Source organism: Mustelus asterias, chromosome 12 (genome assembly GCF_964213995.1).
Source record: "Mustelus asterias chromosome 12, sMusAst1.hap1.1, whole genome shotgun sequence".
NCBI lineage: Eukaryota > Metazoa > Chordata > Chondrichthyes > Carcharhiniformes > Triakidae > Mustelus > Mustelus asterias.
In genome coordinates, this window is record NC_135812.1 from 89,505,594 (window position 1) to 89,577,682 (window position 72,089).

The window sequence follows — 72,089 nt, forward strand, 5'->3', positions numbered from 1 at the left end:
ATCTTTAGTCGGTGTCTTTTCTTGTCTCTACAAAAATTCCTTTTTAAACTGTTCAGTATATGTTTGGTCAGCCAATGAAATTACAGATTAATATCAATCATGATGGCACAAGTCACTTCATCCTGACAGTGCCATTCCAGAGAGCTTTGGAGAGAGAAGTGAAGCAGTTAGCAATAAGTCGAGTTCTAAAACTATCGGTTGTGTTGTGTTTGGCATTAGGGTAAGATTGTGCAACTGCACGTGTCATGACTGCCACAGGATATTTCCTTGAAATAGGCCTTTTGATATTAGTTTTGAAATGGATATTTTTGTATTCCTGGGATGGCAGGTCTTCCACACTTGGAGAGACTAAATTGGTTAGGATTATATTCACTGGAGTTTAGAAGAGTGAAAGGAGATCTTATAGAAATTTATAAAATTCTAACAGGGATAGACAGGGTAGATTCAGAAAGAATGTTCCCAATGGTGGTGGTGGTGGGGGGGGGGGGGGGGGGGGGGGGAGAGAACTAGGGGTCACAGTTTGAGGATAAGGGGTAAACCTTTTAAGACTAAGGTGAGGAAAAATTTATTCTCCCAGAGGGTGGTGAATGTGTGGAATTCACTACTACAGAACGTAGTTGAGGCCAAAAGCTTGTGTAATTTCAAGAAGAAATTAGATATAGCTCTTGGGGCTAAAGGGATCAAGAGACGGGTTGCCTCACATCCTTTAAAAAGTATCTGGATGAGCACTTGGCACATCATAACATTCAAGGCTATGGGCCAAGTGTTGGCAGATGGGATTAGCTGGGAGTTCAGATGTTTCTAATGTGTTGGTGTGGACTCACTGGGCCAAAGGGCCTCTTCTGTGCTGTATGATTCTATGGAATGGGGGGAAGGGGGGATCAGGATATTGAATTTAATGATCAGCCATGATCAAAATGAATGGTGGAGCAGGCTCGAAGGGCCGAATGGCCTACTCCTGCTTCTAGTTTCTATGTTTATATGAGCAGATATAATCATAGATATTAAGCATGCTTTTGCCATCTCTAGACTCAAGCTAACTCAATTCAGGCCAGCCACTGAACCTGGAGTCTTCCAGGATTTTATCATTCTCAGATGAAGTCTTCACTGAAACATTGCAATGACACTTATGAAAAATATTTAGCTTGTGGTTTGTTTTTGATAAATCAATATTCAAATTCAATCTTTATTCCATTTTTAAACATTTGCATCTCTAAAATTAAATTAAACCAAACGAGTTAATGTATAGCATTTACCAGACATTTTTGTGGTATGGAGTCAGGCAATTCTGAGCCCTTTCCTCCAGTCGTCATTCAGAACACCCTCGAAAATGCTTTCCAGTGGATGCCTGTTGACTACTTCTGCCGATGCCTTCTCTTCTTGCACCATATTATTCAGTAAACTCACCAAACAAGCCATTGAATCATAGAATCATTGATTCCCTACAGTGCAGAAGGAAGCCATTCGGCCCATCGACCCACCACAATCCCACCCAGGCCCTATCCCCATAACCCCATGTATTTACCCTACTAGTCCCCCTGACATAAGTGGCAATTTAGCATGGCCAATCAACCTAATCCGCTCATCTTTGGACTGTGGGTGGAAACCGGAGCACCCGGAGGAAACCCACGCAGACACGGGAGAATGTGCAAAGTCCACACAGACAGTGACCCAAGCCGGGAATCGAACCCGGGTCCTTGGCTCTGTGAGGCAGCAGTGCTAACTATGCCATCCCCATGCCACTTCATTGCCATGAAGCATTTCTTGTCATTGTGCAAGGAAGCCTGCACAGGAGTGGGTGAGGCTGATACCCGTTGTTAGTAATGTTGAGCCGAGTGATGATTAGATCACTAAACATCACGGACTTATCTGCCTTCAGTAATTCTTGATATAAAACAATAGATCAGGAGGATGATAGCATTGCTTCTGTCAGGCCATCCAATAGACAATGGAAAATTGGGCTTGAATTGTTTGGATGATGGGGACTTGACTTCTTCCATCCAGAGAGTCAGCTGGGAACGCATCCCCACCAAATCCGACAGGCCCGCTATCATTTCATGCTATAATGAGCATTAATTGGTGGTAGGCGAACTTCCATCCCCACATGTCCTGCCTTGAAGAGCTCTCGGCCAATCAGCTTGGCTAAAAGAGGCACTACAGTCACATACCTAGGACTAGTGTTGGGCACGGTGTTCAGGTAAGTGGTAGGGTCCTGGGGAGGGAGGGGATTCCTGGAGGGGTGATGAAGGGGCAATTGCGTTATCTAATCCTTGAGGGAAGGGTGCCCCCAGTCAAAAAGAGGCTATTGGTGGAGGTGTCTCTCCCCCCGCCGCCCCCACACCACCTTCCGGCCTGAGATCAGGGATTGAAAACGTTTCTGTCACACACCCTGAGCTTTCCAACGACCACCAACCTAAAAATTGAGACTTGGTGGGAAAAGGCCCTTATGTGGCCAGTTAAGGGCCTTAACAGGAGCAAGGCTTCCCATTTGAGGCCCTGTCTGCCCCACTGTAAATTTGGGTTCCATTAAGAGCAGGCGAGATCCTGGAGGGAATCCCATCCATGTAATTTTTGCTCACATTCTCCCCCCCCCCCCCCCCCCCCCCCCCCGCCTACTCCCGGCCTCAAAATTGGGGAGCGCAAAATCCAGGCCCTGGTTCTTGTGATGCTTACTCATTGTCACATTTAAGTTTTTTTACATCTTTTCATGGGATTTGGGCATCACTGGCTAGGCTGGGCATTTATTGCCAATCCCTAATTGCACTTGGGAAGGTAGTTCTGAGCCACCTTCTTGAACTGCTCAATCCATGTGGTGTAGGTAGACCCACAGTGGGAGTTCCTGGATTTTGACCCAGCGACAATGAGGAAGCTATAGCAAATGAAGTGACTGTATTAAGTTCAAATGGCATAAATCTTCTATTGTTCACAATGTGGAAGATTTCAACTTGAACCAAGTACCAAGTTTTTGAAACTCCTATAACAGTTGGGATGAGACTTAAGAAGTTAATTGCAACTGATAAGATTGAATCACTGCACACAAACACTCCACCTTTCCACTTTGTTGGTTATCAGAGTGTGAGTGACACTGAGGCTACATTTATTAAGACTGCCTGGATGCCTTGAGAAACTGTGTTGTGTTGGCTAGACTCACCATGAAATTTAGACACTGAGGCATGCAAGCTTCATTTAAAGGCTTCCCTGATTTGGTAAAAAAAAAGTCTTGTTTCCTCCTGAGAATGGGAAATTTAAGCAACTTCAAAAAAATTGTCCATTTTGGTGGCCTTTAATCAACCAACTCCGAGTATTCAAAATCTGGGCCCAGATCTAGGTGTTCGGATTGCTGTGAAGTCTTTTTGAACATCGCTTGCTGCCTGATCCTTACCGTTGCTTAGACTTGAGGCAGTTTCCGGTTTCACTCTTTCCCCGACTCCCTGGAAGACAACAAGGGGGGTTGAAAGTCAGTTTTGGCAGGGGCACAAAATGGGTAGAAGTGAAAGGGATGCCCATGTTTCCCTTCCTTTCAAGTCAATCCAATGTATGTAATACAGACAGCCAATTTATTACCATTGTCTCGAACGGTGGCACAGTGGCTAGCATTGCAGCCTCACAGCACCAAGGACCTGGGTTCGATTCCCGACTTGGGTCACTGTCTATGCGGAGTTTGCACATTCTCCCCATGTCTGCGTGGGTTTCCTCTGGGGGTTCTGGTTTCCTCCCACAGTCCGAAAGACGTGCCGGTTAGGTGCATTGGCCATGCTAAATTCTCCCTCAGTGTACCCGAACAGGCGCCAGAGTGTGGCGACCGGAGGATTTTCATAGTAACTTCATTGCAGTGTTAATGTTAGCCTACTTGCGACACTAATAAATAAATAAATAGCCCCCTAACTCATTTTCCTGTGGTGTGATTGCATGGTTATTGTGTTCTCTGGTGACAGCCTCCTGCACTGAAACTCATGTTGTTCATTCTGTGTAATTTCACCCCAGATTCTACTCCATCGTAGCCACATTGGTCGTGGCTCAGTTAAATTCAGATTCAAGGTGCTTGTGAGCTGGGTCACAGCAGTTATGCTGCTAAATCCACCTTCCTTACTCTGGCTGGAGACTCTTAGACATGATGTGGAGATGCCGGCGTTGGACTGGGGTAAACACAGTAAGAAATCTCACAACACCAGGTTAAAGTCCAACAGGTTTATTTGGTAGCAAAAGCCACTAGCTTTTGGAGCGCTGCTCCTTCATCAGGTAAGTGGGAGTTCTGTTCACAAACAGGGCATATAAACAGGGCAACAGGACTCTGAGGCCCATGAACAAGCCAGTCTTTGGCCTAGGGAGCCGGGTTCAGCACTGAGACTAATTGCCAGGATCCAGATTATAGGCACCTGTCTTTCAGAATCCCGAATAAAACAAGAGTAGCTTCATCATATGCCATTTTGTTGAGACTCGTTTCGGTATTAGATAGTTAGAGGAAGGCTACGCAGTCTTGGTCTATGAAGTAATTTGAGCCACTGAAATACATTTCAGCCTTATTTCTGCCTCCAGCTCTGCCTGACTGTGAGTATGTGTAACCCTACATCACAACAGTGACTGCAAAATATCTATTTGGCTGCAAAGCATTTCGCAATGTCCTGAGCCATGAAGGCGCTATATAAATGCAATCTTTGTTTTTTAATTCAGCAACACCATACAACAATGTACATTTTTATAGTGGCTTTGAGGTAGGAAAACATCCCAAGATGCCTCAAAGGAGCGTTCTCAAACACAATTGGAGACCTGCAGAGACTTCAGGACGGGTGTTTGGTCAAAGAGGTGGGTTCTAAGGAGTGTTCTGAAGGAGGCGAAGGGCCGAAGGGAGATTTAGGGAGAGAATTCCGGAACTAAGGCCCATGCAGGAGCAGCCACCAATGGTGGGCGGCACAATGGGCGGTAAGTGGTTAGCATTGCTGCCTTACAGTGCCAAGGACCCAGGTTCGATTCCCGGCTTGGGTCACTGTCTGTGTGGAATTTGCACATTCTTCCTGTGTCTGCGTGGGTTTCCTCCCACAATTCAAAGCAGGTTAGGTTGATTGGCCATGCTAAATTGCCACTTAGTGTCAGGGGGACTAGTAGGGTAAATACTTGGGGTTATAGAGATAGGGCCTGGGTGGAGTTGTGGTAGGTGCAGACTCGATGGGCCAAATGGCCTCTTTCTGCACTATAGGGATTCTATTCTATGATTCTAAAGTCAGGGATGACGCCAGAATTTGAGAATCACAGATATCATAGAGGATTGCAGAGTTGGAGGAAGTCGCAGGAGGAACTAGGCTGTGGCGCGACTCGAAGAATGAGAATTTTACAATTGAGGCATTGCTTAACTGGGAGCCAATATCGGTAGTGAGCTCATGGGTAAATAGGGAAATGGTGAGGGCTTCAGCAGCAGATTAGCTGAGGCAGGGGAGGAGTTGGGCAATGTTACTGAGGTGGAAAAAAATTATTTAAACTTGTGTTGAACTCTATCCATTTTGTTTGCAAATTATTCACAGAAATGGTGCTCTTTTATCGGTAGAAGAAAATAAGTGCTTATTTTGAAGAGAAATAGTTTATTGCAGGGGGCTGTTTTGTTTAACCTGGAAATAAAGGCACAAGAAGCTATGGTTAGGTGGATTGGCCAGGCTAACTTGCCCCTTAGTGTCAGGGGGACTAGCTAGGATAAATGCATGGGGTTATAGGGATAGGGCCTGGGTGGGATTGTGGTCAGTGCAAACTCGATGGGCCAAATGGCTTCCTTTTGCTCTATAGGATTCTATGATTCTATGAAGCTTTGGAAATCAGCCTCGGAAAGAGGAACAGCAGCTGAAATTCTCAGTGTGTCTCCGTTGCCAGAATTGACGAGGGGAAGTGCCCTAAATCTAGCAGCAGGCTTGGGGAAAGATTAAAGTGAAAAAGAGCGTGAGGCAAAACAACTTAGTGCAGCTTCCAGTGTGCAATAGGAAGCCCTCAAATCCTGAACAGATGCAGAAAATAATCAAAAAGGCAATTAGAATGCTGACCTTTATATCTATAGAGGACTGAAATACAAAGGGATCGTAATTGTGTATCAGTTGTATGAAGGCCTAGTTAGACCACAGTGTTAGACTGAAGCTCAGTTGCTCGCACCCTCAGCAGGTTGTGAGTTCAACTCCCCCTTCAGAGACTTGAGCACAAAAATCAAAGCTGACAGTGCAGAACCTGAGGGAGTGCTCCACCGTGCAAGGTGCTCCCTTAAGGATAAGACATTCAACTGAGGCTCTGCCTATCTTCTCAGGTCAGTATAAAAGATCCTTGAAAGTGGCGTCACCGGTAGACAAGGTGGTGAAGAAGGCATATGATGTGGAGATACTGGAGTGAGCACAGTAAGAATTCTCACAACACCAGGTTAAAGTCCAACAGGTTTATTTGGAATCACAAGCTTTTGGAGCACTGCTCCTTCATCAGGCGAGTGATGAAGGAGCAGCCTACCTGATGAAGGAGCAGCGCTCCGAAAGCTCGTGATTCCAAATAAACTTGTTGGACTTTAACCTGGTGTTGTGAGACTTCTTACTAAGAAGGCATTTGGCACACTTGCCTTCATCAGTCAGAGCACTGAGTACAGGAGCTGGACATTATGTTACAATTGAACAAGATATTGGTAAGGCCACATTTGGAGTACTGTGAACAATTCTGGTCGCTCTGCTATCGGAAAGCATGCAAAACGGATTTACAAGGATGTTACCAGGACTGGTTTGAAATATAAGGACAAGCTGGATAGGCTGGGACTTTTTTTCCCTGGAGTGTAGGAGGATGAGGAGTGACCTTATAGAGGTTTATAAGATCATGAGGACCACAGATAAGGTGAATAGCCAAGGTCTTTTCCCCTGGTAGGGGAGTCCAAAACTAGAGGGCATAGGTTTATGGTGAGAGGGGGAAGATGTAAAAGGGTCCTGAAGGGGCAGCTTTTTCACACAGAGGGTGGTGCGTGTATGGAATCAGCTGCCAGAGGAGGTGGTAGAGGCGGGCACAATGATAACATTTAAAATATATTTGGACAGGTACATGGATGGGAAAGATTTAGAGGGAAATGGGCCAAACACAGGCAAATGAGATTAGTTCAGTTTAGGAAACCTGGTGGGCATGAACAATTTGTGCCGAAGGGCCTGTTTCCGTGGTGTATATCTCTATGACTCTATCCCATAGCACTATATTGCAGAAGTGCCAGAGAATTATCCCCATAGTGTCCGGACCAATATTCATCCCTCAATCGACAGCACAAGAACACATGGGCCAAGATTTTTCAGATGGTGGGCTTCCCTGTCCCTCCATCCGAAGAGTGGGCAGGGATCATATCCCCATCAATGCTGTCTGTCCCCAGGCATTTCACACTCCGACTGATGTTAATTGGCTGGAATTCTCTGGTCCCTGCAGTGCCACAAGCTGCAGTGACCAGGACGGAGGATGCATGTCCCTGGAGCCTAAGATCCAGGATTCCAGGAAGAAATAAGTTTTGGGTGTCTCAGGGTGGGGAGAGTAGGAGAGGCCTGGCGGTGGGGGTCGTTAACAGTGGGTTTTGGATACCAGAGGCTGAGGCTGGGGGGGTTGAAGGAGGCCTGAGGCTATCGAACCTTAAAGGGGACGCTAAGTTAAAAGGGGCTTCGGATGGAGGCACCCCCCCCCCCCCCCCCCCCCCCCCCCGCCACCCCTCCTGCCTGGGGCCTGAACCTGATTATTTTCAGGTATCTCCCATACCCGGGAACTTCCCTCACAGCCTAGAAATTGAGACTGGGTGGGAATTGGCCCTCAAAGTAGTCTTAATTGGCCACTTGAGGGCCTCAACTGGGGCAAGGGTAGACACTCCAGCCGAGGCTTCACCTGCCCGAGCATAAAATTGCGGCGAGGTCAGGGTGGGCGGGAACCCAACATGAAACCCATTTTAAACTCAGACCACTGCCTACAAACCCACAATGTGAACCCACTGTCAGGGGAGTGTAAAAGTTAGCCCATTATCAAGTCACTGGAACATTGCTGTTTGCAGGGAACCTTCTATGTACAAATTAGCTGTTGAATTTCCTATACCTCAACAGGGACTACACTTCAAAAATACTGCATTGACTGTAACATGTTTCGGGATGCCTTGTGCCTGTCAAAGACACTTTATAAAATGTAGGTTTTTCCTTTGTACTGAATTGCTGTGAGCAGTTCTGGGCACCACATCTTCAGAGGAATATGTTGGCTTTGGACAGAGAGTACAGGGTAAATTTACCAGAACTATATCTGGACACGAAGGGTTAATTTGCAAGAAAAAAAATGATACAAACTGAAGTTGTACTCCCTGGAATTAGAAGGTTAAGGGGTGACTTGATCCAAGTTTTCCGATGTTAAGAGGAATTGGAACGGTAGAAACCATTTCAGTTGGCTGGTGAGTCTCGGGACTATGGGACATGGTCTAAAAATTAGATCCAGAACATTCAGGAGTGAAATTAGGAAACTATTTTACTCATAAAAGGTGGGAGAAGTTTGTAACTAATGGTGATTGATACTAGGTCAATTGTTAATTTTAAGACTGAGATTTATAGGTTTTTGTTAACTAATGGTATTAAAGGACATGGGGCAACTAGGAATCTATTAGGTTGCAGATCAGCAATGATCTCAGTGATTGGTGGATCTGCTCGAGGGGCTAAAAAACACCCCCCCCCCCCCGCCTCCAATTCTTATGTAACTCCTCACACAAGTACGGTGGCACAGTGGTTAGCACTGCTGTATCACAGTGCAAGGGATCCGGGTTCGATTCTCAGCTTGGGCCACTGTGCGGAGTCTACATGTTCTCCCCATGTCTGGCTGGGTTTCCTCTGGGTGCTCCAGTTTCCTCCCACAGTCTGAAAGACATACTGGTTCGGTGCATTGGCCATGCTAAATTCTCCCTCAGTGTACCCGAACAGGTGACGGAGTGTGGCAACTCTGGAATTTTCACAGTAACTTAATTGCAGTGTTAATGTAAGCCTACTTGTGACACTAATAAATAAACTTTAAGGCAAAATCAATGATCCTGTGCTTCCAGTGTTGAGCAATGTGCATGGATCAGAGCAAGAATTAAAGTCCTGTTGCCTTAAATTTCCAAATCCATCTTCTCTTTGAACAGAGTGTGAAGCTGGGTGTGTGGGATCATTGAATTTACCCTGTGGAGTCAAATCTACAAATGTCACACTGTAATGAAGCATCCTAATATTGCAGTGGACTGGATCATTCTTCATACTGCAGTCAAGCCAGGCATCTTTTACTTCTTTGTTTAACTGACAACAAATTACTAAAAGAGATGCCTGCGTTTCACATGATATAATGTGCAGGTTCCGGCCTCTCAACTTTGACATGTAAAATACATAAACATAAGCTTTTAAATGGGTTTCAAAGCATCTTGTGGTTTCTGTGTTACGGCCAGGCACCTCAATACTGCGCTGAGGTATTCCTAATGTAAATATTGTTATTGTTGATGGAGAAACTCCGTCCTGTGCCCTTCAAAACCTCTTTTTGGATTCTCGCATGGCAGGTTCGTACAAAAGTTGTGGCATTGTACTGCTAGCATCAGCAATCAATGAGAATTATGTCCAGCGCCATGGCAACCGAGTAACATAACAAAGTTTGTTTTGGTAAAAGCAAATCCAGTTTTCAACGCAATAGTTTGAAGCATAATACCCTTGGATTGGTGGGATTAACAACTACCACACTGCAAAGACAAGTGAGTATGCAGAGGGTTAATGAATTAAGAGGAAACGGAATGGTGGAACAGGTTGTAAAGGTACGATAGTCTGTAATAAGTATTCTGTTGTGATGAACTAAGTACATGTTTGAGCCTGAGTGACAGGATGATTTACGTCAGGCTGGGTATTGTACAGCAGGCTCCCACAGTGAGTCTGTACACAGCCAATCCTTACAACCTTCCGCAAAGGAACACCAACCTGCCACCGTCTTAAATTATTCAAATGTCTTCACACAGTTTACAGCACACTAAAGAGCCCGCAACACGCAAATTGCTCAATTTTCCTTCATTTAGGAGACCGCAGAAGACAAATAGCTAAAAGGGGAGCAGGCTTACAATATTTTATCCCATGTGCCAAAACAAGCCAATATTCGCCTTCCCAACCTGGCCTGTTTGGAGAGCTCTGAAGGGAAGTCTCATGCTGAGTCTGCATCCATCATGCCTTGCTTCCAGGCCTGTTACAGAAGACAGGAGCGGTGTGGAAGCCGCAGGTCAAACAGATTGTGAGATTTATAACGGCCTCTCGACAGCCTAATAAAGCAGCTGAGATGTGTTTGCCGGTGCGGTGGGGGGGGGGGGGGGGGGTAAGGTGGGGTGGGGGGGGGGTGGTTTGGGGGTGTTCAGAACGCAGGGGGCCGCACACAAAACCTGTCTAGAAAATAAATTCATTGAGCTAATTCATCGGAGCTAAAGCAGCGAGTCACTCACCTCCAACCTCCATTGTACTATTTACACAGAGCTTTATAATCCAGAGGGAACCAGGACTTGATTCAATTCCATCGTAAAAAGCCAGATGAAGGCCCTGTTTAGACTCGAGTATTCGGGTGAATTTACATCAGCATATTATTACTTCACCTCAATCCCCCGTCTATTCATACACGTCAAATTGATTTGGGGAAAGAAATATCCGTGTTTGTGTAACCTGAGGCTGAAGTATTTATCACTTTTTGTTCATTTTCTTTCCAGATTTTTCTCTGCTGGTTATGCTGGAAGTTCTACCGTTGTGTCTGAGCACGAAGGTTAAGGGCATCATTCACTTGAAATGCAGATGTAGGATCGGAATTCCCTCCAACTGGACTTGTATTAAATATAAAACCGCCAAAAGCCCCTCAGTGCAAATAAACAGACCAAACTTCAACACCTAAAGGAAGGCTGCACACTAAGGGGTTAATCTTCAAAGCAAGATTATGAGGGTATGGATGGGGTGGATAGGGAGCAGCTGTTCGCCTTAGTTGAAGGGTCAGTTACGAGGGTACATAAGTTAAAAGTGAGGGGTGGGAGGTTTAGCGGGGATTTGAGGAAAAACTTTTCTACTTAGAGGATGGTGATGGCCTGGAATGCGCTGCCTGGGAGGATGGTGGAGGTGGGATGCCTCACATCCTTTAAAAAGTACCTGGATGAGTACTTGATTTGATTTGATTTGATTTGATTTATTATTGTCACATGTATTAGTATACAGTGAAAAGTATTGTTTCTTGCACGCTATACACACAGAGCATACCATTCATACTGAAGGAAAGGAGAGAGTGCAGAATGTAGTGTTACAGTCATGGCTAGGGTGTAGAGAAAGATCAACTTAATGCAAGTTAAGTCCATTCAAAAGTCTGACGGCAGCGGAGAAGAAGCTGTTCTGGAGTCAGTTGGTACGTGACCTCAGACTTTTATATCTTTTTCCCGACGGAAGAAGGTGGAAGAGAGAATGTCCGGGGTGTGTGGAGTCCTTAATTATGCTGGCTGCTTTGCCGAGGCAGCGGGAAGTGTAGACAGAGTCAATGGATGGGAGGCTGGTTTGCGTGATGGATTGGGCTACATTCATGACCTTTTGTAGTTCCTTGTGGTCTTGGGCAGAGCAGGAGCCATACCAAGCTGTGATACAACCAGAAAGAATGCTTTCTACGGTGCATGTGTGTAAGTTGGTGAGATTCTTGGCACGCCATAAAATTCAAGGTTATGGGCCAAGTGCTGGCAAGTGGGATTAGGTGGGCAGGTCAGGGCATTTCATGCATCGGTGCAGACTCGATGAGCTGAGGGGCCTCTTCTGCACTGTAATAATCTGTGATTCTGTGAAAGCATGTCAATAGCAAAACCAAGTTGACTCTAGGTAAAGGCTCTGGGACATTATCATCCTAAAGACACAAGGCAGATAGCCTCGGACAACAGTTATGCAAAGAAATCTGGGCAACAGCTGGGGAGAAATGGAGTTTATCACATGCTTGGGAGCCAGAGACATCACACCTGAATGAGATCCATTGCTTCGGTCCTGGAAACAACATCGTGATGAATGGGTTTGTGGGACCAAGGCGGGAACCAGGCTAGAAGAGATTCAAAAGGTCAGCACCCATCCTCCAAACAGAATGGACCTACAGCTCTTGCACCAGAGCTGTAGACCAACCATGTGGGAGTTGTAACAATCAGATCCCAGGGATATTGGGGCTGAGGTTTAAAGATAGTTTGAAGGTAACAATTAAACCCTGAGGGAGTTTGAGTTGAGGATTGGACAGGGCGGCACGGTAGCACAGTAGTTAGCACTGCTGCTTCACAGCTCCAGGGACCTGGGTTCGATTCCCGGCTTGGGTCACTGTCTGTGTGGAGTTTGCACATTCTCCTCGTGTCTGCGTGGGTTTCCTCCGGGTGCTCCGGTTTCCTCCTACAGTCCAAAGATGTGCGGGTTAGGTTGATTGGCCATGCTAAAATTGCCCTTAGTGTCCTGAGATGCGTAGGTTGGAGGGATTAGTGGGTAAATATGTAGGGATATGGGGGTAGGGCCTGGGTGGGATTGTGTTCGGTGCAGACTCGATGGGCCGAATGGCCTCTTTCTGTGCTGTAGGGATTCTAAGAACTGTGGGCTTTTTCCTGCAGTTTTTCAGTGAAGGTTTTGATTAAAGAGTGGTGGTTTTGTGCGTTGTGCAGCATCACTACACTAGTTTAGACCTCTTGTATTACAGCATTCGGGGTAATTTTTGTTGTTAATAATTAAGTTTGTGATTGAGTCTAAAACCTCATGTTAGTGTAAGTTTCTCCTTTATAAAAATGCCAGAATGGCAGGAAGGGTAAACGGGAGTGTGCATGTAAGTTTGAAGTTTATTTATTAGTGTCACAGGTAGGCTTACATTAACACTGCAAAAACGTTACTGTGAACATCCCCTAGTTGCCACACTCCGGCGCCTGTTCGGGTTCACTGAAGGAGAATTTAGCATGGCCAATTCACCTAACCAGCATGCCTTTCAGAATGTGGGAGGAACCCGGAGCACCCGGAGGAAACCCGGATGAGAACGTGCAGACTCTGTGCAGATAGCGACCCAAGCCGGGAATCGAACCCGCGTCCCTGATGCTGTGAGGCAGCAGTGCTGACCACTGTGCCACGTGCCACCCTTCTTACATATCTGGCAACTGCAGCAGGACTTTAGGGTTAAGGACAAATTATGAATGGGACCAAGGGTTAGATATCCTCAATGGAGGATAGGATATCCTAGTTTGTAAGATGTGAATGGAATCTTTTTGCATCATGGTCACAGGAGCTGATGCCGCTCACTGTCCAGACGAACAGGTAGCAGAATGTGCGGGTAGCAGCACACACAAGAAATCAAAGGCAGTTTGGTTACTGTGTTGGCGGAGACAAAACCAAGTTCAATCAGAGCAACACTAGCAGGTACAGGAGGAAAAGGAGGAGTGGGAGAACAGCACAATGGAGAAGTGGGAGAACTGGACAATGAAGGAGTGGGAGAACCAGACAATGGAGGAGTGGGAGAACAGGATAATGGAGGAGTGGGAGAACAGGACAACGGAGGAGTGGGCGAACAGGACAATTGAGCAATGGGAGAACAGGACAACGGAGGAGTGGGCGAACAGGACAATTGAGCAATGGGAGAACAGGACAATGGAGGAGTGGGAGAACTGGACAATTGAGCCAGGGGAGAACAGGACAACGGAGGAGTGGGAGACCAGGACAACGGCGGAGTGGGAGAACAGGATAATGGAGGAGTGGGAGAACAGGACAACGGAGGAGTGGGGGAACCAGACAATGGAGGAGTGGGAGAACTGGACAATTGAGGAGTGGGAGAACAGGACAATTGAGGAGTGGGAGAACTGGACAATTGAGGAGTGGGAGACCAGGACAATTGAGGAGTGGGAGAACAGGACAACGGAGGAGTGGGAGAACAGGATAATGGAGCAGTGGGAGAACTGGACAATTGAGGAGTGGGAGAACAGGACAACGGATGAGTGGGAGAACTGGACAATGGAGGAGTGGGGAAACCAGACAATGGAGGAGTGGGAGAACAGGACAACGGAGGAGTGGGAGAACTGGACAATGGAGGAGTGGGAGAACAGGACAACGGAGGAGTGGGAGAACTGGACAATGGAGGAGTAGGAGAGCAGGATAAACGATAGAGAAGCCGTGGTGGATCAACTGGTGGCAGAATTAAGCAGCGAAGGGCAAGAGAGGAGAGTGCAGGAGGTGACATCAAGGAGTGCAATAGAGTATTTACAATGCCAGGGCAGGAGTGCCAGACTCACAGGAGCAATGTGCCAGCAATTTGGAGAGGGCCAGCGAGGCCTGAGGGGCAGCTGAAAGATGTTAAGGCAGCTTACAGGATAGCACAGAGTTGGGTACATGAAGAGGCTGGCCATACGCCCTAGCATTATCAGAGGCCTGAATATGGCCAGGAGAAGGGAGTATAGATTGGGATGAAGTGGGGAAAGAGTCTGATGATCAGGGTTGGTTATGCTATGAGAAGCCCCAAGTGGGGTTTCCCAAAAGCTATTGATCTGGGCAAGACCCCTCAATTTGTCATCAACCAACTGGGATATTCCCTAATTGCCACAAACCCGGGTGAGGAGAGGTGACTGGCTCTGTGTCTTTATTCAAATGACAGGTAACAAGAAAGTTTTAATCTAACAAGGTCCTGTTCCTCTTGGGTATCTTTTCCAGACCCCGATAGTTATGTTTGAAAAGGAGCCAATTCAACCAGGATTTCTTGAGTTAAGATAGAATAAGTTTATTAACTACCAAAAAAACATGTAATTCCAGAAGAATACCTCCTGGCTGGCAGGCAGCCTAGCTTTTAACCCTCAGATGGGTATTTCAAAGGAGGTTGGGAGGAGGTACTCATCTGTCTAGGCCATTATAACCAAGGGTCTTGAGATGAGATAGAAGTATGTCCCTTTATCTTTCAGAGATGGTAATCAGATGGGGGATGGGGGGGTGGGGGACCTTACCCTCTCGTCCCGCCAGTTGATGGGGTGGGTAAGCCGGTAAGATCACACAAGAGGCAAAAAATCAAGTTCGCGCCCAGTTTCTCGCCTCTCACGATCTTACCGACCCAAATTTCCAGCGAGATCAGGCTGATCACAACATTTAAATCCATGTTAATGTGGATTTAAATATTATTAGTGAGCCTGGGACATAATCGTCCGGGCTCACTTGCCTTCGCAGCCTCGTTGGTGAAGGTCCTCACCAGCAAGGTTCACGTATGATCCCCATCAACAGGGACCAGATGTGATGGCTTCGCCGGTGGCACCAAAAGCCATTGAGGCTCCCTGGGTGGTAGCGGGGCAGGGTAGCAATCTGGATCCCTAGCTGTGCCAGCATGGCACTGTCAGGAGTACAGTAAGGGGCTGAGGACACAGCCTTGTGGGGCACCAGTGTTGAGGATGATCGTGGAGGAGGTGTTGTTGCCTATCCTTACTGATTGCGGTCTGTGAGTTAGGTAGTCTAGGATCCAGTCACAGAGGGAGGAGCCGAGCCCTAGGCCACAGAGTTTGGAGATGAGTTTTGTAGGAATAATGGTGTTGAAGGCTGAGCTGTCATCAATAAATTGGAGTCTGACATAAGTGTTAGGTTTTCCAGGGTTGATGTAGGGCCAGGGATATGGCGTCTGCAGTGGGCCTGTTGCAGTGACAAGCGCACTGTAGTGGATCCGGGCAAGCTGGGAGACTGCAGTTGATGCACGCTATGATTAACCTTTTGAAGCATTTCATAATGATGGGTGTCAGAGCCACCGGGCAGTAGTCATTAAGGCACGTTGCCTGGCCTTTCTTTGTTACAGGGATGATGGTTGTCTTCTCAAAGCAGGTAGGGACCTCAGGTCGATGTTAAAGAGAGGTTAAAGATGTCTGCGAATACCCCCACTAGCTGGTCCACACAGGATCTGAGTGCTTGTCTGGGTACCCCATCCGGGCCAGTCACTTTCCGTGGGTTAACTTTCAAGAAGGCTGATCTGACATCTGTGATGGTGACCTCGGATACCGGTTCAGCCAAGGCTTCCAGGGTGAATGAGGTCTTCTTGCTGACCTCTTGTTCAAAATGGGCATAGAATGCATTAAGCTCATCAAGGAGGGGTGCACAGTTGCCGGCGATTGTACGCGCCTTCATTTTGTAGCCTGTTATGTCGTGTGGACCTTGCCATAACTGGTGGGTGTTGGTGTGGCTAGCCTGGGACTCTAGTTCGGGACTGTCACTTGGCATCTTTGATAATGAGGACACAAACAGCAGGGCAGTAAGGAGGAGCAGCCAGACATCCTAACCCAGCGTATCCTAGACGTCTCCTCACCTACCAACCCTGAGCAGCTAGAGATCCCACCCTGGGAGACGGGATGGGAGATAGAACATAGAACATAGAACATTACAGCGCAGAACAGGCCCTTCGGCCCACGATGTTGCACCGACCAGTTAAAAAAAACAAACTGTGACCCTCCAACCTAAACCAATTTCTTTTCGTCCATGAACCTATCTACGGATCTCTTAAACGCCCCCAAACTAGGCGCATTTACTACTGATGCTGGCAGGGCATTCCAATCCCTCACCACCCTCTGGGTAAAGAACCTACCCCTGACATCGGTTCTATAACTACCCCCCCTCAATTTAAAGCCATGCCCCCTCGTGCTGGATTTCTCCATCAGAGGAAAAAGGCTATCACTATCCACCCTATCTAAACCTCTAATCATCTTATATGTTTCAATAAGATCCCCTCTTAGCCGCCGCCTTTCCAGCGAAAACAATCCCAAATCCCTCAGCCTCTCCTCATAGGATCTCCCCTCCATACCAGGCAACATCCTGGTAAACCTCCTCTGCACCCTCTCCAAAGCCTCCACATCCTTCCTGTAATGTGGGGACCAGAACTGCACACAGTACTCCAAGTGCGGCCGCACCAGAGTTGTGTACAGTTGCAACATAACGCTACGACTCCTAAATTCAATCCCCCTACCAATAAACGCCAAGATACGAGAGACCCCAGTTTGGGGCCATTGAAAATAGTTACTGGAAAGTAAGAAATGAAGTTAAAATGCCCACAGTGTAGTTAAAATGCTGAGTGAGCAGTAAAAGAAACGTGGTGTGTATGTGAGTGGATTCAGTTTCTGTCTGTGTGTTTTATAATGTCCTGTTTGATTTTGTGTGTCTGTGCTCCAGTGTTCAGTGTCTGTCAGTGAGTGGATGTTGGAAGTGTTAAATCCAATTATGCTGCAAGCTTGGACTGAATGCTGAGAGTGTGTGTGTGAGTCTTTTGTCTCTTTAATTTCTCTGTGTCACTTAAAAGTTGCTTAACCCCTTGTGGTCCGTTTTCATATTTGGTTTTCCAACAGTTGGTGGTTTAATGCATTTCAGAATCATATCATATCATAGAATCATAGAAACCCTACAGCGCGGAAGGAGGCCATTCGGCCCATCGAGTCTGCACCGACCACAATCCCACCCAGGCCCTACCCCCATATCCCTACATATTTACCCGCTAATCCCTCTAACCTACACATCTCAGGACAACCTAACCCGCACATCTTTGGACTGTGGGAGGAAACCGGAGCACCCGGAGGAAACCCACGCAGAGTTGTAATGTTGGGAGAGAATGTGTCTGTGATAAAGATTTCGTGTGGATGAGTATGTTTTAAAATTTCTCCCGAAACTGTGATAACTATTTTAAGGGGGAGGACCCCCTCACAGAGATGTACTATCTTGCTTTTGTTTAAAATCTGTACATAACCAGAAGCTGACCTGTGGGGGGAGGACTCCAAAGATGTGCAGGTGGATTGGCCATAGTTAATTGCCCCTTAGTGTCTCAAGTTGTGTAGGTTGGGTGGATTAACAGAGTAAATACGTGGGGTTACGGGGATAGGGCCTGGGTGGGATGCTCTGTTGGAGAATCGGTGTGGATGCGATGGGCTGAATGGCCTCCTTCTGCATTGTAGTGATTCTATGGTTTTATGACTCCTCACAGAGAAGTGTTTTTTTTTGCTTTTTCCCTGTGGAGGCTGACCTGATCTGTGTACAGGATAGGACATACCCTATGGCTGAGTGTAGCAACAATCCTGGTCGGAGCTACACAGAAGCGTTCAGTAGACATTGAGATGAAATCAGCTATGGATGTATGGAGGGACCCAGACTCCCCAAAACATGGGGGGGAGAAAGACACAGGGTACAGGTGGAATAAACATATTCCCATGAGGGAATGTGACCAGGTTGGTTGGCATCAAATTCAACCAAATACTCCAACTCCACCAGTTACCAGCTTTCCAAGATTAAATATTACAGTCAGCATGGGACAGGTGAAAGAGGGAAGGCCAGTGTGCCTGGAGTGTTGGACAAACACCCCAATGGGATGGTGCTGGTGGCTCTGAAAGATAGATCGGAATAATGCTGATGTATTTGGAGACTAGGAGAGACTGGGAAACGATTCATTTAGATTCATTCCCTGGGGCAAGGTGGGATACAAAATCTTGTTTGGATAAATGGTGGGAGAAGAAGCAAGAGTTTTATATGTGTGGGGGGATCAGAATGCCAGAAGGGGGCAGCCATTGCTTTTAAACACCAATGGCAAGAATCTGGATCCGGATTGGACTCGACTCGGAGGTTAGACTTTTGTGTGGTCCCCAAACATCGTTAACGCCACCAAACTGGTACCACTTGAAATTCATCCCCCAGCGGGGGTCCTAAAGACCTGAGTTACAGATGTCAGGTATGCCATAACCCAACCCAGGAACAGGTTAGTGTTAATTCTGACAGGGAAGGTGGTGTGCCAGGACTTACATTACAAGATAGCCCCAGTCATCCTCCATTTTACAGAGGTACAACTACCCTGTCGAGACAAGAAAGGTTATACGAGAAGCTATTAAAGGAAATGTGACAATTTGACAAACTTAGTTATGGTGATAAAATTCGGGAGAGTTTGTACAAATTGGGGATTAGCTGGCACTCTTTGACTCAGGAAGAGAGAAGAGGGAATGAATAAATGGTGCAGCGACAGTATTTAATACAGAGGTGTCACAAACAATAGCATCCCCACATTGGTGGGATCTTGGTCTCAACATTGAAATACCCTCTTGGATCAGACTTGTTTCACATTTTAGACAGTAAGAAGTTTAACAACACCAGGTTAAAGTCCAACAGGTTTATTTGGTAGCAAAAGCCACACAAGCTTTCGAAGCTCTAAGCCCCTTCTTCAGGTGAGTGGGAATTCTGTTCACATTTTAGATACAGGGGTGTCATGAACAGTAGCATCCTCACATTAGTGAGATCTTCATCTCAACATTGAAATTCCTTCTTGGCTCATATCTTGTTTCACGTTTGAGAAATTGCACAGTTAGTTACAATATTGTATATGTTCATTTTGTCTTGTTAGCTGGAATGAAAAACTGAATGGCAAAATCTGGGAGAAATGGTTATGAAGTGGCATATATCTTAGGGTAGTGGACCTTCAGCGTTCTAAGATGAAAGTCTGATGGGTGTTCACCCACAAAGCATCCCACATAGAGAGAGTGCGATCTATGGGCTAAGCTCTGCGTTATATCTACATCTATGCACTTATAATGTTAATGCTAAGAAGGAGGGAGGAGCTAGTAATGGATGGAGGGAAACACAGTTTGGATAGTGAGGCAGTACTAAGCCTCACCGTGCTCCTTCATTCTCCCTCGTGGCGCCTTTCAGACAAGGAAAGATTCCATCTTCACTGATGAGGCTCCCAGATGAAGAACAGATGAAGCAAAGAAGGGTTTCCAGTATCCGTGGAATTGTGACCCTGCACAGGATCACAGGCCTCTGAGGAGAACAACTCACGAGGGAATACTCGGAATCTACTGCAGTGAAAGTCTGTGATTCGCAAGGCACACATTCTGAAAATAGTGCTGAAGGAGATGGAGTGATTGAAGGACCTCAAGACTTGTAGAATGGGTGTTGTGGTATCTTCCATTGGCTGCAGGTTGGGACACGCTTTCACCCTCAAACCTGCAAATGAAAACATTTCATTCACATTTGTAAATCTCGAAACAAGAAATTACAGATTACCTTGTGTAGACTGAACTCTTTCAAAAGTTGGCCTCTATGTTCAGGCAGGGTAATACAGCAGGGAGGTGGTTGTATTGGGTAGAGCCTGCATCCGTGCGTGTTCCAGCCCAATAAAGAAGTTACACGCAATCAGGAAAATCCCTGTGGGAATTCAACCCCTTGGTGGCTTTCGAGGTGTGTCCTGCCCCCAGATTGCACAGCTAAAATTACCCATTTAAATGCCATCTTAGCTCCTGTGAAGATTTAATTGTAATGAAAAGGCATCAGGTAACGTACTGATGACCTCATGACTGATGTATTAAATGTGTGTGAGACAGACAGAGAGAGACAGACAGACAGACAGAGAGAGACAGACAGACAGACAGAGAGGGGTTATCATGTTTTCTAATTGGCTAAGCGTGATTTCCATGGGGATGGCCAATCACAACAGGGCCTCTGGTCATCACCATGGAAATCATATCTCAAACAAACACTTAATGAACCCATGTGATCATTCTGTTTGTATGAGCTTATAATTAAGATCGGGCTCTGATGGGACTGTTATACGAGTCTTGAGTTTTGATGTTGGTGAAATTCAGTCTCCCAGAACAGTGTACTCCAACAATAAGAACATGGAGGCATCAGCAATGTGTTGGAAGGCTGATATGAGTAGATTTGCAGTGTCGGAAACTCTGTCTTCAAAGCATGCCTATCTAAACAACTCTCACAGATCAACGAGAAAACTACAGCATCTAGCCTCGGAGAGCATGGTTTCATTCTCTTTACTACATCATAAAAAGAGGAAAGCACTTTGAATTACACTCAGATTGCCACTATGTATGTACAAGCATAATTCAGTACATAAACACATGCAAAAGCAGATGTGCCTGACAAATAAATTGCCTTCCACTTCCATTATCGCCCAGGCAGTTAGATTTCCCCTTTTATTTGCATTAAGTGCTTTTACAGGAATAGTCCACATATTTTCATTCTCACTGCTGGAGGGGCAGGTGTTTCAAGAATACAAGTCAACTTTCCTTCATTGTTAGAAGAATCCAGCAGGTGGATAAAGGGGTGGCGCTCTTGTCTATCGATCTTCCCAAACTGAACGGCACCGAGAGGAAACACTCTCGGGATTTGGGGGAGTATTTCGGCAGGACACCGTTCCCTCATCTCACTGACTTGTGTTCAATGGCCTCCAGAGCATACCCGGAAGGTCTGGACTGCTTGAGCCTTTTTGCAATCTCATTGGAGACATGTTTCAAATAGGCAACAAAAAAGCTGGAAAATCTCAGCAAGTCTGACAGCATCTGTGGGGAGAGAATAGAGCCAGCATTTTGAATCGAGATGACCCTTTATCAGAGCTAAGGGCGAAGAGAATCAGCAGAGATTTATACTATTGGGGTGGGAGAGGGGTGGGGGGCGGAGGGGGAAGGTGTGGAATGGGACAAAGGGAATGTAAATGAGGATACAGAAGGCCGCAAAAGTGCTAAGAGTGTCCATTAAGTGATCAGAATGCAAGAATAGCAGAACAGAGGTACAGATTGTTAAAGGACTGCCTGAGGAATGTGGCAGCTGCACTGAAGGGGGAAGGAAGTGGAAAGAAGGAAAGCTGGAATGGAGGAGTGGAAAAATAGAAGTGAAAAAAAGGAGGATGATGAAATGGATGAATGAGATGAAATGGAATAATATAAATGGAAATGGGGTGGAGGGGAGAGTTCATCCTCTGAAGTTGTTGAACCCAATGTTCAGTCCAGAAGGCTGTAAAGTGCCCAATTGAAAGATGAGATGCTGTTCCTATTTCATTGAAATATTAAATATTGTTCGATTAGATCACAGCGATATGAATTAAGAAAGCTGTCCCATCAATTTGGATGGGCGTATGGGTTGGGTGAAGGGTAGTTTTTTTTTCAGTCTGCCCTCCTGGCATCAAGCTGGCATTGCAGACCAGCCACTTTTTCAGGAACTTCCCAATTATCCTCTCTATTGGTTGCCAGGAGGCAAGGGGGCTTTCCTTTTGCAAAGACGTACACCTGGAATACAGCTGCACACTCCTGGGAACAGTTTCATGAATCAGGGTACGGACCACCATGTTTTTCCATTGATTGTGGGCAGTAGGCATCAGTATTTCGGGTACTGGGCTGGCTCCTGCAGGCAAGGCCCTAAGCCAAGGTGTAAGCTGGTAAAAGAGTTGTTGCTTGTTCAAGTTCTCTAAGTTTAAGTTTATTTATTAGTGTTAGGCTCACCTGAGGTTACTGTGAAAATTCCCGAGTCGCCACTCTCTAAAGTTTGAAGTTTATTTATTAGTCACAAGTAAGCTTACATTAACACAGCAATGAAGTTTACTGTGAAAATCCCCTAGTCGCCACACTCTGGCGCCTGGTTGGGTACACGGAGGAAGAATTTAGCATGGCCAATCCACCTGACCAGCACATTTTTGGGATTGTGGGAGAAAACCGGAGCACCCGGAGAAAACCCATACAGATACGGGGAGAACGTGCAAACTCCACACAGACAATGACCCAAGCCGGGAATCGAACCCAGGTCCCTGACGTTCTGAGGTAGCAGTGCTAACCACTGTGCCACAGCTGTCTTGCTACCTTCCCTGTAAACATTAATCACTGGTGTGGACTCAGGCCTGAGCACGCCATGAGTAGAACATGTCCCACTTTGCTGCCTATTTCCAAACTCATGTCAATGCAAGGTTTACTGTGAGTCACAAGGAGAACTGGACGTGAGATCTATTCTCCTGACAGCTGGCACAGACCTGAACAGGGGTTGGGATGTCTGGAGTACCCAACCTAGGAGCGCTTGACGCTGTCACTTGTTGAGCGCATGAGAAGACAGAAAAATTAAATAATCTAAAACATGAAAGAGCGGGCAGTCTGCTTTCTCGAGCTCCCAGTGGGAGCAGTTTGCCGTGGAGTAGGAATGAGAAAGAGATTCATATTTAACTGATTACTTTAAGTGTTGGTGACTGACGGCCTTTGTTTTTCTCTCTTTTTTTCAGTGCTCGGCCCCAGGTCCTGTGGGAGCAGTGTTGTTTGATCAAATGGTTCTTGCAACTGTTTATTTTCAGAAGACATGAGGAAATGTGAAAAAGAGACACTGTTAGGAGGAGTGAAAAATAAGCGGAGAGTCTATATTCATCCTGCACAAGATCACTTTGTAAATGTCATTAGACACTCTTTTCTTTGCAGCAAAGTAGGTGTTGTGTGATATTTGCCGAAATGTGTCAGGGTTTTCATCAGGATTCGGTTCCTTGAGGTGAATATTTAAAGATGCGGAAACCTGCAAAGGACTGCCTTTTATCGATGGAAAACCATCCATTCTCTGTTCTTGTGAACTGCTAATGATGAGCTCAGGAGTACCAAGAAAGGGAGAAGTTTGCTGACGACAGACTTTATTCCTTTAACTATAATTCCAGACATTTGATACAAGGTGTTGCGACAAGAATGGATTTTGTTTGTCTGTAATCTTCTCCTTCTAGAGATTGGTTAGCATGAGCTTTTAAATTGGAGACAATGATCATGGTTTATCATGCAACAGTGATCCCTGTGTTCCTATATGCTTCAGAGACATGTACAACATACAGCAAACACCTCAGAGCACTGGAGAAATACCACCCCACCTGGTGCCTTTGCAAATCCAGTGACAAGAAAGGCGGACCAGAGCAGTGTCCTGATTGCCTGAGACAGGATGTGTCACACACTGTCGTGATTATTAAGGTGGCTGGCATCACTCACCACCGGGAAATTCAGGGAATGTAATCCCCTCCTGTTGATGAAGAATTTTCCAAAGATGCCTTTCTCAACATGTGGTGACCATCAGTAACACCCCATACTTATAGGAATCCAACTGCAACGGGGCAGCACAGTGACACAGTGGTTAACACTGCTGTCTCACAGCGCCAGGGACCCGGGTTCGATTCCCGGCTTGGGTCACTGTCTGTGTGGAGTTTGCACGTTCTCCCCGTGTCTGTGTGGATTTCCTCCAGGTGCTCCGGTTTCCTCCCAGAGCCCAAAGATGTGCAGGTTAGGTTGATTGGCCATGCTAAATTGCCCCTTAGTGTCAGGGGGATTAGCAGGGTAAATACATGTGGTTACAGGAACAGGACCTGGGTGGGATTGCAGTCGGTGCAGACTTGATGGGCCGACTGGCCTCCTTCTGCATAGGGATGCTATGATTCTATGATATATCTGCAGCACACAGCCTTGTCAAACACTGCCTGTAGGAAGCTTCCAGATAGGGTCTCCATGCTCTGTAGTCCTTGTTACCAGGCTACCTGCAATTGGATGTTCATCCTATGCATGCTCAGGATGAACATCAGGACTTTCCTGACAGGACTCTCCCGACTTCCATCCATTCCTCGTTCTATCATTATCCCCTTCCTCAAAGTCCAGGGGGAATCCATTCTTTCATTATGCAGAGGACCCTTTAAACACTCAACACGTTTCACAAGTCAATTGAAATATTCAGAAACAATGCTGTTAAAATAATGGAAGGGGTTCCTGGCTAATGTTGCAGAATGGCACCTTTCACCTTCTGCTTGGTCACGCAAGGGTCAATATCCACCCTTGTGGAGCACTTATTCGGAGCAGGGGCAGGCTACAATAGGCTGGTTTTAATTCAGCAAGGGACACCCACTTGACACAAACATGAGTGACTCTGTCTTCGCTTTAGCCACCAGTTGCCTAAAATTCAAATCAGACCTGGGGTGGTCCTAACTGATAGCGCAAAACAGCAAGAAATTGATAATCAGGTGTGAAATAGGCAGCCAGTTCAATGGTGCCACTTTGCGTCACATTAGAAAACCAATCTCACCCTATTGTGTCATCCAGTCTTGTAGAACCCACAGCAGGTGTTGAGGGAATTAAAAAGAGGGACAAACCTACTTGACCTCATCCTCATCAATCTACCTGTTACAGATACATGAACAGTATATTTGGTAGGAGTGTCCACTGCATAATCCTTGCAGAGACAAAGTCAAGTCTTCATATTGTGTTGTGTGGCACTACCACCACTCTAAATCGAATCTAGCAACTCAAAACCTGGCTTCCTGGGGTATGGAGGGCCATCAGCAGCAGCAGCAGAATTGTATACAACCACAATCTGTAACCTCATAGCCCAGCATAACCCCCACTCTACCACTACCATCAAGCTGGGGATCGTGGAATCATAGAATCCCCACAGTGCAGAAGGAGGCCATTCAGCCCACGCACCGACAACAATTCCACCCAGGCCCCACCCCAGCCACACCCCCCCCCATCCCAGCCACCCCACCCCCCCCCCCCCCCCCACCCCGTAAACCCACCTTTTTACCCTGCTAGTCCCCCTGACACTAAAGGACAATTTAACATGGCCAATTCATCTAACCTGCACATCTTTAGACTGTGGGAGGAAACCAAAGCACTCAGAGGATACCCACGCAGACACGAGAAGAATGTGCCAACTCCACATAGACAGTCACCCAAGGCTGGAATCGAATCCGGGTCCCTGGCGCTGTGAGGTGGCAGTGCCAACCACCGTGCCACCATACCACCTGGTTCAATGAAGAGTCCAGGAGGGCATACCTAAAAATGAGATGTCAACCAGTTGAAGTTATAATGTAGGAATAATTGCAAGTCAAATAGAGGAAGCAGCAAGCAACAGGCAGAGCTAAGTTATCCCACAAGCAACAGATCAAAGTTCTGAACTCATGCCATATCTGGTCAAGAAAGGTGGTGGGCAATTAAACAATTCACTGGAGTAGGAGGCTCCTCAAGTATCCCGAGCATGAATGATGGAGGAGTCCAGCACATCAGTGCCAAAGATAAGGCTGAAGTGTTTGCAATTATCCTCAGCCAGAAGTGCTGAGTGGATGATCCACCTCAGTCTCCTCCTGAGGTCTCCACCATCACGAATGTCATTCTGATTCACTACATGTGTTATCAAGAAACAGTTGAATGGCTAATAGTCCTGACAACATTACAGCAATGGTATTGAAAACTTGTGCTACAAAACCAACCGCACTCCTAGTCAAGCTGTCCCACTGTAACTACAACACTGGCACCTACCTAACAAAGCCGAAAATTGCCCAGCTGTGCCCTGTCCACAAAAGGCAGGACAAATCCAACCCTGCCAGTTACCCATCAGTCTCCTCTCGATCATCTGTAAAGTGATGGAAAGTGTCACCAACAGTACCATCAAGCAGCATCTACTCAGCAAAAACCTAATCACTGGCGCGCAGTTTGGGTTCTGCCAAGGCCTCTCAGCTCTTGACCTCATTGCAGCCTTGGCTGAAACAAGGATAAAAGAGAATTTGACATCAAGGCAGCATTTGACCAAGTGTGGCATCAAGGAGCCCTGGTACAACTGAAGTCAATGGGAATCAGGGGTAAAACACTCCACTGGTTGGCATCATACCTATCACACAGGAAGATGGTTCTGGTGGTTGGAGGTCAATCATCTCAGTCCCAGACATTGCAGAGGTTCCTCAGGGGAGTGTTTCAGGCCCAATTATCTTCAGCTGCCTCATCAATTACCTTCCGTCCATCATAAGTTCAGAAGTGGGGATGTTCGCTGATGATTGCACAATGTTCAGCACCATTCGTGATTCCTCAGATACTGAAGCCATCCATACAGCAAGACCTGGGCAACATTTGGATTTGAGCTGACAAGTGGCAAGTAACATTCATACTACACAAGTGCCAGGCAATGACCTTTTCCAACAAGAGAGAACTTATCTTCCTTGACACTCAAAGGCATTACCATCACTGAATTCCACTCTCCCAACATCCTGGGGTTACCATTGACCAGAATGGACCAGCCAATAAAATACTATGGCTACAAGAGTAGGAGAGTGGCTAGGAATTCAGCAGCAAGTAATTCATCTCCTGACTCCCCAAAGTCTGTCCATCATCGACAATGCACAAGTCAGGAGTGTGATGCAATGCTCTCAACTTGTCTGGATGAATGCAGCTCCAACAACACTCAAGAAGCTAAACGCCATTCAGGACAAAGCAGCCCACTTGATTGGCACCCCAGCCACCACCTTACATATTCACTCCCTCCACCACCAACAAACAGTAACTGCAGTGTGTACCATATATAAGATGAGCAGCAGCAAATCACCAAGGCACCTTGGGCAGCAACTTCCAAACCCACGACATCTACCACCAAAAAGGCCAATGGCAACAGATGCAGGGGAACACTGTCACCTACAAGTTCCCCTCCCAGCCACACACCATCCTGACTTGGAACCAGATTACCATTCCTTCACCATAACTGGGTCAAATTTCCAGGAGCTTCCTTCCTAACTGCACTGTGGGTGTACCTATTCCAGATGGGTTGCAGCGGTTTAAGGAAGCGGCTCACCACCACCTTCACAAGAGCAATTAAGAATTGGCAACAACTGCTGGCCTAGCCAGCAACACCCACATCCCGTGAGAGATTGATTGTAACAAGCACTGCGAAAGAGAGTGGAAAGTTCCTGGCAATTAATTCTTGTCAAGAGTGCATTTGCCAAATTTCAACATAAGGTGCTATGAGAATGAACCTCACAAATATTCAGTCTTGCTGCATGTTGATGCAACTTCAGCGTGCTTTCTACAGTTTTCACCACAGAGGATATCTAATTAAACAAAGCAATTTTACACTTTACAGCGCAACATCACATCCATTCTCGTGTATTCTTGATCACAAGTTCATGTAATGTTTACTCAGGAACAACAGAATGCAGATGGTTAATGGTGATGACATTCAGTAAAATGTAAGTACCCTGCCGATGTATTATATTGTAGGGGGTGAATTTATGTGGAAAGCATTGGTGGGTGATTAAACTGATTGTGATAAGTAACTTGCGGTTAATGTACTTGATTTATTTACACGCAAGATTTCATAAAATCGTTCTTTTGTGCACATCATGACCGGGCTGCTCTGAAGAAAAATAAAAGCCGCAGATTTTCCTGCCGTCTCCCCTGAAGCGAGGGACAGTCAGTGTGTCCCTCACAGACATGCCCATCAGAGAGATCTGTCACACAGATATTAGAAACGAGCGCAATAATCCAGAGCCCTGCCCCTCGCAAACATGCCACGGGGTGTTTCTTTCCCACTAATGCATCACACATGCCAACCTTTTCAAGCAGAGTAGTGAAAGATTTTTGCGAGATGTCATGGAGCCAGCTAGTCCCTGCCTCGTGGGTACTCTGACTGAAACCTGCCCTAACACTCAACCCTGCGGGCTCTGATGATACGTTCACAGTCCAGAAAAAATGATCTTTCACATCAGTGAAAATGAAAATATTACAGTGGTGTGATAAATCGCACAATAATATAACTTAATAATGCAAGCCTTGTCACTTTCCACAGCTCACTAATGTACTGTTTGGTCTACCTTTCCCTGCATTTAATTACCTTTGACCTTTGGGCCTGTTGTTTTCTTGTTCTGCTCTTATGGTTTTTTTGTGTCCATTCCCTGACATTCTTTATCCGATTTGCTATTTTTCTCACAGTGGAGTTGTTTAATAGAGGCAAACGTAAGAGTTGAACATAAGCATGGTAATAATATATTAAATGGAAGACAAATCTTGCGTCCATTCCAGTTGTTTAATTTTTCAGTTCAGGCAAGCAATGACCCCAAAACTCCTGCCGTAGGCGAGGTGGGTTGTGGAACTTTGGACATAACCTCTTTCTGCCAGAACACAGCCGCCCTTTCAATTCCACATGTTGAAAGACCCCTAACCTTTAAAAAGGACTTGCATTTGTGTAGAGCCTTTTATGACCTCAGGCTGTCCCAATGCTCTTGACAGCAAATGAAATGAAGACGCTGTTAGAGTCATAGAGGTTTACAGCATGGAAACAGGTCTTTCGGCCCAACTTGTCCATGCCACCCCTTTTTTTAACCACTAAGCTAGTCCCAATTGCCCACGTTTGGCCCATTTCCCTCTATACCCATCTTAGCCATGTAACTGTCTAAATTATTTTTAAAAGACAAACTACCACCACCTCTGACAGCTTGTTCCAGACACTCACCACCCTCTGTGTGAAAAAAATGCCCCTCTGGACCCTTTTGTATCTCTTCCCTCTCACCTTAAACCTATCCCCTCTAGTTTTAGACTCCCCTACATTTGGGAAAAGATGTTGACTATCTAAATCATCTATGCCCCTCATTATTTTATAGACCTCTATAAGATCACCCCTAAGCCTCCTACCCACCAGGGAAAGAAGTCCCAGCCTATCCAGACTCTCTTTATAACTCAAACTATCAAGTCCCGGTAGCATCCTCGTAAATCTTTTCTGCACTCTTTCTGTTGTAATGTAGGGAGATGCAGCAGAAAATTTGTGCACAGCTGGGCCCCACAAACAGCAATGTGATACGTGACCAGATCGACTGCATTAATGATGATAGCGCCTGGGACCCGGGTTCGATTCCCGGCTTGAGTGACTGTGTGGAGTCTGCACATTCTCCCCGTGTCTACGTGGATTTCCTCCAGGTGCTCCGGTTTCCTCCCACAGTTAGTTAGGTGCATTGGCCATGCTAAATTCTCCCTCAGTGTACCCGAACAGGTGCCGGAGGATGGCGGCTAGGAGATTTTCGCAGTAACTTCATTGCAGCGTTAATGTAAGTTTACTTGTGACAATAATAAATAAATAAGTGAAGGGAAAAACAGTTGAGCGAACTCGCCTACTCTTATTCACAATGGTGCTATAGAATCTTTCCTTATGTAAAACCTAGGACTGTCTTGAGAAAGTGCTTGAAGGAGTTTAAAGTGTCTGGAATGCTCTTGTCTAACCTTCAATGTGGAATTCCCCCAGAAAAATAATTTTTGGCAGACATACAAGTCCCAAATGGGTCAATTTTCCTCTCTATCACTCTCACCTCCTTTAAGCCCTTTCCCTAAAATCCACCTCTTTGATCAAATATTTAGTTACCGCTCTCAATATCCACCTTCTTTGGCTAAGTATGCATTTTTATCTCAATGACACCAATATAAAGCACTTTGCGGTGTTTTTCTATGCCAAAGTCACCATTTCTATTTAATCTTTCATGGGATGTGGGTGTTGCTGGCAAGACCATCATTGTTGCCCAATTGTCATCGGGAAGGTGGTGACACCTTCTTGAACCGCTGCAACCCAGCTGGTGTGGGCACACCCACAGTGCTGTTAGGGAGGGAGTTCCAGAATTTTGACTCAGTGAAGGAATGGCAATACAGTTCCAAGTCAGGATGATGTGTGGCTTGTGGGGGAACTTGCAGGTGGTGGTCTTCTGCTGCCCCTGTCTTTTTGAGTTGTAGAGGCTGCAGGTTTGGAAGGTGCTGACGAAGGAGTCATGTTGCTGCAGTGCGTCTTGTATTTGGTATACACGGCTGCCACTACGCACCGGCAGCGGAGGGAGTGAATGTTTCAGTTGGTGGATGGGGGACTCCTTTGTCCTGTAAATACAAGTTTTTATCGAGATGCAATGCTCATTCTAAATTTCACTGTGTTTCTTAGAATCATAAAATTCCTATAGTGTAGAAGGAGGCCTTTCTGCCCATTGAACCTGCACTGACAACAGTTCCACAGAGGCCCTATCCTCGTAAACTCACATATTTACCCTACTAATCCCCCTGACATAAAAGGGCAATTGAGCACGGCCAATCAACTTAACCAGCACATCTTTGGACTGTGGGGGGAAACTGAAGCACCCGGAGGAAACCCATGCAGTCATGGGGAGAACATGCAAACTCCACACAGACAGTCACCCAAGGCCAGAATTGAACCCGGGTCCCTGGCGCTGTGAGGCAGCTGTGCTAACCACTGTGCCACAGTGCCTCTGTTTGTTTTGTAAGGATTCCTATGCACTCTGTCTGTGCTGAGTTAGCTGGGAGGGAGATGGCCATTCCTTTGTGCAACTTCCCCATGATGGGGAAGAAGGAGAAAATTGTCCTGAATTATTGTTCCTTATTGCTATCTAGTGACTTCTGTTGGAAAGTGCATGTGGGCGGTGTCAGGAGGGGACTGGACTAGGCTCTGCCATATTGCTCCCTGGGGTGGTGGGGGGGGGTGGGGGGGTTCTCTGGAGACCACCCAAGCAGGAGTCTGTGGCTACAAATTTCCTTGGAACTAAACTGCTGAAAATTTTATCAGAAACGCAACAGAAACACTATTTAAATATGAAACAGGTTCTCCGGCAGACTCCCAGTGAAACTCTGGCAGCAGAACACGAGTAGTTCCAGGCGAATTCCAAACCAAAGATGTTAGGACACAAGGTCAAAACAATGTGTGAAAAATGAAATACTTTGGTCAAACGCAGAGCTCAACTGAGCTGAGTTGACAAACAAATTATTAATAATGTCAATAAGGAACGTGTCCAAAATCAGGCAACTCAAAATTCAGACGGAATCATTTAGGATATCACAGGATGTGTGGGATCGTGTACCCACTATTCATCAGACAATGCATTTTGAACTGAAATGTCTTTTCCTTCTGTTCTCCATTTCCTCCCTGCCTCTGTTTTTCCCTTCTAAAGGTGCCCTCCTCAGGGAGCAGGCACCCTTCATTACCACATACGAACAAGGGGCCATTCAGCCCCTGGAGCCTGCTCTGTCATTCAATGGGCAGAATGGCCATGATCTTATTGAATGGCGGGGCAGGCTCGAGGGGCTAGATGGCCTACTCCTGCTCCTATTTCTTATGTTCTTATGAATTTACACTCCCCCAGGCAGATTCTGAGGGGGGAGGGGGTGCGTAAATTGCGTGGACTGGACTGCCCTCTGAGATTCCACCTCCCCCAACCCAGATTCAATTTCACAGTGGGGTGGGCAAGGCCTCGGTGGAAACCTGCCCTTTCCCTACTAAGGCACAAGTGGCCATAAAGGTCTTTACCTAAACTGCCTCCATTTTTAGGCAAGCAAGTGTGGGTCAGAGCAGGGTGGGAAACCAATAAAGTAACAATGCTCTATCTTGGGTGAGAAGGGGAGGTGGGGGGGGGGGGGGGTGGAGGGGGACACTAATCTGAAGGTTCCCTCACATTTGGGGTGCCCTGCTCTTTGGGACCTTGGAGCGCTGGTTCTTCCTCCCCATTGGTGTACCCCCTGATGTCACGGTCACCTTCTCCCAAACCCCCAAAGCACCCCTAAGGGACCCCTGGGCTAGCCTTAAGAACGGTCCCAGACTTTGTTCCAGGCAGAGAACTGCAGTATCTCTTCTGGCCACTGCAGCATTCTGCCAGGACAGGTTGGAGAGCTGTCGGCCAATCAGCTCTCCGAGGTGGAACTTCCTTCCAAGGATGGACAAGGTCCCACCCACTGCCAAGCAGAGATCAGTGAAATGGCAGCGGGCAACCGAGAGTCAGCACTCGCCATCGTGAACATTCTGTCTAATAAGATCATAGCTGATCTGATAGTAACCTCAAATCTGTACTCTGCCTGCTCCCAATAACCTATCATCCCTTGATTACCAAGAATCTATTCTACTCTCTTGGCTTCCACCATCTTTTCAGGAAGAGAGTTCCAAAGACTCACAACACTCTGAATGAAAACATTTCATCTCATCTTCATTTTAAATGGACGACCCCTACTGACCCCTAGTTCTAGACTCTCCCACAAGAGGAAACATCCTCTCCAACCTGTCACGACCCCTCAGGATCTTTCTTACACATTGTGGTGAACCATCGTTGGTTCCCACTGTGGGATTGTTCTAATGTTGTTGTTGGGTTGTTCTAATGGTGTTGTTGGGCTAGGGTGGGATTGATACACCTGTGGTTGTAACTGTTGTGGCACATCCCAGTCGGGCTCCGCCTCCTGGGAGAGGTATAAGACCCCCTGCTCTTGGCGGGACCTCTTCAGTCTGGGATAGTGTGTTAAAGTTCTGATAGTTCCATTGTTAGTTAATAAAAGCCTTCTTTTACCGAAGCTTTGTGCCTCGTGTCAAATTGATGCGCATCACACATTATATCAATATGGCCACTCTTGCTCAAACAGTGAATTCTTTGGTGAGATGGAAAGACCAGCATCTGCTGCGACCTCTAATTGCTCACACTGCTCTGCCATTTCAGAGGGGTGTTAAGAGTCAGCTACGTTGCTTTAGGTCTGGAGCCCATGGACAGCAGATTTCCTTCCCCAAAGGGTATTGGTGAACTAAATGGGCTTTTAAAGACAATCAATGATAACTTCATGATCGCTATGATTACCATTACTGAGAATAGCTTTCAATTCCAGATTGTTTCTATTAATTGAAGATGAATTCCACCAACTGCCCATGGTCAGATTTGAACCCATGTCCCCAGAACATTAGCCTAGGTCTCTGGATCACTAGCCGAGCAATATTACTGCCAGCTAACCCCCCTTCCTATTAGGAGGATTCCAGATGATGGGGCCTAAAGTTTTAAAAGTTTATTTATTCGTGTCACAAGTAGGCTTAGATTAACACTGCAATGAAATTGCTGTGAAAATCCCCTGGTTGCCACACTCTGGCGCCTGTTCGGGAACACTGAGGGAGAATTTAGCATGGCCAATGCACCCAACCAGCACGTCTTTCGGACTGTGGGAGGAAACCAGAGCACCCGGAGGAAACCCACGCAGACACAGGGAGAACGTGCAGACTCCGCACAAACAGTGACCCTGTGGTGAACCATCGTTGGTTCCCACTGGATAGTGCTGAGTCAGGGGCTGGCCAGGACTACAAGGAAGTACATATGTTACTGTTGGATTGTGCTATTGTTGATGTTGGGTTAGGGTGGGGTTGTTACACCTTTGTATTGTAGTGTTGTGGCACATCCCAGTCGGGCTTCGCCTCCTGGGAGAGGTATAAGAGTCCCTGCTCTGGCCGGGACCCCTTCAGTCTGGGATAGTGTATATAAGTTCTGGTAGCTTCATTAACAGTAAATAAAAGCCTTCATTTACTGAGCTTCGAGCCTCGTGTCTGAATAAGCGCATTAGACCCCAAGCCAGGAATCGAACCTGGATCCCTGGCACTGTGAGGCAGAAGTGCGAAACCACCGTGCCACCATGTAATGACTGAAGGCCAAAGGTTTGGAGAAGTGATGGAGGAAACACTGGAGTCCAGGAGCAAAGTAGAATTCTGAGAGGGTTGTAGGAGATTACAGGAAGGGTGAGGCCTTAAAATCTGGAATATAAAGCTGACATTGTATTTTGCCTTTTAAACTCTCCGAACAGAAAGGAAAATACTACAGGTGCTGAAAACCTGAAATTAAATAAATAAATAAACTGGGGCAATACGAATCCTGTAAGGGTGCCGAACTAAACAAACACCACTGTCATTTCGACTAACCTTGCTCCCTCCCCCTCCCCTTTCTCCACAAGGTTAAAATTGGTTGGAGAAGCTTTGTAGCCTCGGAATTATGTTTATCCAAGGACACTTGTTGTTAATTTTCCCATTCACCAACAGTGATAATTCACACTTCACCGAACACAAAAGCGATAACATTGTGCACACATGTGAATCATCACTTAATGCTCCCTGCTGCATGAAATGTTTCAGAACCATTTGAAAAAAAAAACCCATTCCCCAGTCTCTGTAGATGGTGCGAGGCTTCCATTGTTCTTTCAACTGTTGGTCTATGGTATTGTGAAGGTATTTCTTAAAACTAATTGAAAGAGATGTCAGAGTCTTCTCACAATAACCTGACAATATTTTGAGCGATAGAGACGCATTAAGACATTTCACATTTACGATTTGTGAGGTAAAATTTCAGGCCCTGGCAGAAGGGGCAAGAAATGCTTCCATTGCCCCTTCATTCTTTACAAACCGTGACTTTAATTTTTCAGCATTCGGCAATGTAATCACAAGATTAATTGTACCGTTGTTTGCACCTAGGCAATCCTGCTCCCTTTAAGACCTTTTTATATCGAAGCAGATGCTGTATACTTCCTGTTATCAACTCTGCGCTTTAATATAAAGGGATTGATCATCAGTGAACCCGACAACATTGTTGCTCCAGATTCTGCTGAATGACACAGGCTAAATAGACTTGCCTCCATCTTAACTCTGGGCATCCTCGGTTGTTGTTTTTTGCCTTCTAACAGGCTTTGATTGGAGTGGCAGTTGGAAGCAAACTAAATTAGGGACAAACATTGCACGGTTGGGAGGGGGGGGTGCGGGGGGGATGGGTGGGGGGGCGGAGGGGGGAGGGGGGGAGGTGGTGGTTACAAGGTCTCCACTTGTGACCCGATTCTCTCCCCCCACCCCCGTCTCCCAAGACGACTTAAAGACAATATAAAATATTTCTTTCTCCACTTCCAGATTTTCTTGAGAGCACTTTGAGCGAATGCGTTTAACAAAGCAGGGAGACGCACTGAGGGGTATTTTTTTAAAAAATACTTTCTCAGGATATTGTCTGAGCTATCACAATCTTCTGAACCGATTTAGGGCCCCAGCGATCACACTTCATTTCCACATTTTGTCACATCCCGTTTCATGCCCACACTTTTTGGGGGGGGAGAGTGGGCAAACTCAAAGCGACAATGGCAGGGTCTTGCTCTGTATCTGGAAACGATTTGAAGGCATTTCCGAATATTTCAAGCCATCTCAGGACGAATTTAAAATATCGCTAAATGAGAATTTGTCTTGCCACCAAAGCATAGAGGCGTTCAGCTGAGTGCGAGTAACAGGCAAGTCAAGCTGTCTGGGGTTGAGGTGCTGTGTAAATAGCTGGAGCTAATCTTACCCCACGTGGCTTTGACATGCCCACCCGTCTGTAGCTTCATAGGGCTCTTTCCAACCAATTACCGTGCCCCAAAACCTTGGCAGCCCCCTATTGGCTGCGAAATCCTTTTGTTCTCGCTTCTTCCCAGGTTAACCCCTGCAGTGCTGAAATCTTGGCCAGCTTCCTATTTAACAGCATCCCTGTCTCAATGAATGATGTTAAATTTCTTTCACCAGTTCAAGCCCATAATAAAGATTCGAACAAGCTGCCCCGGGACAGAGTTAACCTTTGTTTAGGTTTGTCCTGCTATTTTCTTTCTTATCGCAATCACACAAACCTTTAATCTGTGTGACAGTGGTCTGTGACTCAGGAATACGAAACAGATGAAGCTTCACAAATGCTAACTTTTCCTTTGATTAATTGCGATATTGATAATAAGGAAACTCCGAGATCAACTTTGTCTCAGTCAGAGAGATTCGGCTATCAAATGGGGATAAGTGATGTGGATGGGAGAACATGGTAGCTATTTGTCAAATGTTTTCACATGTTATCAATTATTTACAATATGTAATACAGAGTAAATATAATAAAACTTTATATTAGCCTTGTATCTGCACGGTGTTGCATTTTGCACCAGTCTTAGTCAAAGGCCCATTAATTGTTTCACTCCTAACCCTCCCTTATATATAGAATCATATAATCATAGAATCCCTATAGTGCAGAAGGAGGCCATTCGGTCCATCGAGTCTGCACCGACAACAATTCCACCCAGGCCATATCCCCATAGCCCCATGCATTTACCCTGCTAATCCCCCTGACACTAATGGGCAAGTGAGCACGGCCAATCCACCTAACCCGCACATCTTTGGACTGTGGGAGGAAACCGGAGCACCCAGAGGTAACCCACGCAGACACAGGGAGAGCATGCAAATGTCACACAGACAGTGACCCGAGGCCAGAATTGAACCGGGTCCCTGGCGCTACGAGGCAGCAGTGCTAACCACTGTGCCACCGTGCTGTCCCTTCATAGGACATATTGTTAGCCTGTTTCCCCCGCCCCCCACACCCCCTCCAGCAGAGCTCTGTCCCTCAGCATCTCTACCTTTCTCCCTCCCTTTCTGCCTCCTTAAGTCTCTTCTTTTTGGTCCATGGTTTTTTCACCCCCCCCACCCCCCCGCACCCAACCCAAACCCCAAAAGCTCTCTTCCTTTTCACTTGCCCATTCAATGTCCATCACACCATAAAGAGCTCTGACATGACACTCCTGGTATAATGAGTGCTATCAAAATGGCATTTTTGCCCCTTAGATTATGCTTGGCATTTGACTCAACAGTAAACACACCGTTGTACTAAAGGAATCAGTTTAGAGTGAGAACCCACTGAGAATAACTCAGGACCAACGGACTGGAATTATACTGCTGACTCTGTGCATTGCTCTTAACTCAGATAAAGAAGGGCTTTGTACGCCTGTCACAATGATATCTGAATAAAAGTTACATTTTAACATTATCAAGAATTGCAAAACCTGGCAGTTCTTTTCTAGTATTTAAAGATTAAAAATGAATTTCAAGTCCTTCCAAGGCCTCCATTTTTGAAGATTCACTTTGCTCTGGTGAAGGTAGGGTATGAAGGCAAATCCAGAGCCGAAGTTTGATTTTGGTTATGTCGCCCACACAAGAATTACACAACACAATTGTGTAAATGTGAAACTGAAACAAGCAATCTGTAAGTTGAGGTTTTTTGAAGCAAGCATGATGAGCAATATTGGTCGTGAAAAACGATGAATAAATGAAAAGGATTTAGGTTTAGGGCTTACCATCCTACGTGACTGATACTTTGCTGCAGTATATGATGGCACCTTTGACTCTGTCAACATTACAAGCCAACATCCATTCGCCGTCAATGTTTCTGAATGTGGATGATAGTGTCACAGTAGCCAGAATATTCTGTATTTTATTTGTGATTGAGGGATAGATATTGGTCCAGTGGTAACTTGCAGAAATAGTGATTTTTCAAAATTTGATTTGATTTATTATTGTCACATGTATTAGTATACAGTGAAAAGTATTGTTTCTTGCGTGCTGTACAGACAAAACATACTGTCTATAGAAAAGGAAAGGAGAGGACGCAGAATGTAGTGTTAGAGCCGTAGCTAGGGTGTAGAGAAAGGTCAACTTAGTGCAAGGTAGGTCCATTCAAAAGTCTGACAGCAGCAGGGAAGAAGCTGTTCTTGAGTCGGTTGGTACGTGTCCTCAGACTTTTGTATCTTTTTCCCGACGGAAGAAGGTGGAAGAGAGTATGTCCGGGGTGCGTGACGTCCTTGATTAAACTGGCTGCTTTTCCGAGGCAGCGGGAAGTGTAGACAGTGTCAATGGATGGGAGGCTGATTTGAGTGATGGACTGGGCTTTGTTCACGACCCTTTGTAGTTTATTGCAGTCTTGGACAGAGCAGGAGCCATATCAAGCTGTGATACAATCGGAAGGAATGTTTCTATGGTTCATCTGTAAAAGTTGGTGAGAGTCGTAGCTGACATGCCAAATTTCCTTAGCCTCCTGAGAAAGTAGAAGCGTTGGTGAGCTTTCTTCACTATAGTGTCAGCATGGAGGGACCAGGACAGGTTGTTGATGATCTGGACACTAAAAAACTTGAAGGTCTCGACCATTTCTACTTCGTTCCCATTTGCATGTTCTCCACTATGCTTGCTGAAGTCGATGACTATCTCCTTCATTTTGTTGACATTGAGGGAGAGACTATTGTCATTGCACCAGTTCACCAGATTCTCTATCTTTTTCCTGTACTCTGTCTCGTCATTGTTTGAGATCCGATGCACCATAGTGGTGCCATCAGCAAACTTGAAAATCAAGTTGATGGGGAATTTTGCCACACAGTCATAGGTGTATAAAGAGTGCTGTGGGATCTTATGCATCCACCCAAGTAGGCAGATGGGACCCTGAGCTTAACATCTTGTCCAGATGACATCACCTCTAACAGTGCAGCACTCCTTCAGTATTGCCTTGATGTTCTGTGCTCAAGCACTGGAATGGGACTTGAATAGAACATAATGATTCAGAGGTAGGAGTGCTACCAACTGAGCCCCAGCTGATCATGTATAGCACCTCAAGTCCTGGACTGGGCTGGGCATTCTATCCCGATTATCTATTTTTCTTTTTATAATGTACAATATAATGAAGAATGTATCTCACTAGGGAAAAGACCCTTGTAAAACCTTTCAACCATTCGAGTGATTGATATCCTTGCATTTACTTATGTCAGAAAGTCTTGTATCTTGCATTCAGTAACATCAAAACACAGAAAAAATCCATAAATTAAAATAAACAAATCTAGATTTCTCTGGGCTTTGCGCAGAATCGGAACACTCAAAAGAAAAACAGGTGTACAAAAGTGAGTAACAAAGAGGTTTGTACAAATTTAGCAGCATTAAGTATGGATGGTTATTAAACTCACGGGCAAATTTTTTCAATCACCATCAGTGTGCCAGTTCATCCCAGATGCCAGAGTGTAACAGATGCCCAAAGTGTTGGTAAGTGGAACCCTATCTCCCTCCCTGCACCCCCCACCCCCTGACCCAGTCTGAATATTGAAATATATTTATAATAAATCATTACAAAAGACACAAATGCCTTTCAGGGTTCATGTTCCATCTTCCCTACACCTTTCTTATTTTCCTATGTGTAAAACATAAAAGCCTTGCCGTGTCAAAAGGTAGCCTTGTTTATAATGGTGAGCGATTGCGTATAATGACAGATATTAAACAGATTGTGATTCACTGGTGAAAAAAATCACTTACTGTCACCATCCTTTCCTCTCCCAAAAACTCTTGCCCTGCTGCAAAATGTTAAGCATCATTTTATCTTTGTTACGAGAATAAAACAACAAAATTACACCCTTTTTGCAGATTCCGACTGATTTGAAGAAGTGTTGTGATGTACATGTACATTCGAGCATGTGACTGACAGGTCACCACATGAGATGCTTACTATTTATATATCGGATAGTGGATATTAGTAAAAATATCTTTGCCTAATTTTACCTTTCAGTTCCCAATACCATCCTTGGGGTGGCACAGTGGTTAGCACTGCTGCCTCACAGCTCCAGTGTCCTGCGTTCACCTTCGGCTTTGGGTCACTGTCTGTGCAGAGTCTGCATGTTCTCCCCATGTCTGCGTGGGTTTCCTCCGGGTGCTCCAGTTTCCTCCCACAGTCCAAAGATGTGCACGTTAGGTGCATTAGCCATGGTAAATCGATCCTTAGTGTCCCAAGATGTGTACATTAGATGGATTAGCCATGGTACATGCGTGGGGTTACGGGGATTGTGGGGGTGTGGATTGGGTCTGGGTAAGATACTCTGTCAGAGAGTTGGTGCAGACAGATGGATCAAATGGCCTCTTCTGCACTGTAGGGATTCTATGATTCATCACCACTCAGAATGGCACACTTTGGGACATAAACCTCTCTGTGGCAACCATTGAGATTGTAAAATACTCCTCGATGAGTAAGGCTAAATTCAATCTCATGTTAATTAATTCATAGCCCGAATAGCCCGACATCCTCCACTCCACAGTATCCAGCTGTTCCTTAAATGATTCCAGAATTTTTGATTCTTTTCCTCAGAGACCATTCACTCTCTGTGTGAAGAAGAATCTCATGATACCAGTCCTAAAGTTACATTTTACAAGCTCAAGCCTATGTCTCTTTATTGTATTCCCAATGTTCTGTTCATAGTGTTTTCCATGTTATTTGTTTTGCACCATTTACTACATTGCATACTTCTATATAGCCACCTCTCATAGGTATATTATCCAGACTGAGACATCCAAGATTCTCTCACTAGTGTTCGTAAATTAGAGCCCCAACACTCTGAAACAGTTGTGGCTATTACCTGCACTGTCTCCAACACTTGAATACCCACCTTGTTCCTTATTGACCAGGACTTAACATGGAACATGAGGTGCGTTCTCACTAGGTGATTGTCCAATTTGACTATAACTTCAGAAAATGCTGAATAAACTCAGCAGGTCTGGCAACATCTGTGGGGAGAGAGAGAGACAAACTGTAGAAGGGTCACATGGATTTGAAACATGAACTCTGTTTCTCTCACCACAGATGTTGCCAGTTTATCTAGCATTTTCTGTTTTTTATTTCTAATTTCCAGCATATGCAGTATTTTGCTTTCATTTGACCATAACTTCCTTGGAGTTGTAGTCTACTGTTTCATTTATGTAGTTTAATGTTCTATTGGCCTTGCTGATTGCTGTTCTGCAATTGATCTGGAACCATGAGCTTTGCGAATGCTTAGACAACTGGGTTTCTTTTCATTTCATTCTTAGTTGTTTAAACAGCATTCATTAAGTTTGCTGATTGTCCATTTTTCCTTCCTCTACGCTGTACAATAATTTCATTGGTACCAAATTTCACCTGATAGTGTTTAGTCCACTCTCATAGGAGAACGGGCCAGAGTGTTTAGCCCACTCTGTCATTTCTGATCTGCTCCCTCTGATTTTACTGGTATAAAAGCTGTGGATGCTGGAATCTGAAACTAAAAGAGAAAATGCTGGAAAATCTCAGCAGGTCTGGCAGCATCTGTAAGGAGAGAGAAGAGCTGACGTTTCGAGTCCAGAAGGCCCTTTGTCAAAGCTTTGGACCCTTTGACTCAAAATATCAGCTCTTTTCTCTCTTTATGGATGCTGCCAGACCTACTGAGATTTTCCAGCGTTTTCTCTTTCGATTTTACTAGTATTCCTGGTTAACTGACACTTGCACATATCACTCTGGAATCAGCTGGCAGGAAGTAAACAGCTGTACTACTAAACTACTGCCAACACGCACTCCTGTGCCTAAGACAGTGGGTGGAATTTTCCAACCGCTCGCACCCGCGGGATTTTCCGGTCCCGCTGCAGTGAACGAAGATTTGTCGCCAAATTCTCTCTCTTCGCTGCAGCGGGAGCGTGGCATGAACGGGCAGTAAGGTCGCACCCAGAACACTCGATTATTACTAAATGCTCCTTTTATCGGCTGGAAATTTGGTGCTCAGCCAAATCTCTAGTTCACTGCAGCAGGACCAGAGAATCCTGCTATCGTGAACAGCCGGAGAAGCAAAATCGTTGAGTTTACATCAGTCAAGATCGGAAGTAGCCAGGGAGCTCCTCTACCTTGGTGACAGGAGCAGAATGAAATCCCTGACCAGCCACACTGCTGGGACATGAGTATTTGCAAGGCTGGGACAGCAGCATCACAATTGCAAAGACATTTGAGTGGCACCCACCATAAACATTTCTTTGTAGGTTAAAACCCTGTGAAGGCCATGGTGAATATTTTCCTTTAGTTTGCTCTTTGGGGTGTGAAGGTCACTGGCCAGGCCAGCATTTATTGTCCACGAACTTGTGGTGGCGTGCCACCTTCTTGAACCATTGCACTCGATGTGATGCAGGTACATCCAAAGTGCTTTCATTCTGTAGTGGTTTGATAAAACTGAGAGGCTTTATCTAAGCCATTTCAGAGGGCAGTTAAGAGTCAACCACATTGCTGTGGGCCTGCAGTCCTGTGTAGGCCATTAGGCCAGGTAAGGACAGCAGATTTCCTTTCCCCGAAGGCCACTGGTGAACCAGGTAGGTTTTTTATCACAATCCGGTAGTTTTATTATCATTATTAATGAGACTATCATTTATTAATTAATTGAATTTAAATTTCTCCAGCTACTGTGGAGGGATTTGTGTGAGGCATTAGTCAAGGCCTCTGGATTACAGGCCCATTAATAATACCACTATGTCTCTACCCGCTCCCCCCACCATCTTCGGTTCTTTTCATCTTCTCCGCCCAATTGAGCAAGCGAGCCTCGTTGGAAAGGTACTTGAACCCTTGAGGGCTGAGGTAGGAGTGAACAGTGAGGGTAGTATGTCTGGCAGACCCTGGTAAACCTGTTTGGACACTGCTGTCACCACATCATCTTAAAAAGCTGCTGAACAGGAAATAAGAAAAACCAACAATAACGATTTGCACTTTCTTTTTAATATTTTAGTAAATCTCAAAATGTTGACCTTTCATATTAATGAAAAGGTCCATTTTGTCCATTCTTAAATAAGTTCAATTGCTCGGAGGTTAAAGAGGTTAATACAACAACCATCTCCCCCGCTCCCCCACCACCCCCCGCACCCCCCCCTCCCCCCCGCCCCATGTGCTGTCCCTTTTGTTTCTAATGCCAGTACATTGAATGTTGAAATGCAAGATCTTGATTGAGTTGTACCAGTGTGAACCCTACCCATTTTGCATTGCACTAGGCATCAAATTCATCTGACCTCAGTGCTCCTATCAGTTTGTTAAGCCCACTCTATTCATACTAGGATGATTTTATGAGGTAGGAGAATAGATGGTTATCAATAATTGCTCCTGCCTCCCAGAGCTGGCTGGCACCAGATTACCAGATTCCACAGCTCCTGTTCTGTCTTCAACTAAGATGGCCCAGTGTAAGTATTTTCTTGTGTGCTTACAGAAACTGAAGTGATTTGATTTTGATTTGATTTGATTTATTACTGTCACATGTATTAACATACAGTGAAAAGTATTGTTTCTTGCGCGCTATACAGCCAACACATATTGTTCATAGAGAAGGAAACGAGAAAGTGCAGAATGTAGTGTTACAGTCATAGCTAAGCTGTAGAGAAAGAGCAACTTAATGCAAGGTAAGTCCATTCAAAAGTCTGACAGCAGGGAAGAAGCTGTTCTTGAGTCGGTTGGTACGTGACCTCAGACTTTTGTATCTTTTTCCCAAAGGAAGAAGGTGGAAGAGAGAATGTCTGGGTTGCATGGGATCCTTAATTACACTGGCTGCTTTGCCGAGGCAGCAGGAACTGTAGACGGAGCCAATGGATGGGAGGCTGGTTTGCATGATGGATTGGGCTACATTCATGAACTTTTGTAGTTCCTTGGGTTCTTGGGCGGTACAGGAGCCCATACCAAGCTGTGATACAACCAGAAAGAATGCTTTCTATGGTGCATCTGTGTGCACCTGTGTTATTTTAGCAGATCCAATTCTGGCTTCTTTTCTTTCATTTTTTAATTTGTCCTGGAATATACCAACATCCACCATCAGCTTCCACTGGGAATGCCGCACCGACTGTGAAAGGACTGAAAAAAACCACTAAAGGAGGATGGTATCCATTCTGAACAGGAATCCCTTTGAGGCCCAAAGTTAAAGTTAAAGTTTATTTATTCGTGTCATAAGTAGGCTTACATTAACACTGCAATGAAGTTACAGTGAAAATCCCCTAGTCACACACTCCGGCACCTGTTCGGGTACACTGAGGGAGAATTTAACATGGCCAATGTACCTAACCAGCACGTCTTTCGGACTGTGGGAGGAAACTGGGACATATAACTGCAATTTTTTTTCCCATTCTCAGTGCTGGTTTTTTTTTCTTTCTGGAAGCTTCTGTGCAGCAGCTGTCGAGGTGCATGAAGAGGAAGCTCCTGCACAGCAGGCTGGCTTCATGGGCAGAATAGTCAGGTGACCGGCAGACATTTTGTCTTAGATTCACACTGGTCCTTGCTTAGTCGAGACCCAGGAGTATCGGGCCCAGCTGTGCAGGTAAGCAATCCCGAGCTGTAGGGCCACACCCATCTCCTCTGCTGCCTGGAGACACAGTAAGAAGTCTCACAACACCAGGTTAAAGTCCAACAGGTTTATGACAGCCAGCACTTGTCAAGCGTTGGCTCCAGTGTCACACCAGGGCCATGTTTGCGCCATGCCCGGTGCCAGTGTCATGCTGGTGTGAACCCATGCACAGACTCACTCCAGAATCCCGAACAAGCTTTGGAAGGTACATGCCTGAGATTATCCTGCTCCTACTCCTGGAAACAACATCCGTAACACACAGACTGTTTAATGAATATTTATTTGATTTGTGCTGGAGAACAAATAAAATGTAAATTGTACCAACCTCCTGCCGGGTCTTGCAGACGCGACTCAATATTAGTCAGCCATTTTAAGAGATTCTTTGCATATTTTGTTTTTCCTGCGCTGTGTCAAAAAAAAATTTTTTAATTTAAGGGAAGAATTTCACTATAATTTGGACAACCCAGAAACATTGAATGTTTAATCATTGTGACAAGGAGATGCTGTTCTGATCACTGGATCAAAAGTTTTACCTCTTCAGAATTTTAATTCACCAAAGTATGTTTTTTTTTCCACCATCATTTTCCCACTGGTCTATTAATTCCGCAGAGCCTCCTGCTTCAGTTGGAAGAGTGCAATAATTGCCTTCAAACCAAGACTGGGAAAAACACACAGGCACCAGCTCTTCCCACAACCCCTTCCAGGGGGAGACATTTGAGATTGAATAAGAAAGTTACACTAACAAACGTTCGTCTTCCTTCGAATTGTGAAGGATGCACAAAGGCTCAAAAAAATAGAAAAAACATGTAAGATATTACTCCTTAAGCAGAATGACCGCTTCTGGTTTATTATGTCGTCACAGTACTCCCTGTTTTCTAATTTTCTCCCAGCTTTCCTTGGACATATTTTCACACCACTTACCCATCCTTTATCAAAGTCATCAATATTTATATCTGGTTTTAAGGTTATTTATTATTGTCACAAGTAGGCTTACATTAACATGCAATGCAGTTACTGTGAAAATCCCCTAGTCACCACACTCCAGCGCCTGTTCGGGTTCACTGAGGGAGAATTTAGCCTGGCCAATGCACCTAACCAGCCATTGGCGAGACTGGATGATCCCGCCGCTGACCAATGGCAAGCTGCCTCTGCCAGCTGGGCGGGTGGCGAAACTCTCATCCAATCAGTATTATCGAGTTTTTTTGAATGGCCTGTGCAATTTATTTTTCTCAACATAATAAAACTTACACCCAGTTCCAGACCGAGCATCACAGATTACATCTCATTCTATTCAACACCTGTTCTCAGATACCAGATGTTCAGAATCGAGTGTGATGAACATTTGGTGAGGGTGGGACTGGAGGGGGGGGAGGGCAAGGAGAAAGATGGACCCCAAAATAATGGAACTTTTCTCACAAGCTTGGATCAAACCAAAGCAAAGTACTTTGGCAATCACACATAATGCAATTATACAGAAAAACATACTGTGTTGAATGATTTGTAACCTGCCGCACTGAAGATAAGCGTGGAGATTTAAAACTATTTTAGAAGGATAGAACATCAAATTTCATGTGTTATTATCAAATCCACATTAGCTGTATATATGTTAAAAAAAAACTCTGGGTTGAAGGGTTATGGGGAGAAGGCAGGAAAATGGGGATGAGGAGCATATCAGCCATGATCGAATGGCGGAGTGGACTCGATGGACCGAATGGCCTAATTCTGCCCCTATATCTATGAACTTATGGTCAAAATGTTATCTGCCATCCAGTCAAAATGCAATCATTAGAATTGAAGTGTGTGTCTATTTAATTACTACCTATTTTTTACTATTTTAAATCCCTACTGTTGAACTTTGCCAAAGGCAGTCGAAATCATGGACAAATTTCAAACTAATGTTGAAATCGTACAGTGTTTTGTGTTAAAAATCATGGACACTTATGCGCGAAAGAGTCAGAAGTAAATAAGAAAGAATTGTGCGAATTGTAAATCCTGGCTGGAAGACCAAACCATGTACCTCAAAATGGGCAGCACACATAATATCACCTGTGATTTAAGCACCAAATAAACAGGCCCTTTCTTTTTGTACTGAATAAAGAGTTAACCACTCACTTGGGTAAGTGAGATCACAATGATACCTCAGATTTTATTAATAAATGGGCCAGTGTCTTATCATCGAGAAATAGTCTCTCATACAAGTTTCCTTTTCTACTTTAAGAAGATCATTAGAAGTTAAATCTCTGAATATTATCTTTAAAAGCTTGCTTTTGGATTAATTCCAACTGATTGGATGCCCCAGATGTTAAGCTGGAATGCCAAGCCTGGCTAGCATATTTCATGCAGAATCTCGTCACTTTTCCTTAAAGGGATCATAAATCATCAGTACGAAGGCTCGCGTTTTAATACAATCCCTTGCTTTATTTCTCATACATTGAATCTACATGTGTGTCCCATTTCATCATTAGACATTATGGATGCTGGATAGTGTAGTGGAGGGGATATTCTCAAAGGGCAAATTGCTTATTAAATTTGGAATCACCCGTAGTTTTACAAAAAGGAAACGTCGTTTTTTTTTTAAATCTTTGCCCAGTCGGTAGTCACATCATTTGTTTCCAGCTTTTCAACCAACAATCCTAGGATAAATAAGCTGTCTGAGAAATGACTGTAATTCTCAAAAACTGCAGTTTTTGTCAGTGTGGCTGGACATTTGGCAATGTAATTTCAAATTATTAATAGAAATACGCGAGCAACTCATACAATTTCCTGAGGTGTACATGAATTCAAGCCCAATTTGATTGTCTCGAACCACTTTTAATCCTTTAAACCTTCTTTGTTAGGAACATATCTGTTCAATTTACATCAGACTAACAGATATAATCCTTCCACTTACTTAATAGTTTGCAGCGACCAGTTAGATTACGAACCTTATGATGGATAATAAATGGTCTTGTGGTGCTTTTTTTTTTGCTTATTACTTACGGAATAACATTTGTACCTTAAATATTGCAGAGAATGGGCCTGGGCTGATTTAGTTTCAATAGATCCAAATTAATAAAAAGGCCAGGGTACTTGTTAAAGACCTCCTACACCTGAAACTCTCATACACCATGTTAATAATAGGGCTTTCGATACTATACAGATCCTTTCCTCTGCCCATTGGTGCATTCACTCTGACGAGGGATACAAAACTGGCAGACTTCCAGACCTCAGGAACCTGCCTGGAAATCACTGAAGTATTAAGTAATAACGGTCATCTGGCTGTGCCAGACTGGGGAATTGAGGGGAGACAGGTTGATTAAAGGACAAGACCACAGGTTGAGTCCTTCAGTTGTTCTGCTTTCCTTAGTCAGTCGACACAATAGACAGTCCATTCTAACTCTTTGATCACTGCTCCAGCTACTATTATACTTTGTTTCTCCGGTGCTTTTTTTTCTTGCAGCTTTCTAACAGTACACAGTTGGCCAGTGGTGGAGAATGTTCTAATGCTACAGATGACATGCTGATTGTTGATGGGGTGATTTCTGCGCCACTCAGCTCATGAGGCCTAACTATACTCAATCAAGGTTGAAATGACACTATTCAACCAGTCAGAATGTTGCCTTTTCAGAAACACAACACAAAGAGAACAGCCAAAGCCACAGCACTGCAATCCGACATGACCTACAATCAGGTCTGCTGAATTCCCCTCACATTATTTCCAGTCACTATTCACCATTTCCAGCCAGCGCAAGATTTATTTTACAAGTTATGAGATTGCCTGCCAGCTCAGCAGATTAGAAGACCTTTAATGCAACCCAGAGCAAAAAGACTTACCTCTTCAAAAAAGAAGATTGCCCATCACCCTCTGACGCTGCGACTTCACTAGAATCGAGCATCAGAATGCTTTAAGATCTCGCATTTCTATCTGAGCTTATCATTGCCTCATATTCCTCCTTTAAGCCTAAACAAATTTCTTGCCCATTTTCTTTCGAATGTCAAAACCTCTAAAATAGTTATAGACTCAAATATGTGTCTGTGGTCGAATTCAAATGTTTTCAGAAGTATTCAGTTGTCATGGCGTTGCGAGGCTACCAGTAAAGCAATTGTTACCTTGATCGAGACTGTCAGAAAGATGCAATCTGTCAGTAGGTGTGACCCTCCTCACAGACATTAATCTCTGCTGGGACACTTGCGTGATTAGGAACAGGCTGAATCACCACTGTCATGTAGCGTTGAAGCTCTGTGGGAGCAACTAATAACCGGTAAACATTCGCCGTATTTATTATCATTAAATGTAAAATACTGCCTCTATCGTTAGGGCGTTTATGAGCTGTTTAAAGTAACAAATAAAATTTGTGGAAGACCTTTTAAAACAGGTCATAATAATTACACCATCAGAGGAATGACGTAAGTATGGAATAAATGTATGCATCAGCAGAAGGAAGTAACATAATGAACCCAGCAATAAAGGGGTTACATCTTCCTGGGAACCTGGGTGGTCTTAATCTGACCCAGATTGTTTCAATATTCAAAGAGATACAGAAGTCTAGATACTGTGGACTGCAGGACGAAAAGACAAATTTATTTAGAAAATTGCTCTTTTTGGGTTTGGTCAGTGACTAAACAATAAAGTGTCAAACTGATCCAAATAGCGAAGCACAATTAACTGATTAACAAATGCAAAGGTTAAAAAATGCTGCATTAATCTCCTGCTATTTAAAATGTGATATGGTGTGTGTAGACTGGGAAGCAGATGCTTAAAAGAGAAAACGACTCAATGTTATATACTTAACAGAATGGGTATCTATGGAAACAAGTGGGGTGTCTGAGCTTCACAAAACGTTCTCATAACAGAATTACACTGAACCTCAGTAGGTTAAGAAGTATTGGATTAGGGTGTATTTGTGTGCGTGCCTGCAAAGGGCAAAAAATTTCATTCGCAATATTTTAATTTGTCCAGTGAGTCATTCTGCAACAAATATAAATGGAAAGGAAAAGACATGACTTCAAAAATCCATTTTACTGCTGTATTGCCAAAAAAAAGACAGTTGCAAGAGTCTCTGCATCTTCCGTACACTGGTGATAATGTGCAAAAGATTGCCCTTCTAAATGTGCTGCTATCGTCAGCAAAGAAATAATTGACTTGATTCGATTTTGATTTATTATTGTCACATGTATTGGGGTAGAGTGAAAAGTATTGTTTCTTGCACACAGTACCGACAAAGGATACCGTTCATAGAGTACATAGAGGAGAAGGAAAGGAGAGAGTGCAGAATATATTTTTAAAGTTTATTTATTAGTGTCACAAGTTGGCTTACATTAACACTGTAATGAAGTTACTGTGAAAATCCCCTAGTCGCACACTCTGGGGCCTGTTCGGGTACACTGAGGGAGAATTTAGCATGGCCAATGCACCTAACCAGCACATCTTTTGGATTGTGGGAGGAAACCGGAGCACCCGGAGGAAACCCACGCAAACACAGGGAGAAGGTGTAAACTCCACAGTGACCCAAGCTGGGAATCAAACCCGCATCCCTGGCGCTGTGAGGCAGCAGTGCTAACCACTGTGCCACCCATATATGATGTGGAGATGCCGGTGTTGGACTGGGGTGGACACAGTAAGAGTTTTAACAACACCAGGTTAAAGTCCAACAGGTTTATTTGGTAGCAAATACCATTAGCTTTTGGAGCGCTGCTCCTTCGTCAGATGGAGTGGAAATCTGTTCTCAAACAGGGCACAGAGACACAAAATCAAGTTACAGAATACTGATTAGGATGCGAATCCCTACAGCCAACCTGGAGTGGCCTTCACGACACACGACAGCGCAGAGTTGCTGAGCAGAAACTGATAGCCAAGTTCCACACACATGAGGACGGCCTAAACCGGGATGTTGGATTTATGTCACACTATCAGTAACCCCCACAGCTTGCCTCCTGGACTTGCAGAATCTCACTGGCTGTCCTGTCTGGAGACAATACACATCTCTTTAACCTGTGCTTAATGCTCCCTCCACTCACATTGTCTGTATCTTTAAGACCTGGTTGGCTGTAGAGATTCGCATTCTAATCAGTATTCTGTAACTTGATTTTGTGTCTCTGTGCCCTGTTTGAGAGCAGATTTCCACTCCATCTGACGAAGGAGCAGCGCTCCGAAAGCTAATGGTATTTGCTACCAAATAAACCTGTTTGACTTTAACCTGGTGTTGTTAAAATTCTTACTGCGTCCACCCATATATTACAGACATAGAAATATCAACTTAATATAAGGTAGGTCCATTCGAAAGTCTGATGGCAGCAGGGAAGAAGCTGTCCTTGAGTCAGTTAGTACATGATCTCAGACTTTTTCCAGATGGAAGAAGGTGGAAGAGAGAATGTCTGGGTGCCTGGAGTCCTTGATTATACTGGCTGTTTTTTTGAGGCAGTGGGAAGTGTAAAGGGACTAAAAGGATGTCGATAAACCAGTAACAATGTTCAGAAGATCCAGCACAAACTGCTGTAGAAAGGTTATTTTTTGGAAAAGGTATCCTAACCAATGGAGGAGTTCGGATGTTGGGGGTGAAGTGAAGGGCGGGTGATTTAGGCGACAGAGACAGACATTCTGTAGAAATTCGGAAGCTGAATCAATAGCTGAAAGGGAATGAATGGTAAAAACTCGGGGATGTGAATTCTTCGCTCGATTAGAATTTGATCCCATGTAATACGTTGCAGATACAAGGAGTTGGCTTTAACGATTCATTCTTTATTTTTTAAATCATTCTGTCTCGACCCATTGGAAAGCTATCACTCACGTGGTTAGCGGATCCGAGTGCTGTTTCCCATTTAGGCTGCTAAGCAGAATGAGTCTCATACAGACGGAAACCTTGTTGGACTCTGCTTGCTCAAGCTGCTTAAAAGCAGAACATTGCCTCCTGCGAGGAGAGGGAGGAACGTCGAGGGCACGCTCGACTGCATCTCCAGTTGGCTGACTGCGGAGCACCGCTGGAAACAGCTGCCGAGAGAGTTCCTTATTTGCTCTGTCCGTCAGGGAGCAAGGAGACATGTTAGAGGGAAATAGCCATGAAGAGAGCACACACCGGACTCGATTCAGCAGAGTGAATGTGTCACATCGTTCATCAATGACCCACCTCAACATCTACAAAATGACTTCAATCTCCGGTTCCCCTCAAAAAACGCCTTTGATTAGCAACCCACCCATTTCAAACTTGATTTATTTGACCAACAGGAAGAAAAGCACATTGGCAGGAGTTGAATCACACACTGCTATGTTTCATATTAAGCATTGTCAAGTTAAATCCCCTTGTTATTTATAGCACCATAGAAAGGTTACAGCACAGAAGGAGGCCACTCGGCCCATCTTGCCTGTTCCAGCCCGAGAACACCCAGGTGCCCTTTCTAATCATAGAATCCCCACAGTGCAGAAGGAGGCCATTCAACCCTCAAGTCTGCACCGACCACAAACCTACCCAGGCTCTGTTCCCATGACCCCACATATTTACCCTGCAAATCCCCGTGACACTAGGGTCAATTTAGCATAGCCAATCAACCCAACCCACACATTTTTGGACTGTGGGAGGAAACCCACACAGACACGGGGAGAATGTGAAAACTCCACACAGACAGAGACCCGAGGCCGGAATTAAACCCGGGTCCCTGACGCTGTGAGGCAGCAGTGCTAACCATTGTGTCACCGTGCGTGCCACTGTGCTCTGGTGATAATCCCACCTTCCTACACCTGGCCCACAGCCCTGTAGCCTACAGCACTTAAGAAGCAGATCCAGGTACTTTTTAAATGGGGTTAGTGTCTCTGCCTCCACCACCAACTCAGGCAGCGAGTTCCAGACACCCACCACCCTCTGCATAAAAATTTTCTTCCTCATGTTCCCTCTACACCTACTGCCACTTATCTTGAATCTATGTCCCCTGGTTCTAAAATTCTCGTAGTAAGAAGTCTCACAACACCAGGTTAAAATCCAACAGGTTTATTTGGTAGCAAATAAACCTGTTGGACTTTAACCTGGTGTTGTGAGACTTCTTACTGTGCTTACCCCAGTCCAACGCCGTCATCTTCACATCATGACTAAAATTCTCCACCAAGGGGAACAATTTTATCCTATCCACTCTATCGCTTCCCCTCGTCATTTTGTACACCTATATCAAGTCACCCTCTCAGCCTTCTTTGTTCCAGGGAAAGTAGTTGAGGCCAAAACGTTGTGTGATTTCACGATTAAATACAGCTCTTGGGGCGAAAGAGATCAAGGGATATGGGGTGGAAGACGGAATCAGGATATTGAATTTGATGATCAGCCATGATCAAAATGTATAGCAGAGCAGGCTCAAAGGGCTGAATGGCCTACTCCTGCCTCTGTTTTCTCTGTTTCAATGCAAAATAACGCCAACCTATCCAATCTCTCCTCATAGATACACTTTTCTACCCTGGCAACATTCTTGTAAACCTCCTCTGCACTTTCTCCAGGGCAATTATATCCTTCCTGTAAAGTGGTGACAAAAACTGCACACAATACTCCAGTTGTAGCATCACCAGTGTTCTCTCCAGCCCTCCAATTCTGGCCTCCCAATTGTGCCTCCCCCATTTTAATCACTGCACTATTGGTGGCCGTGCCTCCAGCTGCCTGGGCCCCTAAGGTGGAGACTCCCCTGTCTAAACATTTCTGCCTCTCTGCCACACTCTCTGCCTTTGAGATGCTCCTTCAGTTAAAGGCGCTATATAAATGTAAGCTTTTGTTGCAGGATGAATTACAGGGCAGTTAGCACCACACACGGTACCTTCTGACCTGTATCTCTAATGCAGGGAAGTACAACTGCTGTTCCCCTTTAGTGTTTCTTTCTCTCTCTGTCATCTTCTACCTCTTGAGATTTTTCTGCATCATCAGTCAGTCATACAAAAAACATTTGGCTCCAAATATCTACTTACCACTTGCGCACAACACTCCTACAAATAATTAAACCCAATGTCAAAGCCTGACCTCACAAAGACAACAACAACCCGGACTTATAGAATCCATAGAATCCCTACAGTGCAGAAGGAAGCCATTCGGCCCATCGATTCTGCACCGACTCCTAAAGAACAAAGAACAAAGAACAGTACAGCACAGGAAACAGGCCCTTCGGCCCTCCAAGCCTGTGCCGCTCCTTGGTCCAACTAGACCAATCGTTTGTATCCCTCCGTTCCCAGGCTGCTCATGTGACTATCCAGGTAAGTCTTAAACGATGTCAGCGTGACTGCCTCCACCACCCTACTTGGCAGCGCATTCCAGGCCCCCACCACCCTCTGTGTATAAAACATCCCTCTGATATCTGAGTTATACTTCGCCCCTCTCACCTTGAGCCCGTGACCCCTCGTGATCGTCACCTCCGACCTGGGAAAAAGCTTCCCACTGTTCACCCTATCTATCCCCTTCATAATCTTGTACACCTCTATTAGATCTCCCCTCATTCTCCGTCTTTCCAGGGAGAACAACCCCAGTTTACCCAATCTCTCCTCATAGCTAAGACCCTCCATACCAGGCAACATCCTGGTAAACCTTCTCTGCACTCTCTCTAACGCCTCCACGTCCTTCTGGTAGTGTGGCGACCAGAACTGGACGCAGTACTCCAAATGTGGCCTAACCAGCGTTCTATACAGCTGCATCATCAGACTCCAGCTTTTATACTCTATACCCCGTCCTATAAAGGCAAGCATACCATATGCCTTCTTCACCACCTTCTCCACCTGTGTTGCCACCTTCAAGGATTTGTGGACTTGCACACCTAGGTCCCTCTGTGTTTCTATACTCCTGATGACTCTGCCATTTATTGTATAACTCCTCCCTACATTATTTCTTCCAAAATGCATCACTTCGCATTTATCCTACCCAGGCTTACTCCGTAACCCCATATATTTACCCTGCTAACCTAAATATCTTGGGTCACTAGGGATAATTTAGCATGGCCAATCCACCTAACCAGCACATCTTTGGACTTTGGGAGAAAACTGGAGCACCTGGAGGAAACCCACGCAGACATGCGGAGAATGTACAAACTCCACACAGACAATAACCCAAAGCAGAAATTGAACCTGAGTCCGTGGTGCTGCGAGGCAGCAGTGCTAACTATGCCACCGTGCCAGCCCCATAGAATCATAGAATCAGCTACAGTGCAGAAGGAGGCCATTCAGCCCCTCGAGCTGCACCGACAACAATCCCACCCAGGCCCTATCGCCATAACCCATGTATTTACCCCACTAATCCCCTTGACACTAAGGGGCAATTTAGCATGGCCAATCAACCTAACCCTCACATCTTTTGAGTGTGGGAAGAAACCGGAGTACCTGAAGGAATCCCACGCAGACGTATTTAGTATTTTTAATTCTATTGAATAAAAAAACAAGGTGCATTCCTGGAATGTTATGAAGCAAAAATTCTCCTCAGGTTACACATGAACACATGAGGACAAGTGGCCAAACGTCTGGTGAGAAAGCTAGATTTTAAAGAGTGTCTTCAGAGAGGCAGAGAGATTTGGGCAGGGAATTCCAGAGCTTAGGGTCCAAAAAGGCAGCTGAAAGCACAACTAGCAATTGTGAAATAAGTAACGATCAGGGATGCTCAAGAGGAAAGAACTTGAAACCAGAAGACCATAAGATGTAGAAACACTCGTAGGTCATTCGGCCCATCGAGTGTCTGCTCCATCATTCAGTGAGATCATAACTGGTCTGATGTGATCATCCTCAACCCCACTTTCCTGCCTTATCTCCATAAAGCTGGATTCCCTTACTGATAAGAGCGTGGCAATTTTGTACGATTGTTAGGCTGGAGGAGGTTACAGTCACAGGGAGGGGGCAAAGACATGGAGGGTTTTGAAAAGGAGGGGGATTTTAAACCCAAGAGACGAATTAACTAGGAGCCAATGTGGGTCAGCGAGAAGAAGGGTGCGAGGTGAACAGGGCTTCATGTGGTGCGAGTTAGGACACGGGCAGCAGAGATTTGGATGGCCTGAACTTTACAGGAGGTGCATGATGGGAGGTCATCCAGAGTCTAGAGATGACAAAGGCAGGAAGAGGGTTTCAGCATGAGATGAGCTGAGGCAGGTCAGAGTCAGGCAATGTTACGAAGGTGGCAAGAGATGAAAAATACAAAATAATGGTGGTCTTAGTAAAATCGCAGATGTGCAGTTAGAAGTTCATCGCAAGTCAATGACCACAACAACGTTGTGAATAGTCTGGTTCAGCCTCTGACAGTTGCCCCAACGATGGAGTCAATGCCGGTGAACAGCAACTGTGGCAGGGACAGAGTAAAACCCACAGAAAACTCACTAAAGTACAATGTATAATGTTGGGTGTAGAAGGAAAGAATTTGCATTTATATGGCACCTTTTATAACATCACGACATCTCAAAGCTCTTCCCAGCCAATTAAATGCTTTCATAGTGCAGACACTGTTGTAAAGTGTAAGCAAATCGAATTTATGTAAAGCAAGACACAGTGAGAGAACGCTCAGACAGTGGAGTCCGTTTTCAATGGTAAAGTGGTGAGTGTTGTGCAGGACATGAGGAAATGTCCCAACCCCTCTTTAACTCCATCCCCTGTGAAGGGAGCTCAGTTTAAGGTTCAGGAATTCAGCATCCACCCTGACCTCAGCTGGTGTATCTGAGAAATGAAGGTTGTTATTTGCAGCTGGGGTGAGGGGATGACGAAAAAGCCACAAACTGAATTTTCAACCAGTATTGGATGCAAGCACCATTCACCTATGCCCTGGTACCACCTACAGCTAAATGCAGAGGAGATACTAATGATAATGCAATTCCAAACTAATTGGCAAACTTAAAAGACAATTGCTCATCTGGCAGAAGTACATCAATGTGATAATCACAAAAATATATTTCTCTGCTTGTATTCTCATAGTCCCTAAACCAAGCTGTGATTCTTCCGAGTTGGGACTAAGTGTCCATGCCAACGGGAAGCGTGGAGGGGCTGCTGTTCGCAGCGTCGATCAAATGGGATTCTCCAACCCTGCTGGATGCTAATTTATTCAAAGTGGATACCCGCCAACCAATCCTGCTGTTTTGAGACCGGGCTGACACTTTTAAATGGCACCCCCACCTTCATGCTCAGAGACAAGCCCCCCATCACCCCGCACAAAACATAAATGGTGGTCCCCACACTGACCAGGGGAGCGCCACCAACCCCTCACCAAAGAGGGGCATCCTCCCCCCACTCCCCTGACCCCCACCTCCACTCAGCCTTCCTCCCCATCAAACTCTCCACTCAGCCCCCTCAGAACCCCCACTCAGCCCTCTTACCCCCTCAGAACCCCCACTCAGCCCCCCTTCCCCTTCAGACCCCCATTCAGCCCCCCCATCCCCCTCAGACACTCTGTGCAGCCCCCCTTCCCCCTCAGACCTCCATTAGGGCACCTTTCCCCATCAGAACCCCCACTCAGCCCCCTTCCCCCTCTATGAACCCCAACTCAGCCCCCTCCCCCCTCAGAACCCCCATTCTTGCCCCTCCCCCCTCAGAACCACCACTCAGCCCCCTCCCCCCTCAGAACCCCCACTCATGCCCCTCCCCCCTCAGAACTGCCACTCAGCCCCCCTTCCCCCTCAGAACCCCTCAGAAACCCCACTCAGCCCCCTCCCCACTCAGAACCCCCACTCAGCCCCCTTCTCCCTCAGAACCCGCACTCCCCTGCCCCCCTCAGAAGCCCCACTCAACCCCCCTCAGAACCCCCACTCAGCCCCCTCCGCCCTCAGAACCCTCACTCAGCCCCCCTTCCCCCTCAGAACCCCCACTCAGCCCCCTCTCCCTCTCAGACCCCCATTCAGGTCACCTTTCCCCATCAGATCCCCCACTCAGCCCCCCCTTGCCCCACAGCCACCCATTCAGGCCCCTGCAGGCCATGCACCTTGGAAGCGCAAACAGTGCCTACCCCCGGCACTCTGGCACTGACACCCTGGCCTTGCACCTTGAGTCCCGAGGGGGCACAAGGAGGGTAGGTTCAGTGGCCACTTGCCCCTCTGTTGCTGCCAGGTTACAAAGGACGGCCTGATTAGGTCGGGGGGTGGGGGTCGGTTTGGATATGCCTCATGGCTGTGTAGTGTGGGGGGAGGGTGGGGGTTGAGTGGGGTTTCTGATGCCTCTCACTGCTGAGAGGTTGGTGGTGCTTCCTCAACTCTTGGGGTCCAACATGCCAGCTCCTTGCTGTGAGAACCTGGACCAAAGGCCACCCGGTGCAGATCCCACTGGGGGGGGGGGGGGGGGGGGGGGGCGTGGGGGGGGGGGGGTGGTGAATAGTGGGAGATATTTGACCCGGGTTGCAAGCCCGCTAATTATATTTAAAGTTGTGGGTTTGAATGTGTACTGGGTTCCTGCTCGCTATGGGTGAGAACCTGATTGGGGTCAGCAGCACGGCCTGGGAGTGTGGCAGTGGGTTTGGCGACTGGCGTGGAACCCATTTTTACACCGACTCCCAATTTTCCAGGTCATCGCGATACTCAGTCTCACCTTGTCTGAAAAAGAAATGGTTTTGAAACAAAAATCGATTCATTTTTATCTCTTGTGATACAAAACCAACTTTTTGTTCCAGAAAGTAGACTGCCTGACCTTCAAGGCAAACTGCACAGCAGCAACTTTAATCACAGCGCGCAATTGTCCCCTCTTGTTTACATGGCATTGGTTCTGTTAAGTGTATAAACTGTTTTGGTTAAAACCATTGCGGCTGCTGCATTGCTCCCCTGTGATCTGGGTGACCTTGCATCCTTTTGTTCGGAAGACCATCCTATTAATCACTGGATAACAGCCTACAAACCGCACGGAATACCAAGAGCACCTCAATAACCTATTCATTACAGTAAACCCATCTCATCTCCTGGCTTCTATACATCAGAACGTGGCCTCTGATGGGAGATGCCATACCCCCCCCCCCCACCCCCCACCCCCCGTACACCCCCCGCCCCCGAAGGACATCAATGGGTACGTGGATAGGTGTAACCAACACTTTCCTGCTGCCATCAGACTTTTGAATGAACCTACCTCGTATTAAGCTGATCGTTCTCTACACCCTAGCTATGACTGTAACACTACATTCTGCACTCTCTCCTTTCCTTCTCTATGTATGGTAATTTACATTATGCTTTGTCTGTATAGTACACAAGAAACAATACTTTTCACTGTATGTTAATCATTGAATCCTACAATGCAGAAGGAGGCCATTCAGCCCATCAAGCCTACACTGACCACAATCCCACCTAGGCACGATACCATAACCCCATGCATTTACTCTAGCTAATCCCCTTGACACTAAGGGGCAATTTAGCATGGCTAATCAACCTAAGTAAGAAGTTTAACAACACCAGGTTAAAGTCCAACAGGTTTATTTGGTAGCAAAAGCCACACAAGCTTTCGAGGCTCTGAGCCCCTTCTTCAGGTGAGTGGGAATTCTGTTCACAAACAGAACTTATGGCATCTCCACATCATAATCAACCTAACCCACGCATCCTTGGAGTGTGGGAGGAAACCAGAGCACCCGGAGGAAACGCACGCAGACACAGGAAGAATGTGCAAACTCCACATAGACAGTGATCTAAGCCAGGAATCGAACCCGGGTCTCTGGCGCTGTGAGGCAGCAGTGCTAACCACTGTGCCACCGTGCCAATGCCACCATATAAGACATGTGACAAGAATAAATCAAATCAAATTCTAATAAACCAGAGCATGGCATTGCCCTATCTCTGGATGGAGTGGGCACCCAGAATTTAACTCAGGCCAGCTTGCAAAAAACAGCACCAGCACTAATATGCACAGCGTGCATTTCTGTCCCTGTTCTCCCGGTGCTGCAGGATCTTCCCTCAATCTGTCCGGAGCAATTATCACTAGTGCAGGTTATAAAACTGCAAGGATTTAGATGTCTGTGGTGTTATCATTTGGGTAAGGTGCGGGATATGAATTCTTGCCGTGATTTCCCACATCCCAATATACCAGTCATCCTGCTGGTGAGGCCATGTTCCCAGGTTCTTCTTCACAAGGAGGGAATAAGGACTGGAGAAAGTAGAGTGTCACCTCGTATCCCATTACAGGAAGTGGCCACAGGAGAGCAGAGCTCAAAAATGACCGATAAATTATTTGTGCAACTCTTCCCCAGTTTGCTAGTCTTCCCACTACTCCCCTGCGAGGGAACAAATGGAAGGGAATCCCACTCCATGCTTCTAGTTTCAACAAAAATGTTGTGTGTCAGGTCTCCAGAGGTCAGCTCACTGATATCACAGTGTGTGATATGGTGCAATGAATGGCACTCCATTAATTCGTGGCACGGTGGCACAGTGGTTAGTGTTGCTGCCTCACAGGGCCAGGGTCCTGGGATCGATTCCAGCCTTGGGCAACTGTCTGTATGGAATTTGCACATTCTCCCTGTGTTGGCGTGGATTTCCTCTTGATGCTCTGGTTTCCCCCCACTGTCTGAAGATGTGCAGGTTAGGTGCATTGGGCATACTAAATTGCTTCGTGTCCCAAGATGTATAGGTTAGAGGGATTAGCAGGGTAAATACGTAGGGTTACGGGGATAGGGCCTGAGTAAGAATCTCTGTCGATGGGCCGAATGACCTCCTTCTGCACTGTAGGGATTCTATGATCAGTGGAGAACCTATTGAAGATTGCTCTCTTACACCTCACATTGGTCAAGAACATCCACTTACTCTCTCAGCTCAGGTACATTACTTGACCAGACAATAGGGGGCGAAAGAGACAAATCAACGACTTTGACTTACAAAGCCTGAGGCAAAAAGATTAAAATAAAACATTTATGTACCAAGCTGTGTGACAGTGGAATGCTAAATATAAGTATTTTTCTTTTAAGAGCTAGTTAATAATTTGAATAGAGAAAAGAAATTCTATTCCAACCTTAAAATCATTTGACTTCATGAAAACATGAGCAAGAAAAGTGATGGCACATCAAACAGGATTCTAAAGGAGCAGGATTGGTGACCATGATTTTCAAGTTATAAATACTGAGTTGTTGAAAATTCGAACAGGGTGGCCTCGATAGTGCCGTGGTAACTTCAAAACCCATCCCTGTCATTTAAAGTTCCGATTGATCCTGATGGGGGAGTATAACAGGTTCTGAGTAAAGCTTTGGTGGAGCTAGCATTTTACTGTAACAGAGCGTTCCAACTGAGGGCTGGACCAACCTGTCACGACCGCTCCTATTCCACCGCTGTTGACCTAGTCAAGGAGTGGCTTGAGGAAAAAGTGATTCTGCTGGGATCTCCCCCAAGCTTCAGATCAGCACTGTCCAAGGAACAGAGATGGTAGTCATGATATGGAGATGCCGGCGTTGGACTGGGGTAAACACAGACAGACTTTAACCTGGTGTTGTTGGACTTCTTACAAGGAACAGAGAGTCAGCAAATGAGGGCAAACAAATTATTTGTGCAACTCTTCAGGATTCAAATCCGTGGCCCTCGGCTTTACACTGCAATGTCTATCAATATTGTCTCTGGCTGCTTTACCCGATTGCTGTTAATAAGTTGCATGCGTTGCTGTGCCATTAAGTTCTAGCCGTGGTGATCACCCCCTTGACTCTTCACATATGATGCAGCCAAGCAAATGAATGGAGACTAGGAATGTTGCTTAGCGAGGATGGGGAATCAGACGGCAAGTCATCATGTTGCACTTTTATCCGTCACCAGGAGTCTGTCTCCAGAGGTGGGGCAGTGACACAGACCCCCGGGACAGTAAGATGCAGCTTCAATGTCCCTCCCCATGTTACACAACTCTTTCGTTCAGTTGTCCCATTACATGGGTGTCTCCGAGGTGGAGACGGTTATCTTCCTACCCTGCTTTGGAGGGGTGGAGGGGGGGGGGGGGGGAGGGCAAGGGCACTAAACCGAAGGGTGGGTTATCCACGTGTTGCTTTCATGAGCTTTGCAATATCAGAAGACAATGGCACCAGCCTGGGAATATGAACCATCGTCAAGCCAGCATGGCACCCATTGGGTTAGGAAGGATAGGCGGATAGACAAGGATTTCGTCGCAGCATCAAAAACCGATCAAAAATTCTTGGAACAGGACTATCCCCTCGCTTTCTGTTATACTTGGAGAAATTGCAAGGGTTGAATTCACAGCCTAATAAGTACAATCGGGTGTTAATGTGAGGCTCAGCCGGTTAAAGACTCGCTGAGCTGCCGGGACCAGAATCAGTCACAATTTAAAGAACAAAATTTGATCTCAGTGTTGGTTGGGGGGCGGGGGGAGCTGGTTGAGGATTGGCCTCAGTATCTATTGGATTATAGGAAGTCAGTCAGGGTTCTTGCCGAGGGAGGGAAAATTGCTCCAGGTTCTGGCGAAACTTGATCCTTTATTCAACAAACCCCCACTGGAGGTGCACATCTATGGCAGTGACAGTAATCTGGCCAAATCCTCCTGTTACAGAGTCTCAAGATTCATCGCCGAAGACAGACTGGTGTTGGGCTGAGGATTAATGACTGGATGATGTGATGCTCGCTGTAGACCAGCAAGAAGTGAAAAGACTTCAGGAGAGGAGGAGGGGAGAAAAATTGGTGAAAAGGAGCAAATAAAATTGAAAAAAAAAGTATGTATATTTTTAAAGAAAGTTGATGTGGATTCCGCAATTAGCACGGAATGTGAGTCACGGGAGCGACTGCTTCCATTTTCCAACAAACTCCTTAACCCTCCCCCACCCCCCGCCATTCCCAATGAAAGAGGAAATCTAAACAAGTGAATTTAACTGTGCAGGGCAGGACACTGCGCTGAAATACATCATTGCCCCCTGGAGCCAGTGTATATTACTACATGTGATAGAGTCAGATTTGATTGTAAAGTGACTTGTTGTTTCACAAGAGATCAGGATCAGACCCTGTGAACAATTTGTGATTTATCTGTGCTAATTGTGAAGGAAATGCTGTGTGAGCGAATCATGATCGTCATAATCCATCTCGCATGTTTTGGGATATTTTTTATTCTCTCCAGATAGACCCCATTAGTGTATCTTACTTAATGACACCACCTGTAGCAGGCCAACAAAACTGCGTGTGTTTTTAAGTACTCTTAGACAACTTTGTGGCAATTAATCATGCTTCACTGACAGCCTGACTGTAAAGAAAGATGAGATCCTCTTTTTTTATGCGCAATGTGGTAATTACTGTTTTCCCTGTTATGTGAATGAAGTAAATAACTAGGGGTCTTAACACTGCTTGGTCTCATTTCACTCAGCGTCAGTATCAGTCGATAGGAAGAGAGGTTGTCACTCAAAGCCAGGATTGGAGGTGAGGGACCACTGTTGTACATTAATGAACCTCCCACTTCCAGTGAGAAGGGCGTTCACTGTTACCGTCCTGCAGTCCCTACTTTGAGCCTAAATGAAATAGCTCCATTTATTTAGACTCTGAGTATTGCATCTGAACACAATCCTGCTCTCGCTCAGTGTCCACGCACACTCCCAAAAGGGGTCACCTCATAATCCTATTGTAAATGAGCTAACGCCTCTGTTAAATAGCAGACAGCACTCAGACACTAATATTGCAAATAGAAATCTTTAGGCATATGCTATGACTAATTGAATAATTGTCTGGCAGCAAGCACAGTCAACTCCCTTGCTTATGCCACTTTTTATTTATGATGTTATGGTTGGGATTTAACACAGAGGTAGTGGCCCACCCTCTGGATGGAAAGTTTGGGCTGAGCCCACCTCTGCTAGCCTTGGAAGCCACGACCCTATTTTATGTGATTCAGCCAATTAGTTGCTTGACGACATGGCTTCTGCCCCTCTGAGGTAAGCTGTCACGCCTCCAAGAGCTGCTTGCCCTCCCAATCAGAGGGCAGCTCTTTAGGCTCAGCAGCACCACTGAGCGTGGTGGTCACTGCTGGTACTGCAGCAGGCTGAGGCTGGTCCACCCTGGGCTGGGGGCTCAGCAGGGCCAATTAGGTGGCCCAGAGTGGGGAGGAGAGGGTGGGGCGATTGTGAGAACAAAAGGGTCTTCTCACGGAATGGCTCTTGGCATTGTGCAGGGAGGGGGGAGGCTTCCTCGGGACACATTGTGCCTAGTTCAAGAGGACTCCACAAGGTAGGCTCCCAGCTTTTACTGGGCAACATACCCAGATGACAAAGTGCCCACCCACTGCTGCTAAAGTAGTAGAGACTCTAAAGGCAGGAAGGCAACGAGCATGGCACCCCCTCATCTATCCTACCTGACTTTACCATAAGTCCCCACTCCTCCCCCTGCCTTGGCGACCCCTCTGCTCATTCACAGGGTGGGTGGGTAGGGGAGGTAATATTCTGGTCTATGTAATACCTCTGTTGGATTTATTAGTAGAATTCATTGGGTTAGACAGATGTAGATTCTGAGCCCCACTGTTAGATTTTGCTCATAATAACACTTTAGCACATTAGTCAGAGAATGCTGTGCGCACTCCATCAATAATTTGTTTAATGTGAATCACCTCAGGATTTTCTTAGGATGTGTTAAGATAGATAAATGCGACTTCTTTATTTCCTCCTAATTTTTCCTCATCCCTGTTGTCCAGATTGGAAGGTAGAAATTGAACTGAATGTCTACTAATATGCTCCCTTTACTAAACTAGATGGTGATGAGTAAAGCAATGACCCAGACCACTCTGCTCAGGATACTTCAGCAGCAAAAGTGACACCAGTAGATGAGTGAACTTAAATATTTTAAGCATTCCTAGATAGTGGACTCCAGAATTTCCTGATCACCTCACCTCCTACACCCTCACTGCCATTCCTCCCTATCCCCTGGGATGTACCCTCAGGCACTTGCCTGCAAGGCAAGCAGTGCAAAATGTATTCTTTTAAAAGCTGACAAGTGCTGACAGATCGTGCAAATATTATTGAAGCCAATTGGTTGCTGATGTTGGGCATTTTGGTTGGGTCATGCCCTCCATGCATGGCATCCATTTCAGGACTACAAACAAGCCGAAAGCAGTCATAGGCGAGGACAATATATTCTATTCCAGAAATTGAGCTGGTGAAGGATGATGCTGGAGCCAGTGTCGACTCAGTCCAAAAATTTACTTACATACTGAAACATTACAAACACATGCCTCCCAATTTAACATCAATTGGCTCTTTATATGTCCTGAAGTAAAATCCCAATTAATGCCCTCCACCTGCAGAAAAGCAAACACAATTCTTATACAACATCCTGGCAGCTGCGCACAATACATGCAGTATTTAATTTTCAATTAAATTTGAATTTGTTTAAATTGCTTCTTCAGAATAAAAAAAGCACTTTTTTTGAAAAATGTTTCCTGAGGAACCTTCTATCTTAACTAGACATCTCTGGACCACATTAGAACTGTCCAATATTCAGTTGTTAAAAACTATTATAATCTTTGTGCCACTTGGGGGCAGCACAGTGGCACAGTGGTTTGCACTGTTGCCTCACAGTGCCAGGGACCCGGGATCAATTCAAGATTGGGTCACTGTCTGTGTGGAGTTTGCACATTCTCCCATGTCTGTGTGGGTTTCCTCCGGGTGCGCCGGTTTTCTCCCATGGCCTGAAAGACGTGCTGGTTAGATGCATTGGCCATGCTAAATCCTCCCTCAGTGTACCCGAACAGGCACCGGAGTGTGGCAACCAGGGGATTTTCACAGTAACTTCATTGCAGTGTTAATGTAAGCCTACCTGTGTCACCAATAAATCAATAGTTTCAATAAACTAATTTGACAAGCGGTACCATTCAGTCAGCCACGCCTCAGCAGGATCTCATGAAAACCAGTTGGGATGGACGTGGAGAGGATGTTTCCACCAGTAGGAAAAAATAGAACCAGAGGGCACAACCTCAGGCAAAAGGGACAATCCTTTAAAACAGAGATGAGGAGGAATTTCTTCAGCTAGAGAGTGGTGAATCTGTGGAACTCTGCCCGCAGAAGGCTGTGGAGGCCAGGTCATTGAGTGTTTTTAAGACAGAGATAGATAGGCTCTTGATTAATAAGGGGATCAGGGGTTATGGGGAAAAGGCAGGAGAATGGGGATGAGAAAGATATCAGCCATGATTGAATGGCGGAGCAGACTCAATGGACCGAGTGGCCTAATTCTGCTCCTATGTCTTATGGTCTTATGGAAATGAGAGAGTCGGAGGTAAGTGGGCAGTGACCAAATTAAGCCACGTTCTTCATTCACCAGTTTTTATAATAGTAAGAGTTCTGAGTTTAAAGTTCTTTGAATAAAAGCTGCCAGTGATCTGGAAAGTGCATCATAGTTTGCAGAACCACGCATACGCAGAGGTGATCAAATACTCCTGGGGACAATAGCCGCAACATTTTGTTGTGCAGATGTAATGAATATTCCATGTTTAGAAAGTGGCTAAATTTGAATAATGAAGGTATCGATGCATGTAGACATGTTGTCATGTATAGACACTGCTTGACTGTGTCGAGGGGGGAGTAATATCAATGGAAAACTTTCCCGCAGCTGATTCAATAAATTCCTAAAATTCATTATTGAAAATTTGTGCATACACTTTGCAAGAAATGGGCCTGATCGGCCAAACAGTGCTTTCCTTATTAAATATTGGCCGGAATTCTCCGGCCGTTCATGCCCGCTGCCAGCGAGGACGGAGAATTTGGCGCTCAGCCGAATCTCCGTTCACTGCAGCGGGACCGGAGAATCCCGCCACTGCGAACGACCAGAGAATCCCGCACATTGTATCTAATTTGGTTTCTTTTGATTTTTCTAAATTCTCAAAATTTTATAGTGGAAAATAGGTCACGATTCATGCAAGGTATTTTTTTCCAAAATTCAACCTACATTTCTCACTATTAATAAAATATTCTGTAAAAATGCTAAAATACCACAGGTACCGGAAAACTGAAATGAAAACAGGAAGCACAGCAGGCTATAGCCAGCATCTCGGACGAATACGGGCAAGTTAGATGCAAACTCTTTTTCAAAATATTGCTTTGCTTGTTCCAGATTTCGAATGCAGGCACTGGAGGCTGTTTGGAATCAGTCCCAATGATATAAATTAGGCTGATCTATTGCAGAAGTATCTAACAGACTATACAATTAATTAACACCCCTAACTGAGATTTTAACTGGGAAGGGGGATGATTTTCCAGCCGCGCTCACCGCAAACCCAACAGTGGGTCTTCTGGTTCCGCCAACGGATCCTCCATCATGGCCTCCCCGTTAGTGGAGGGTGTGGACAACGGGAAGCCTCGTTGACAGCGGCGGGATTGGAAGGTCAGTGGTGGACCACCTCTGCTATCACAAAACATACTGAAAATCCCATCCATTAGATAAAGCATTTTGAGACAAAGTTGTTCAAAGCATCCCTGAAGAGTTCGAGCATCCTCACCAATTCATAGGAATCCCTGGCTTTTGACCGACCAAAATAGAGAAGGTTCATTAGGGAAGGTGCTGAACATATTGAGAGATCTCAGCAGGAAATTCCCGGCTCCGCCGTGGTGAGATCTGCCGCAGGAGTCGCGGTGATCCAGTCAAAATTCCATTGAACTTTGGCAGGACTTTTGGCACGGTGGCACAGTGGTTAGCACTGCTGCCCCACAACGTCAAGGACCCAGGTTCGATTCTCACCTTGGGTCACTGTCTGTGTGGAGTTTGCACACTCTCCTCGTGTCTGCATGGGTTTCCTCTGGGTGCTCTAGTTTCCTCCCACACTCCGAAGATTAGGCGGATTGGCCATGTTAAATTGCCCCTTTGTGTCAGGGGGACTAGCAAGGGTAAATGCATGGGATTATAGGGATAGGGTCTGGGTGGGATTGTGGTCTCAGCAGACTCGATAGGCTGAATGGCCTCCTTCTGCACTGTATGATTCAATGATAGGAACATCCTTGTGGTGGACAGGCCCCGAAATGTCGGCCTTTGTCCGGAACGTGCAGAGTCAGAATGGAGCGTCAGAGAGAGCGCATAAACCTCCAAACAACCCTTCTACCCAGCCCTCCAAGCATCACCTGCCCCACATGTGGCAAAGCCTGCAGATGGCGCATTGGTCTTATCAGCCGTCTCAGAAACCATCCAACTGGAGTCACCCTCGATCCCCAGGGATTGCCTAAGAGAAAGTTCAAAGCTAACTCCAAGTTCATTATTCCTGAGATCTGTTCACGACACCCTTTGTAGAGGCAGTTCTTGGATGGCAATGTGCCACGGGAACATCACGTTCCTTTCCTTACCTTTGATCTGTATAGTTTACAGGATTGTTGGAAAAGGATTCAAATGTCATTTATTTAAAGGGGCTATGTCATCCCTGAGAGGGAGTTGGCAAGATGAGCAGTGTTTCAGATGTGGGGACCATCCAGCAAGTAGGAAAGGAAGCCCAACAACATCTGGGCAAAAGCTGTGCTCATCAGCAGCCAGAGACAAACATCTTTGAAACTATTAAGAACAGTATTCGGTGAAAAACAATTTTAGGCTCGGTGACCACCAGGATACCCCAAAGGTATTCTGATGTCAACGAGGAGAGAGTCAGTGACAATATAACCTTTTTAGAGAATGAATTTAACCTCACTCTAATTTTACGAGCATGCAGCTCATTTTGGGACCGATTCCTATTGTTCAAGAAACATGCATCTGTTTTGAGCTTGCCGTGTTCCAGTGTGGCTTGTCATCATTGAGAATAAAGTGATCTCCTCAAAGCGCGGATCGTGAGACTCAAGCGTTGCTGAGAGCAAGGTTTTGACATACTCTCTCGTGTAATGACACTGGGATGAGATGTTTTTTTAATAATATACTATGATATCTACCTCTCTACCTTCCAATTATAGCTAAGTACAAGGAGGAACATGTCAGGGACACCACCACAAGGCTACTAACTGGACAGATCTGTTTCAGTGAGTGCCGGTTAATCAGAGGGGAGAGAGTTAAAGACTATCATTAAAACATATAATAAATCACATGGCGATGGATAATAAAGGGGAGATGGGCGGGCCTGGAAGTACCACGATTTTAAACTTAAAAACTTTAATTTTTAAGATGCCAAAGTATTTGCTTGCAAAGGCTTGTTGGGATAGCTGTATTTTTTTTGGCAGGTTTCAATAACAATGAGAAAGATGCAAATGTCGCGAGGTGGCGGAGCCAGAGGAATCTTCTGAAATTGGCGCTGTGTGGAGTTCCTCAACACTGTTACCCCTCAGCTCCAGGCAACAAAGTTAATTAGCTGTTTAATGGGGGAGGGGGGTAGTGCAGGGGCTTCAGGAGAATGCGTCTGAAACGTTTCCTCTTCTCATCTGTCACATCACCAAATTATTATTTTTTCTTTATTATTATCAAGCTTTGGTCTTAGATCTTTTTTTCTGCAAAAGATGTCGTACAGCAAGGCCCACTGGTCTTTCTCTTATCTACACAAATCTCCCCATTCTGCTCGCATTCTGACAGGTACCGCTCTCGCATCCTGTACAAAGATTTTTACATGGTTATATTTTATCCTGTTGTCTTTATTGAAGTTTAGGAAGGTACAGGACCAGAAAAGATCAATGTCATCCAGGTGATTAAAATCCAAATGGGACAGGTCCGTTACCTCCTGACACCAGCTTTGCCAAAATGCAGTCCAGTTTCTGCTTGAATACATTACACCATCTCCCTTTACCACTGTACATTCCTTTCTCTATGAAAGGACAAGTTTAGGAGTCCAACCCCATTTCTCTCCCAAACTGTGAGTGACTGATACTATATTTCTTACGCAGCAGCAGCAGGTGCTGAAGAATCTAAACTCCGAATCAAATGTGTTGTTCCTCATCCTCTGTGCCATAATTCACAAAGCTTTGCTGCCGGTAACTTCTATCCATCGCCTTCATTTTAAAATCTTAGTGTAAACTGATGGATAAATATTTCATTGAGCATGTTCATAGTGGCATCATTATTTTTAACATTTACATTGAAGAACTTTCCTCCAAAAGTTTTTTTTTTAAACTGCTGTATATGAATTCAATTAGACAAGCGCATATGTCAGTGTTGGTGTCCACAAGACCACAAAAATGTTCAGTTTCGTTTTTCTGCAAAGTGAAATTGAATTCTCATACATTTGTTTCCAAAACTCTGTAAGAACTTGGGACTTCTCAGATATGGCATCGGCCGCTGTGAATGGCTACTCGAATGGTCACAGTAGATAAACCAATCAGGAAACTCGGACATAAGCCTGAACTGAAGCAATCAGAAAACCCCTCGAGGAAGCACAAAACAGTTCTCACAAGATCATCTTTCAAGCATTGACATCGAAAATAATGCTCGATAAAATGTTTTCCAAACCAACTCAAATAGTATCCTTGGTACAGACTGGAATCATCTTAGTATTCAGAAATGAGAAACTAATTCTATTTGTCTTTGTTTCCCTTTCTTTCCTCATTGCCTCGTGAGTAAAGACATCAACCATTGTCGTACTAAGTCGCACACATCAGAAAGTCCGCCATTCGATCTGCAGTCTGTGTTTAGGTAGCTGAACTCGGCTGGGAATGGTCTGGTTCATTGTCCTGAACATCTCTGGATTCCATGATGTGAAGATGCCAGCGTTGGACTGGGGTGGGCACAGAAAGAAGTCTCATAACATCAGGTTAAAGTCCAACAGGTTTATTTGGTATCATGAGCTTTCGGGGCTCTGCTCCTTCCTCGGGTGAGTGATGAAGGAGCAGCGGTCCGAAAGCTTGTGATTCCAAATAAACCTTTTGGACTTTAACCTGGTGTCTTTTTCCCGACGGGGCGGCACGGTAGCACAGTGGTTAGCACTGCTGCTTCACAGCTCCAGGGACCTGGGTTCGATTCCCGGCTTGGGTCACTGTCTGTGTGGAGTTTGCACATTCTCCTCGTGTCTGCGTGGGTTTCCTCCGGGTGCTTCGGTTTCCTCCCACAATCCAAAGATGTGCGGGTTAGGTTGATTGGCCATGCTAAAAAAATTGCCACTTAGTGTCCTGGGATGTGTAGATTAGAGGGATTAGCGAGTAAAATATGTAGGGATATGGGGGTAGGGCCTGGGTGGGATTGTGGTCGGTGCAGACTCGATGGGCCGAATGGCCTCTTTCTGTACTGTAGGGTTTCTATGATTCTATGTTGTGAGACTTCTAACTGTGCTCACTCCAGCCCACTGCCGACATCTCCACATCATAGTCTAGGTTTGGTGGTAGAACTGGATGTTGCAGAGGTTTACCCTGAGTGGGGGAGGGGGGACGGGACATGAGCAGGACAGCTGTCCACATGCGATCTTGCACTATTACCTATACATCCATAGAAGGCTCAGTGAATCTTGTGGCAGGGGAAGGCAGGAAGTCACCACCCCACTGTTACCTCATGAAGTCAATGACCCAGGGTATTTATATGGCACTGGGGCAACCTGCACTGTCCCTCACACCTTTGTCCGGCCACTGCGCCACCTTTTTCCTGCTAACTCTTCATCATTTCCTTGGGCAACCTCCACACAACTCGCACTGCCATTATCCCAAGCATAGGCTGGCATTTATACATACTCCCTAAAGAGAACAATGCAGCAGCAACTTATTGTTAATCATGGATGAATACCTAATGTGGAGATGATGGCGTTGGACTGGGGTGGGCACAGTAAGAAGGAGATGAACACAATGAACCACACTCATCTGGGGCGGCACGGTGACACAGAGGTTAGCACTGCTGCCTCACAGCTCCAGGGACCTGGGTTCAATTCCCAGCTTGGGTCACTGTCTGTTTGGATTTTGCACGTTCTCCCCATGTCTGCGTGGGTTTCCTCCGGGTGCTCCGGTTTCCTCCCACAGTCCAAAGATGAGTGGGTTAGGTGAATTGGCCATGCTAACTTGCCCCTTAGTGTCCCAGGATGTGTAGGTTAGAGGGATTAGCGGGGTGAGTGGGTGGAGTTACGGGGATACAGCCTGGGTGGGATTGTTGTCGGTGCAGACGCGATGGGCTGAATGGCCTCATTCTGCACTGTAGGGATTCTATGATTCTATGCTGAAGGAGCAGGGCTCCAAAAGCTCGTGATTTCAAATAAACCTGTTGGACTTTAACCTGGTGTTGTGAGACTTCTTACTATGGATGAAGACTACTTTGCCAGGTCATTCATTAATATGCAGTTGTAAAAGTGAACGCCCTGATTTCTCGCTGGAAGGTAATTTGAAGGGGGAATGTATTTCCAGCCAGTTGCCCCTTAGTGAGCATGTGTGACATGCTAATGTTCTTCCCGACATTGTTCATTGAGAAGCACGACCCACCTTTAATTTGTCTTTAAAGTCCCAAGAACCTAATTGCCAAAGTTCACCCTGCCGTGGGGAAAGGGATTTCTGGCCTCTCGCCAAATTAAGTTCCCCCCCCCCCTTCCCCACCCATTGCTGGCAGGACTGGCAGATTCTGCCCACAATGGCTGCCCATTGCAATACCTCAGCAATTGTTTCCAAATTATGAAATGTAAGCCAGACATTATTCTTGCTAATATTCACATCTAATGGCCGGGATTCTCCACCCTCCTTTCCCGAGGGCAGGAAAGCCGATGGGAATCCAATGGGAGTCTCCCAAAGGGATTTTACACTGGTGGGAATTCCTATTCTGATCATCCCACCAATGACGTAATGGGGTTCCTGCCTTGAAAGGTGGGGAACTTCATTGCCATGCAGTAACATTTCATTGGAGGGCTTTGTCGCTCTATTATCCCTCCATAATAGGAGGGAGGCTTCCGATGGGGAGGTTAATGGGGGGAGGTGGGATCCTCATGTCTGTAGGTGGGGAGGGGGAGGGGGGGGGGTGATTCCCAGCATGGTGGCGTGGGTTTTTTTTTGGCCGTGTAAAAAACTATGGCAGGAAAAGCCGGAAGCGGAGTCGGCCAGTGCATTTCCTCACTGAGTTGACAATTATTCAAAAGTAAAGCAAAAATCTGCCTGTTTCAACCCCAAAGAAGGTGGTTTTA